Source organism: Caloenas nicobarica, chromosome 3 (assembly GCF_036013445.1).
Source record: "Caloenas nicobarica isolate bCalNic1 chromosome 3, bCalNic1.hap1, whole genome shotgun sequence".
NCBI lineage: Eukaryota > Metazoa > Chordata > Aves > Columbiformes > Columbidae > Caloenas > Caloenas nicobarica.
The window spans coordinates 71,662,356-71,730,210 of record NC_088247.1 but is presented as its reverse complement, the minus strand read 5'-3'; the positions used below and the strand labels follow the sequence as shown (position 1 = coordinate 71,730,210).

Genomic DNA, 67,855 nt, shown 5'->3' with positions numbered 1-67,855 from the left:
ACCTTCCTAGTTTAGATGTTGACATGGAAAAAACAACTATCCACTCCAGTGGGCAAAGCAGTGAGTTGGATGGCATATGGTATCATTAAGATATTTGCGGGGCACTTTGCACAGAAGTCCTGCTCTGACTTGTGACACCAACTGTTGAGCCCTAGTACAGAGTTCAGGAATTAAAATGAACTGGTCTTTCAGTTTATTTCCAGAAGAGGCAAGGATGTCTCAGATGGCACCAGTGCTTGCCTTATCAGGCTTGGCAGCTTGTGGTCCTGTGCAGACTGTGCAAAGGAGGTGAAGAACGCAAGCACTCCCAGACTAGTCAAGCCTCCCAGAACCATGGAACCTGGCCACCCAGAGCAATGGAAAAGGTCTGCTATTGACGCTGTCGGGCAAGGCTGGGTTAGAGAAAGGCTCTTCAATAGTACTATAGTGACCAAAGGAAATTGCTTAGTGAGCCATGTTCCAGCAGCAGCAGAAATCAATAGAAACCCACCTGTCCCATTGATTCCAAGTCAGTTACCAAAACTAGTTCCAGCATTTTCAGCTGTTGTTCCAATTTTCTGCGTATCACTTAAAAATATACCGCTTCCACTCTGTGCTCTGACCCAGAGGAGCTGCAGATGGTGGTGACTCTCTTCCACTTTTTCCTGTGTGATCAGCTGAACATGGAACAGACTGTTACAAGGAAGCCTGTTCCAGGCTACAACCACTTCTACAGCCTGTTACTACCATTCACCTCACTTAATCAACCTGTGAGACGGTGTTGGAGAAAAACCTGAAGTGCCAACCCAGAAACAGCTCCTTTTACTCTGTCACCAATATCATGCACTCTCTAGATGCACAAGTTTTCTACTCTAGTAATTAGTGCTTCTCTTCCTAGTTCTCCTGTGGTAATACAGCCCCAAAGGCTTTTCTTGAGTTGTATGCTCATTTTACTTGGAAACTTTCAGAACCCATTGAGCGCAATGTTGCCTAGGAGCACATGAAAGGCTTGCTGCCATCTGGCACTTGTTTTCTATTCCCCATGTACTGTTGTTTTTGTAAGTTCCGCCAGTACTGCTGTTCCTTCAAAAAACATTGGCACAAAATCTATGTAATAAGTGGCCAGACCCAGAAATTGTTCCTATTTCTCTTGGTGCCTGTAAGCCACTGCTCAGTGCCTGTAGGCATTGCCTGATGGAACCTTCAGCTATTTGATACCATCTTCTACTAGTAGATGCTGCACTGTGCCTGCTGGGGGTGTGCCAACCTGGGCAATACTGTTGCCTGCAGAGGTTTTGCACAGTCTGCCTGTCACTCACAGATCACAGCAGCACAGGCACATGCAGCTGCATGCTCCTCATGGAACCCAACAGCCCCACACATTTGTCACTGAAATGCTGCTGCTGTTTCACGTAAACCAAAGACTATTGTTCTTGATTTCAAGGTTTAGAAAAGGCCGTTCTCCCTGGATACTCTTGTCAGAGTACCTTTCAATATTATTTGGTTAAATTTGGCGTGATCGTCCGTGTAGCTCTCCCTGGACGCTCTAATAAATATGACAATTTTCATGTTGCTATGGAAATCAGGTTTCTTTCTCAGAAATCCATGAGATAATTAGCAGTCCACTCTCTTGCTAGAGGCTGTTTTCAGGGGCTGAAGACTCTCTTCGGCCTTCACTTCACAATATTCTCTGAATCTTCTTTGACTTCGTTCTGCAATTATTCATGTCTTTTTTAGGTGTCATCTTGTGACTTGGGTTTTGGAGTGGTTTTTTTAGCTTTTGTGAGAGTACAGTCTGGAAATCCCGTATCATTTTCTCCAGCTGAGAAAATGACTGCAGTTTTAGCTGTTCTCTTGCAGCTTGGGAATTCTTGATTTACTGTCAGTCATCTGTCCTGGTTTTGGCACATAGTTATACGCTGCTTCTGGAAAGGCTTCTTGCATTTTCCAGTCTTTTGGTGTGTCTAAATAATAAATCTATTTTTATATTTACAGTGCAATTCATTACTGCTAGGACTGTGCCAATACTTTGTCATTGAAGTTAGGAACTTGGACCCTGATTCTGATAATAACATCAGCACTTTGTCATTGGATGCCACCATGCATCCTTAGCACACAAGTACCATCCTCTTCATTTCAGACGTGCTTCTTAGGTCTGCTTCAGTGCACTGTATGTTCTTACTCTGTGACACTTGCAAATGTACCACTGGATTTTTTGTTTTCCTGTACCTTAGGCCTGTAAACAACTGCAGCACTTCAAAACTTTTTGAGTGCTAGAAGTGCGTTTTCTTCAAGAAGCTATCTTATACAAGATGTTACAAGATTAATGGGCAGTTTGTAACTAGAGAAGGTGCTGCAGACTTTGAAAACAAGTTTGGAAAAAAGTTATGAAGAGAAGTCCAGTTGCTCACAGCATCATCTGTTTAAGTTTTCATTCCACTTCCATTCGCCTTCCACCTCTTATATCTATGCATTTTCTTTGGCAAAAGTAGGACACGATATACTACAGTCTTTTGGACGCGTGGCATATGTAAGTGGCATATCTTTCAGAAATTAAAATATATTAGGAGCAAACAATAAAGCTGATCAGCAAATTTTCCATGATTTATAATGCAAAATTTCCTGATCTTAAGAGTTTGCATGAGAGTCAGGGAAAAACAAAAAACAAACAACACAACTTTTCTAATGCTGCCTCCAGCAAATGCATGCTATGGAATCTAATCACAAGGTCTTTTTGCATAGGGACATAAAAATTATTTATGTTATATAAAAATGATTTTTATACAACATCTATTAAACTGGAGCCATCATAAATACTTTTATAAACTGCTTGTGAAGGAAGATGTTACAGTATGTTATCCTCGCACACATAAACATTCACACATGCACACTCGCAGACACACAATCTACAAAAATATTAAACTAAATCTGAAGGTAATATTCTCACCTCACTGACATACTGTTGAAAATCATTGTCTGAAGTGCTTGGACTGATCCCATTCCACACAGCCTTGTATGGAATATAACAACATCATTTGCTGCCCTGCTCTTTTAGCATTTCGTTTCGTTAAGATTAAACTGGTTAGAACGTACTTCATTTATGCAAGTTAATGAGTCAAGAACGAGCATGGAAATAAGCCTACATGTAAGTGACAAGTAGAAATTGCATTGGTAATTGCAATATATACATTGTGTGGAAAATGGAAGATGCTTGTCCCTCTTTTCTTGGACTGTCATGGAAGCAAGGAGTCATAAACATTCATCCTGTTTCAGTGATGTTTCCAGACAGCCAATTTCATCACTAGCTATAACCATCAGTAAACAGTACACTGTTGCAGGGATCATTGTATAGAACTATGTAAGTATGTAGAAAAATACCAGAACAGCACCTTACACATAGCAGGCATTTACTGAGGCCTTTGGAAGCACTTGGGCAATTGTTGGGTAAAATGCAAAATGTCTCCACACATTGTCTCCTCTGCTTTTCTAACCGGAAGTGGAGTAATGGTTATGCTTCTTTTCTTCATTTTCTCTTCCACATTCTGCTGCCAAATAGCCTTCATCCAGGGACTCCCCAGTAACTCCAGACATTGTTAACAGAGTGGTCAAAGGGTTAAGCTGCACCATTACATGTGAGGGGAAAAACTGATAAGAGTTCAACAACCCTCCCTCTGCCTGGGCTCCAGAACAGCAGTCACAGCTGAGTCCTGTGATTTGGGGCAGCGGAGACAGGAACTGCTTGCCTGCTAAACCCCAAAAAGTGTAGCCGTGACCTGCCAGGCACCAGTCTTTGAGGAGCCTGAGTACAAACTGATACTCTCTTAGAGACTCGTTCAAGCATAAAACAGAATTAAAAAGAAAAAATAGACATACAGGTTGAATTTCAGGCCCTATGGTGTGCAGCTTCTCCATTTCTGTTGTGCAGCCCCACATGTAAAGAGCCTGATTATTTCTGCAGCCCCACTAGCACTCGCAGGCAGGGATTGCGATACACCAGGAGAATAACAAAATCGAGGAAGGACAAGGCTGTGTGCAGGACATGTGTTCCCAGTAGCAGAAACATGAAGTAGGCTACGGCAGATCACCACAGCGGTTTTGCTGAACCATTTCCCAAAGCAGTGCTAGTGCTGGGCACTACGTGCTGGGACACTTGGGCAGGACTCAAAGCTGCCCACTGAGTCACCCTGCTGCACGCCATCCTTCGGCTTAGCTATGGTTTCTCCAAAGGTCTCTGCCTAGGACCTGGAGAATGTTTTTGACCTCCTGCTTAGCAGTGATGTGATGAAATTGTCCCTCATGTATGAAGAGTTCTAGCACACTGTGTGCTAAACGCCACTATTGCTGAACTGGGCACTATTTCTGAGTATTTACAGCTGAATTCACTCTTCAGCTGCTTATTTTTAAGGCAGGGGACAGGACTGCATTTTCTCTTAATCGTCTCCACTATGGCATTAATGCTCTTCACAGCTCTGTTAAAGGAAATTGCAGGGTCCCTGTTTTTCCAGATATTTTTTCAGCACCACAGAAACCTCAGAAGTTAATTCTTTAGATCTTTCTACTATAAATGACACTCAGTTTGTTCATTTCCTAACCTCTTTGCTTCTCAGATGCCTGTCTGATTTTATTCTGCTGATTTCTGATATTTGGCAGCAGCCAGAACAAATGAGCATCTCAAAGACTAAAACTTTCACTACTGGAAAAATGTCCTCTCTGTCTCTCCTTACTGTCACCCTCACTTTCCTTTCCTTGGGTACAGTAGCTTCTATGGCCAGAAATTGCAGAAATTATCTTCTCCACCAGGTATTCTGCCCTCTATATTTCTTCTAGTCTAGGACAAGGACAGAATTTATTTTTAACTTGGCTACCTTTTTCCTTCCTGAACCCCTTTCTGCCTTACCTGCAGGAGCTCCTGCTGCTAGAAGCCATCCACATTATCCCACTGGGGCTGCCGCCCAAAGTGCCCTCCAGCTCTACAAATCAGGGCTATGTAAGTCTCACTTTGTCGCTTGTTCTGGTTGTCTTTGAAAAGAAAGCAAACATACCTTCCTTATTTCCCAACTGCCTGCAGATCTATGCCACACCATTACCCTTTGGAGCTCTTACATCAGGTCCTCTAGTTCATGCTCAGTCTTGCATCTGTGCCCTTCCTTAGAACTGCCTTTTGAGATTTTCCCCCACAAACGCTTCAATCTTGCCTTTGGTCCTTTCTCCTCTTTCCAAATAGCTGATATCTAAGGGGCTGTTTTCTAGCTTTTTATGATTCTGAAATTCAGGGGAATTAGTTTTATGTGAATTTATTCAATAAGGTGTGACCTGTGTTCTGACATTGTTTGCAATTTCTTTTGCAGAGGATCTTTCTAAGCTTACAGTAAACCCAATTTCAAGGGTCAACTTCTATTTAAAAAAGCCTCCTACCATTGTTTATATTTTAACCACTGTGCTAACTAATGTACCCTGACTCTGAAATAAGATCTGATAAACTTCCACCTATGGTAGGCCTCACAATGGTCAAATAAAAGAGAACAAACACCACAGAACCAGAGCTGGGGAAAGATTAGGCACTTGGATCTTATGAGGCAAAAAAGTAAAGGAGGGAAGGCACAAAAGGAGACAGTTTATAACAGCTCATTTCAAGCATGATGCCTTGTGAAGTTACATCCTTGTCACAAAACAGCAGTGGTACATGCCAGTCTGGCAGATGAAAGACACTTCTCCTGTTTTGACATATTTGTGTGGAAAACGTACAGAATGAGCATTTTTATACCAGGATCAATTGCTGGCAATATCCCCATGTCCAATTCTCCAGGATCAGATCCATTAAGACAAAGATATATAATATTTCTCCAAATCCCCGTTGTTGTCCTTGAAAGAAATGGCAATACAAGTGTTTTTCTGTTCCCTCAGAAATAATCAGGGGCAGCTGCACTGAATCAGATGTGTATCAGCCAGGTTCAAGGCAATGAGATTGAGAGAAGGACCAGAACCAAACCTGAAAACGGAAACTGCTATAGACCTGAAGGAGTATATGTGGACCTCTAACATTAGGAAAGCTTGCAAAAGAATGCTTGCTCACATGATGCATGCAGAGGTTCCCAAACTATCCTGGACACAGTGACATGTTCACACACCTTTGGCTACTGCAACTAGCTCCTTTGGTTTTGAAAACCTGTAGGAAAAGATGATCTGATTAAAATCTCTAAAACACCATGCTTATCAAAGAGTTTTACTTAATTAAAACCCAAGGCTTTTCAAATCCTCTCCCGCACAGGAGAAACAGTTGCATTTAACCCACATATGCAGCTTTTTTCTTACACTTTAACCACCAGATGTGTACCATAATGCAGTAACCCTGTGAATACCTTAATGGAAATCAGGTATACAGAAGGATGGGGAAGGTGCCAGAGGTGCTGAGGAGGGCAGGGCTCTGCAGAAAACAAATTTTTGCACTGGAGCAGGGAAAAAAGCACCATCTGATAATATGTGATGGGAAGGAGCCACGGAGATCGGTAAGCAGATGCTGGCTGTTGCTGGGGACAAGACAGTGGCCAGGGAGTCAGGGGATGTGGAGCAGGAGACAGAGAACCCAGGCTCTGGAGTGAGAATGGAAGACGGAGTTACGATTGTTAAAATCATGTGGGACTAAACCAGACTTGAGTAGTTTTCAAAAGCCTGCTTGCTAGCAAAGCCTAATTTGTATTCTGTCCTTTCATTTTATCCTTCTTTCCCCATGAATAATTGTTTCTAAAGCCAAATAAACTTGAGCCCACATACAATTGCAAAGTATCCAACCCCTTCTCTCTGTCACACTTCAAGTGTTTCCTTGAGCTGAGTCCAGCTCCCATCAGCTCCTCTCTTGGCCCATCTGCTTTGCTTCCCTGGCATGGCATTAGTGGTCTCCCAAGACTCTAAGGATATCCCATGCCTTGCTGTTTTTCACAAGTTGCCTTAAAATAGCTTCAAGCTCAGAAGACAACCAGATAATGTGGTATTATAGCACCCTACAGAGGAAAATAGCACAGGATTACAAACAGGATGAGCTCTAGATTTTTCACATAATCTGTAAAACAGCAGCTAATCTGGTTCCCAGACTAGAATGCCTCTAATACATATTTAGTCTTGCACTCTTAGCTTTATCCCAAGCCCTCAGTACAGCGCAATTTCTATTTAAAGTAAGTGGAAGTTCCTTTTAAGAGTTAACTCATGATTCTATGAACTTTTTGCCTTCAGTTGCAGAAGACTCAACTGTGTGACCCAGCAGTGCCCATTCAAGCCTGTTTTCCTCATCCAATACTCAGCCCCCTCCTGCCTCTGGTGAGTCACTAACACATTTGATTCAACAAGTTGTTTTGAAGCAAGACTAGTGACCTAACATGCCATAGGAGCCATGAAATGGTGCTGCAGTGCAACTTTTCTAAGGCAAAGGCCGCTTGGGAAATGCAGAGGAGGCTGATGTGGAAATCAGGATAACACACAGATGAGCAAAGTCTGACACTGGATGAGTTTATGCATGCAGTATGAGGTTAAATGACTGGTAAGGAAGAACACTAAGTAGCCGTCTGTGGGTGTTAAACCTACAGTTATGCTACTGAACTAAAATGAACTCTAAGTCTTGCTCCCAAATATAAGAAAAAAAGGAAAGCCTAGGTCAAGAAAACACAGGAGAGAAGGAATTCTTTAATTAAAAAGTAAAATTTAACTATTTTACAAACTTAATATTATCTGGATCTGATAATCATGATTACCCTGAGGTTAAGTGGAAGCTGGTCCTTATAAATCATTAGGTATGCATGGCTGAAATTATTACACCATTGGGACTCTAGTGTCAGGAGAAATTAGAATTCTGCTGGACCTACAATTTCCCATGCTTTCCAGCAACATTATTCCTGTCTGTTCTCTAGCAAGGAAAGACCTAACCATTTGAGAACAAAACCGTGCTCCACAAAAGAGTGCCTTCACATTTCTCAGCATCCAGTACAAATGATTGAGTCTGATTTGGTAATCCATCCAATTCAAGGTTGTTTGAATGGCCACACCACAGCAAAGGGGGTCACAGCACGGGAGAATGATTAACTGAACCTACCTGCCTTGTTTGTTTGATGCTGCCTCACTCCAGTACGAGTCAATAAAACTTTGTGCACTGACACACACAACTTCCAGCACTCGCCAGCTGGGCCAATATGGAGATTAGCAAAGCTGCCTTTCTCTTTCTTTTCTTGCTCAGCTCAGGTAAGAGTCCTTTGCCTTCCGCTGGCCTAAGTGAGATGAGGGCCAAACACTTGCAATCTCCATCTGGTGAAGGTAGGTCCCCAAATCTCTGTGTCACCACTTACCTGGATGACAATGGGTTTGGGTCTTGCTGGCCAGTGAGAGCTGCTGTTGGACTAAGCGAGAGCTGTGGTTGCTCCAGTGTTGTGTTTGTTAGAGACATCAGAAGAGCAACAACAGCCTTGGTGTCTGTGTGGGGAACTAATGGCTCCTGGCAAACCTGCCCCATGGCCAGAAACGGGGGCACCCTTGGAAAGCAACCCCAAAGCCTGCTACAAAGACATGGCTGTCTTTGGTTTCGGCAGCCTTTTTTCCTAGGGTTGTTTCTTTTCTGTGTTATTGCCAAGTACTCTAATCCTTATTTTCGTTGTTTTAAGATTTGTAAATGCATTGTGAAAAACAAAACTTCAAAGAAAAGAAGAAGTTGTTCTACATGCTAGAGTTTCAGTTTTTTTCATAGCCACAATTTTAAGATGAATTTTTCATTCCATGTGATAGGGAGGCCAAAATCTGGTCAGCGTTAGTTTCTGCGGTATTTTTGGTGCTGCAAGACTAGCTTTGTGGGAGACAGTACAAAATAATTCGTAACACACAAGAACTGAGTAAGGCTTTTTACTTATATCTCCTTCAGTTTAGTAGATTGTAACTCTTTCCGAAATTTGAAATAAATATTCTCTGTCCTGAAAACTTTAAACTTAAATGAACTATGTGATTCAGATGGCACATCTTCTTTCAGGCCTCTGTATAACTACACAGCTTGTTGTGATTGCAATTAAAAATACAGCTATAAGTGTGCCAACACAGATAAGAAAACACAATAAAAGACACAAGCATTTTACATCTGTAGTTTTAAAATATAGATTAAAACCAAAGGTGACAGAAAGATATAGGGGTATATTTTAGCTAGAAATATTAGAGATATGACCCAGCATAAAAAATTCTAGTTATTATTTAATGATAAGAATGATCACCTTAATTTATATTCTTGTTTGTAAGCTTTGTTTTTGCAGAAAATCAGCCTCATTCAAATCAAATACACTTCTCAAATAAGTAAGAATTTTATAAATGGTAGGAAAATATAGGATTTTGGCTTTTGTCTGCAAGACTCTGCTTTTGTTTGCAAATACTTTTTCAAGTGGCTGTAAATATTTGCATTTCTGAATAAGGCAGTAAGACATCCTCTAACACTTAAAAATTCCATAGACATGAGAAAAATATTAGCAAGAAAATCTACTGCATTTTTACTCAGATTGCGTATATTTTTTTTTGTTAAAGTAGTATGCCCTGCCATGTAGTTATAACAGAAAAGGGGAAAAATATTTTCATGACCCAAATCAATTATGACCCTGTAAATATTTTAATAATCAAATGCTGTAATTATCATGACAATATTATTGCAAAGTGTCAAACAGAACAGAATTAAGGTTGCATGGAAGGTGTACCATAATAGGAATTCTTTACTTGTATTTCTTGTTTTTGTGGAGAGTATTGCAGCATCCCTATGATATTGTTTTAAGCTAGTTTAATGTTTTCTCCCAAAACTCATTTCTTCTTAATGCCACTTTTGTTTTGAAATAACTAGTGGAACCAGTGATTCCTGAGCCTGTCGTGAAATTTTATTGGATCCTTTTTCACTTTTTTTTTTTTTTTTTTTTTTAGCGGCTATCCTTTTCTTTTCATGCATTCTGTTAAACTGTCAGCCCTTGGGGCTAAACTCTTCTCTAGTCTATATACAGAAAATTATTAAGTAATTTGAATACAGAGTTATTACAAAAAATGATAAATTGAAAGTGGTAACCCCAGTGACTGAGGATGACTTATTTCTTTCGAGAGTCAGAGCATTTGAAAGAGGCAGCTATGGGATGTCTGATAAAACTGAAGTCTTTACATGTGGGTAGATATCAGCAATGGACAATCATTGTTTCACATCCTTCTTGAGTCTCATTTCTCCACTTTCTCCAAAGTGTGGGCCACCAATATTTTGTTTCTGAAATACCTCACTTTTTTTCACTCCTTGGGTTGTCTTCTCTGTTCCTATCACTTTATACCCTGGGATTGTGTTTCTTCTTATGACTTTCAGAATGATACAAAGCACTGTTCAAACCACTTCTCCATCTTGTGTTACATTGGGTTTTCAGTGATGCTAGCCTTTCTTATACTAGGAAGGCAAGATTAACCCATATTTTGTCACCATTAACAATTATTCCAGCAATTATTCCAGAAGAAGAAATTTCTTCTCAGTGAGGGTGACGGAACACTGGAACAGGCTGACCAGGGAGGTTGTGGAGCCTCCTTCTCTGGAGACATTCAAAACCCGCCTGGACGCCTTCCTGTGTAACCTCACCTTGGTGTTCCTGCTCTGGCAGGGGGATTGGACGAGATGATCTTTTGAGGTCCCTTCCAATCCCTAACATTCTGTGATTCTGTGACATTCTGTGATATCAATGATGATGTTACTCAACTAAGTTACAACAATTTTAACACAAAAGTTTGAAATAAAATCATATCAGCATTCTCATTTTAACCTCTTTCTCTCTTTTTCCCTGTAGTGCAAGGAAACATACTAGATAACTATGTGAGAACAGAGGGAGCTTGGCTGCTAAACCCAAAGAAGCAACTTTATAAGACAAATAGTAAAGAAGAATGTGCAGAGCGATGTGAAACTGAAATTAAGTTTAACTGCAGGTAATTTCCACTGGTGCCCATGTACATTTTTCATTGCAGATTGTAGGGCAGTTTGCCCTGTGTATGAGCAGTCCAAACTTCTGAGTGATTTCTTGGGAGTATCTGTGTCTGATGTTTGCTGGAAAAACAAAAGGTGTATAGAAACAGTGTCTGGGACAGATGGATAAAGATGGCAGAAAAAGAGAAATCAGGAAAATTATGTTGCATTTTTATTGGAAAACATCATGAAACCTTCATGCGCATCTTGGCATACTAAAACCAGCTTGACATGGTTTTTCAAGACACCTTTTGCAATGAAGAGTCATATTTAATTGCTTGGAAAGTTAGGACAACAATAATGGCATGGTTTGTGCTCATTGCATTACCTCTTGTCATGCAGATACATCCCTTATTCTGAATTTTAATAGATTTTGGACTTGTGCAACTTCTATTTACTTTCAGAAAGAGACAGCCACCTAAACCTTAGCATTCCTAAACCCTACTTCCAGCCAAGCCCTCTCTCAGCACTTGAATTTAACCAGTTTCATTTCTTCGCCCTTACCTCAAGTCTGAGCCTACCATCATCTGAAACTGTAATAACATCAGGGTTGTGTTGTCTTTGCCTCCCTAATCAATTATATGAGATCTATTACAATCAGTGAAGAACAGATGTTCTCTGGCAGGGAAAGATCTAGGGAAAGAAAGGTAAATGTCAGGCAGAGATTGAAGACCAGGCCAGCACTGCAACACCCTCACATTGGTGCTCCAGATCAACAATTTCAGATCAGTACTTCAGGCTAGTTGTGTCCCCTTAGCAGTGTGTTGGACCATGCTTGTTCACTACATCCCTTCTTGTAAATCTGAGATTACTGAGAGCTGGGCTTGGATTGGGGGGAACAGTCCCCAGTGTATTTTTGACCCAGTACCATCAGCAGTCCCCAGATAAGCCATGCACACTGTTCCCAGCAGTCCAGATGTGATCCCTCTCCTCTGGAGAGACTGTGAGAATTTACAAGAACAGGCACACTGGGGTCATACCAGTTGATCTTAAGGCTACAGAATGGGCTTTGTCAGTATTTACATTCCTGGTAGAGAGCTACCAACGGAATGACATGTTGCTATCGCTTTTTTTTTTTGGTTCAGAAAAGATAGCTGTTGAAATTACACAGCCTGTAAAGAGTTTTCCTCAGATGCTATTGTAAAGGTTACACCATCTGCTCCAGTTTTGCAGATGTATAAACTAGGTTCTTGCTGAAAAGACAAATGGCAGAGTTTTCCAAAGTGCTTACTTCTCTTTATTTATGATGACTCAGAACAGTTACCGCAAGGTAATTTAGGGTCCTGCCTTGTTGCGTTTTACCTGTTCCTTGGTAACTGCTGAATACCACAGAATGTCTTGCTTCTTGACTGACCGCTAGTTTTTTTGAAATAAGGTCAAGGTCCCTTGTACATATATCCTCTTCAACATGTTGTCTTGAGTCTCTGGCACATTATAAATCTTCTTTTATTCCTTGTCATAATTGGTTCATGTAGCTTACTTTCAACCTAAATCTGGTAGAAAGACTTGGGAGTCAAAATCACCACTGAAAATGGGAGATGTGATACTCAGTGATTTGTGAAACATTACTCAATCTCAAATATCGCTGAAGTGCAGTGCTTGCTAAAATTTTAACTGAATACTAGAAAAGGTATTTAGGACAATAATGCACACATCCAGCTATTGTTTCTTACATTGCTCTCTCCTCTTAATTTCAACAGGGCCTTCTTATTCACCAGTAAAGACCAACAGTGTTTAACATTGGCTGAGAACACCAAAACAGCAGTGATATTCAGAAGAACAAATGCAGTTCTTTATGAAAAAAGAAGTATGTCTGTGTCTATGTCTTTTTGATATTATTTCACTGAGGTATACTTTCCAGTGAGACTCACATAACCCTATTGTAAATGGGGGCTAAATCTTCACTGGATCAGATGAAGTGGGTAGGTTAGCCCTTACCTAATACCTGGCTTTTGCCACATTACTAGTATAGCAGCAGTACCCTTTTTTCCCCTCAGATTAGTGCTCTAGCATCTTTCCTGCTCCCTAAATCCTAGGGTCCACAGGTGAAAAAGAGCACTGTTGCTCAGGGAACACAGAAGGTGCTGGGAGATCTGTGTCCAGCTCTGGAGCCCTCAGTACAGGAAAGACATGGACCTGTTAGAGACAGTCCCGAGGAGGCCACAAAACTGATCAGAGGGCTGGAACACCTCTCCTATGAGGACAGGCTGAGAGAGTTGAGGTTGTTCAGCCTGGAGAAGAGAAGGCTCTGGGGAGACCTTTTGCAACCTTTCAATGCTTAAAAGGGGCCTATAAGAGAGAGTGGGACAGACTTTTTAGCAGGGACGGTTGTGATAAGACAAGGGTTAATGGTTTTAAACTAAAAGAGGGGAGATTCAGGTTAGACATAAGGAAGAAATTTTTTACAGTGAGGGTGGTAAAATACTGGCCCAGGTTGCCCAGAGAGGTGTTAGATGCCCCATCCCTGGAGACATTCCAGGCCAGGCTGGATGGGACTCTGAACAACCTGATCTGGTTGAAGATGCCCCTGCTCATTGCAGAGGGGTTGGACTAGATGGCTTTGAAGGTCCCTTCCAACCCAAACTCTTCTATGATTTTATGGTTTTTATTATATGATTCTATGATTTTTATTACACCCAGAAGCTGGTGAGAATATCCCTGAATCATGATTAATTAACATTAAGAGATTTGCAGTTCCTATTGTAGAAGAAAAACTGAATGGATCAATTGACAAGTAACAAAGCTTAGAGACTAAACAACAACTTTCATGTAAATAATCCTTAGTGATTTTGCTTCAGCACTGTGATCAGGAGCTAGACTGTGATTCTGGTTTACTGTTGAGACATTCCTTGGATTTGCTGAGATTAGAATCTGGATGAGAGTCCTGCAATTTTCAGAGAGGATTTGTTACTGCATCCTTTTAAGCTTTTGAGGTCATAGGCATGGATACTAGTTTCTTGGAAAACAGAACTCCATCAGTAAAGGTGTGCAAAACTGTAATTTTACACAACTGAAGTGTCCAAAAATTGCACATCTACTTGCAGAAGACAAAAGATGGACCTAGACATCATGAACATCAAAAACGCATCCTATTGTTCATGTGTCAGGTGATTTCTGTGTTGCTCATCTCTTCATTTACAGAGAATCTCAAATAATCACGTGTCCATTCTAATGATAACATCCATTTCATCTGCTACAGAACAGAATGGAAAATATAGCTTTTACCTGGGCAGATCACATCACTGCCTCCAGCAGCTGCTGCTGTCCTGAGACTTCAAGGAAATTCTTTTCCCATGCTCGAATGCTTTTGCAATACTGTTGCTGAAACGAACATTATTTCTTCAGTTGAAGCAGTTACTTGATGAGACCTAATTGCTCTTTATGATTGCATCCAAAGAAAAGCATGACAATTGGTTTAAAATTCACAGTTTTAAAAATTATTTTTTCTATGGTGTGTTCTATAAAAGAGAAAGTTAACCTTCTCTGGCTTACAGAGAAACTAATAAGAGTTAAAGCTAGCATTTGGGAATAGTTATCCACATATCTGTTTGTAAATAGTTAACCCAAGAGGCATGAGTTGAGTTTGGGGATCAAAGTTAGTTGTTAGCCATCAGACAGAAAAAAACCTAAAGGTTATATAAACGGTCAAAAGATTATGCAAACAAAAAGAGTCAGCACTCAACCGTTTCAATGTTCAGTTATTGAGGTTTTTATGTTAATTTATTGCAAAACTGTTTGAGGGATCCAAATAGCTCCCAGCTAAATTTTCTAGAGTAGACTTGCCCATATATATACATTGAAATAAAGTTTTGCCTTTAGATACACCTATATATCCAGATCTAAACTACCTAACAGCCCACAGAAGAGCTGGACCTTATTTCAGATTCAAATATTAATTCTTTTCACTTTTGACAAGACAAATCTGTGTTTAAAGAGTGTAACTTTGGTATAACTTTGATGCGAAGAAAAGCTGATGCAAAACTGGGTCTCTACAAATATCTGATTTGGACACTGCTTAAAGATATTGAAACAAGCCAGGCCAGAGCCTAAAAGACAGATTGCTTAATTGCAGCAAGAAAGGAGGAATCGGCTGATGAAATATACCTTGTGCATAGAAGAATGTTAAATGAGTTTCCTGGTTAGTTTTCCAAGCCAGAGGACATGTGGCCTGACAGTGACTGTCCCTAAACTGCAGATGCAGAAGTGCTGGAGGGATGTGCCGAGGTCTGTGTTCCTTCAGCTGTGCCTGGGCAGAGCCACTCCTTGCAAAGCTGCTCTCCCCTCACAGCCACCGGCTCTTTGCTGGGAAAGGTGATTATTCAGTCCTCCCAGGGAAATCTTAAAAGCTGCGATGGGGTTATGGTTGCTCCCTCCTACTGGGGAAAAAAACGACAACATTGAGTTTTCAGTTCTCATTTAGTTTAGTGATAAATAATTTAATACAAGTTAATGTTTCTAAGGTTACTGATACAAACCCCAGGCTTATTCAACATTAAATTTCTCTTTGACTTATATCAAGACAGGATTTCATTGCTCATTCTTTCACTCCTTCTTTCTCCTTTTTTCATGAATATACTATTAAGTTCCAACATCTAAGAGTACAAAAGCATATGTAATATGTATCTTCAAATAACTGCCCATTTTGTCCTGTAAAACAGAATGTAATTGTTTTAGCATATCATAAATTACTTAAATCTCTATCATCACATGGTGAACTTGAATGAAACAATGTCATCCACATTTATATGAACTTAAAAAAATGATTATTTAAGTTGGTAAAATGTTATGTGTATGCATCTGTGATTCTGTCCTGTTACCTTCTTCAGCTGAATTCAGGTGGCTCTCTTTTATGGTCTGATTTTAATTACTGTGCATAACTATAAAAACATCATGTGAGGCAATGAAAGAAAATGTGTTTCTATTTTGGTATAGTACACATTTAAATGTTAAGAGCACATTTTATTATTTAAATCTACTATTTAAATGTATTAGGATGAAAATGGATTTTTTATATGTTGAAATCCAATGGATATGTCATGATACTGATTAATTAAGCAAATATAATTTCAGTTTATCTTCTAGAATGCAAGAAGGGAAAAGGAGTGGATTACAGAGGATCAGAAGCCAAAACTCAGAAAGGTGTGCCGTGCCAGAATTGGGCTGATAATTCCCCCCATAAACCAAAGTAAGGGTTTTTGTGTATGTTTATATGTTTTTCTGAAATTTTGCTAAGCCATTTATATGTGCTAAGTAGTCTTCTTCAGTGTTCAAAGTCTTCTGATAAAACATTTTTCTGCACTTATCTAAAATAATTCTCTAATCTGAGTTGTAACTCAGAGACCTGCAATTTAGGCTGCATGACCAATAGGGACACTGTCAGTTGCACTTGAATTTTGTGGTCATTACATCAGCAAAACACTAGACAGGGAAGCACCTGGCTCTGCTGAAATAAGCATTTTTCATTAATCTCACCAGGGCAAGAAAAATGTCTCTTGGCTAAAGATAAAACATGTGGCAGATGAGAGAGCGGTGCATCAGTTTATCAGTGAATCCACATACAAATAACAGGGCAGTATTTCTTCTATTCAATGAAAAACACCCAACTGAGTTTATTTAGTAACTTCCTATTGAGAAGGCATAGCAACCAGGTTACAGAGAACTCTCACATTTCACCAAACATCTTCTCATTGCATCTCCCAGGGGGAACATACCCCAGAGGAGACTTTTCTCTATGTGCCACATGGTACCTCACCTAAGCAAAAATTAGTGAAAACTGAATAGCTGGAGTAAAGGCAAGTACTAAAGGCATGACTGGTCTTAGAGGCACGATATTTAGACTACACTTCTAACTCTATAGCTAGGCTACACTTCCAGCTCTTCAGCAATGGCACGCAGTAGCAATTAGAAGACTTCCAATGAACAACATCTACAAAACGGTCCTCAGATAAAGATTTCATTTGTAGAGTCCTCAGGTGAATAATTGTGAGACTCTCCTTGTTCTCTAATCCCATTTAAATTCTGTTCCAGTTACACACCTGAAAAATATCCCGATGCAGGACTGGAGGAAAACTACTGCAGAAATCCTGATAACGATGAAAAGGGACCCTGGTGTTACACAACAGATCCTGCTACCAGATTCGATTATTGTAACATCCCAGAGTGTGAAGGTCAGGACACATGTACGGATTTCTTTCCCTTTTTGGAAGATATGTTCGAGAATGTGAAGCTGGTCATAGAATCATTTTGGTTGGAAGAGACCCTTAAGATCATCGAGTCCAACCAAAACCTAACTCTAGCACTAAACCATGTCCCTAAGAACCTCATCAATACATCTTTAAACACCTCCAGGGATGATGACTCAACAGATTCCTTTATTTTTAATTGAATATTTGTCCAAACTGGAGTTTAGTTCAACCTGATACTTTCCAGAGACATTTTCACCAGCAATAAGGAAGATATCAAAAGCCCTCCAGAACAGATATATCTGAGAGTATTCGTACATCTTAATCCTAGAATTGAACCAAATGACAGTTGCTAGTGTAAAAGTCAATAAAATGTGACAGCAGCAAGGCACAGCTTTTCAATTATAGCTCAGAAGTTTTAATTTAGCTCTTTAAAAAACTATAGTCTGTAATGTTGGGGGTTGTCTTTAAATGGAATACTATATACACAATCAACTAGTTGAAGTCATCTTACCAAGAAAAATAAGCTTTTACTTTGCCAAAAAAAGTCTATCCTTCAGCCTTGTGCTCTGATCAAGCTCTTCAGCTTCATCTGAGATGAGTACGCAGCTCCTCAAGGAGTTTCTGTCTCTCTTGTCCTCATTGTGCCTTGCTCCTACAGTGGAGTGCATGCACTGCAGTGGAGAAAACTACCACGGAGTAGTTGCGACAACAGTGTCTGGGCTTGAATGCCAGCGCTGGGACTCCCAGCAACCTCATTCTCATGGATACCTCCCGGAAAAGTGAGTCAGACTCTCTGATGGGTTGTTTATTGCCAATGGTGGCCTGAAGACCACCCAGCCCCAGACCTGATAATTGTTGCAGCTATTAGTGACATTTAAAAAAAATTATTTTTCTTGTTCAGTTTTCCAGAGAAGGATTTGAAGATGAATTACTGCCGTAATCCTGATGGTGAACCTCGACCCTGGTGTTTCACTACCAGCCCAACTAAGCGCTGGGAATATTGTGACATTCCTCGTTGCAGTGAGTCTGACTTCTAGAAACAGAGACATGTAGGCAGCTTCCATTCAGGGCGGTGCAAGGAGCTAGAACAAATAGAAAAGACCTCAAAGATAAAAGAAAGAACTGATGACTTTTACCCCAAAGAAAAAAAAAATAAAACACAAAAAAAATCCCCCAAAAAACCCAACCTTGAAATGAACCTCTGATGGCTCTTTTGAGGCTAGACATTTTTGTCATAGGCAATTCTGAGCACATCTCCCTTCCCTGATGTTCAGTGGTTCTGGTCCTCTTTTAATGTCAAACAGTTTCACTCTTCCTGAAAATCTTTTGGCTTTTGTTTTGCTCTTCCAATTCAATTCTCCACATTTACAATTTCCTTCTCCCCTAAAAGACTGTCCTTGACATGATACTTTTCCCTGGGGCTTCTCACCAGACCTCTTCCTTGCTGTCTCTAACTCTGCACCTACACCTGTACCCAGCACTGAAGGACCTGCCACTTTCACCCCAGTTTTCTTCACGGTGTTACCACTTGTTCACTTTCCAACTCTGTTCTGATGGGGCTGCTAGCGCCTGGTTGTGTTGTCTTCCAGCCGCTATGAAGGGGCAGATACAAATGCCCTTCTGGCAGTCTGACTGCCTGGAAAGATCTTAAAATAGAAGAAAGAAAAGCTAATAAATTTTTAGATCTTTTCTCTATCTTTTGGCCTTTCCAGACATTTTGGTCTTTAAATCTTACCTGCAAAGAAAGTTAAAAGCCTGCTTAATCATAAAGCTCAAAGTGGTTTTGGTTTTTACAATGTCTAGAAGGCACTGCTTAGTTTTTTATTCCTTTTTCTGCAATAGCAACACCTCCACCAGTTCCTGCACCGGATCGTCAATGTCTATCAGGAAGAGGAGAAGACTATCGAGGCACAGTATCTGTTACTGAGTCAGGAAATACCTGTCAGCGCTGGAGTTCTCAGTCTCCTCACAGACATGCTCGCACTCCTGAAAACTATCCCTGCAAGTAAGTGAAAATCTTCCGTTATTCACTGTCCATTAATTACTTCATTTTTCCTCCACTACATTGCAAAGTTCCTTGGTTACACCAACATTCATGACCTGCTGGATTCCATCTTTTCTATTTTTTTGCACATTTCTTTTTATTCACTTTTTTGTTCTTGGATACCATTGTCTCCTCCTCTGATTTTCAAGAACTGCTTGATTGACTTTTTCCTTCTTCAGTTCATCCCTTTACTGTATTGTTGCTAAGGTGAAGCAGTGTGGAGTAAGGAAGTTACATTATGATACTTGCTTGGGGCTAGATTCTTTCACCCTATGTTTCTGCCGTGCTGCTCTTGGCCTCAGAGTACTACACATACAGTCTCTTAGTAAAGTGGTATAGTCTCTGAGTTCATCCATCAATCTAGCAGGCGACTGGTTAGCACATCTGAAACACTACTGCATTGCAATTATTCATCTAGTAAATGGCATCAGTGAATGACAGTAGCAATACAACAGGAAACTAGGCAGCAAGGTGCCTTCCCCTGTTGTTCAGAACCTTTACTAGGTTTCCAGCAGAGGCTCTTCTTCGCCAAGTTTTCTGTTTCAGGAGCCTAGAGGAAAACTACTGTAGAAATCCCGACGGTGAGAAGATGCCGTGGTGTTACACCACCAACAGAACTGCGCGGTGGGAATATTGCACCATCCCCTCCTGTGATGGGACAGAGCCAGAAGCCCCTGGTAAGAACAACAATAGATGTCTGGAAGTGAAGGGTCATCAAGGTTTATTTTGAAAAATCTTGGGTGACTCAGCTCAGTTGTGTTATTGCTGTCACTCTTGGTACTGCTATGTATCAGTTGAACTCCTGAGCCTCATGTAGAGCCCAGGCTGGTGTGTTCAGTCTAGTGGATAAGTGCAGAAGGTCTTGAGTCACCTGCTGACCCAGCTCAGGAAAATTACAGTAACAAAGGTCTTCCCCTTTTGCCAAGTGGTTGTTCCGTCCATCTCTAAACTTTTAAATGCTCCATGGAAAAGTTAATTAGCTTTACATGCCAGCTCCTGAGAAACTGAATCCAAAGCAGAACCCAAGATAATTTAAGAGCACTGAACCAAGACTCCATAAGAAAATAATCAAAAGAAAATTCTCCTTACACAAGGCAGGCTTGTTCCACAGATACATCTGTGGCAAAGCCACAGGCATTCCCCTAGCGTGGAGAAGTTTTGATCCATATGTGAACTATTTGGTTCATTAGCTGAAAAAAGTCCCCATGCCTGACAGCAAAACTGATGTACAAGTGCTTTTAATCTAGCCTATCACGACATTTTTACAAACATTTTTTGAAATCTTCCTTTTGATCTACAGTCTGAGAAGTATTCTGTTACAGAGAGCATTCTATGGCAGTCAGTGAAATACTTTGGCTTGTTGTTTTCTGTTGCCTTTTTATGCTCATGTGTAAATATCAAAGTGTCAAGATGCAAGGGACTGGTTTCTGTTATTCACTACAGCTGTTGATGTGCCTGAGCAGGCTCAGATTACTGAGGAGTGCTATCAAGGCAATGGTGTGACTTACCGAGGCACAGCTTCCTTTACTCTCACGGGAAAGAAATGTCAAGCCTGGAGCTCAATGTCACCGCACCGACACAATAAAACAGCAGAGCAGTTCCCAAATGCGTATGTGTATTTCCCATTTCCATGTTTCATTGGACAATGACCATTCATGACCTTGTTTTGCTTTGCATCATCTTTACACAACATTGATTTCAAAACTGGGAAAGGAGTGTACTTAATAAAAGTAATCCCTTCCTTTTCTTTTTCTTTTTTTTTTTCTTTTTTTAATGTGGAAACGTTTTCTATTAACCTCATCTTGAAACAAACCACAGTTGTCACTACATTGCTTCTAAAGGAATTAAGAGTTATCATAATTTTTCCCTTAGACTGAAATGAACTGTTTCTAGACATGAGCTTCTTCATGAGTTTAAGTCTTTTGCTTCCTTTTGCTTCTAGTTCATTAGAGTTTTGAGGAAGGGGTGGGTTATTTTCTTATTCCTAATATTTCCTATTTATTTATTCCAAAATGCAAAACAACTACTTCTTCTTAAAAGCTATTAATGTATTTGAAAAAGTAAAAAGAATTGTATCTTTAATATACATATGTGCATTTACTTATCTGGATTTGTATATGGTATTCTAGTATAAGTGTTAGTCACTGCATAAGTATCTGGCATATTTGAATATTCTGCATATGCTTCTTGATTTCTATATGCTGGGAAAAGATTTTCAGTTGCACACTGTACAGGATAAATGATATATGCTAACTCTGTAGCAGACCTGCTTTCTAAAATGTTCTTTCAAGTTCTCCTCAGAGAAGTGGCATGGATGGGCATACAATATGCTTACATTTGTAGGGACCTGAGGCAGAATTACTGCAGAAACCCAGATGCTGATACCCGCCCATGGTGCTACACCACCGACCCCAGTGTGAGATGGGAGTATTGCAATCTGAAGAGGTGTGAGGTTCACGTACCAGTGACTTTACCAAAACCTCCTCAGACAACACTGGAACCAAATCCTGGTGAGAATACTTTCCACTTCCTCCAGAAATGCTTATAACCAGCAAGCAGTGTTTTATGAAAACGTCATCAAGAATATAATGAGGATGAAAGACAGGAAACTCTAGATAATTACAGAATTTAATATAACACTGTATCCATTCTTTTCATTTTCTGAACTTTCTTCTAGATTTTTATAGTAGAGTTTCTGCTTTTGATTTTAGATTAATATCACATATTTTATCTACTACATCTAGCAATACTGGAAACACAAGGAAACAGATGACTAGAAGTCTCCACACTACTGGGGATGGGCTACTAGCAACGACAACAAATATAGAAGGAATGGCATTTTGCTGGCAACTGTTCTGAAAAAAAGTCTTTTCGTGTACCATGCATTCACATTTCCAGGGCTCCATTCCCAGCAGAGAACAGCTGGCTTTTTTTATTCAGTTCAGATGCAAGTTTTTTATGCGGTAGACACTTAGAGTGCTGCAGCTTTCTTTTTTTTTTTTTTTTTTTTTTTTTTGCTATGATATGTTCTTCTGGTTAGGAGGCTAATAATTTTGGCTGAACATGTATTACTGTTTTTTACCTGCTGTAAAATGTGGCATTGGACAGATATCAGTGTCCATAAGGAAAAGACTTTATGAGGGCATGGTCTTTGTGGTCCTGCCTTCTGGAGTCATGAGGGGTCAACAGAAACTAAGCTTCTTTGATTGATAACTTTCATGATCATGAAGAAAATGTTTCAAATGCAAGGAAATTAAAATGTGATTGTTAGCCATCATTGACACTACAGTGTCCTTTCCTTGTAAACATACTGCGTAGGGTATGTAAGTCCTAGTAGCATTTCCTCAAATTTATTTCTGCTTCACCACCATAAAGTGTGGATGTGGCCCGATAGCTCCCAGCGAACAATCATTTCCTTTTCCTCTTATTTCACAGATTGCATTAATGGTAACGGTAAGGATTATCGTGGCACAGTAGCAAAAACTGCAAGAGGCAGGACTTGTCAAGAGTGGAGTTCTCAGAAACCTCATAGCCATGACTATTTCACACCCATGACTCATCCAGGGGCAGGTCTGGATAAAAATGTAAGCAACTCTTCATTTAATACTTGCTTTTATTGAGCTTTGCCCATCTTCTTCGTGGTCCCTCAGCAAGCATTTCATGCCAGGTCTTTGTAAATTGATTTATTTTCCTCAGCTCAATCCAAGAACCTGATCATGCTAATTCTTGTTGACATGAGCAGTTTATACTTCTGTGGCAGACACAATTGCCCAGAAGCTCTGCTGAAGGCTTCTGTAGCGCAGCCAAGGGGCTTCAGATGGGCAGTTGCTTCTCCTCTTCACTGAGGACTAACTGGAGTTGGTCTGTGGGCAACATCTCAGCAGCATCTCTGCCTCCTGCACTAGAAAGGTACCTGGGATGATGTGTGTAGCAACCATGATGAGTGAGGTGGCAAGGAATCCAATGTTCAATGCAAGTTGATCTTTTGATCTTTGATCTTTGATCTTTGATCTTTTGAGGTCCCTTCCAATCCCTAACATTCTGTGATTCTGTGAAGTTCCTTGAGATATGTAGCTGATGGATTGCAGCCCACATCCACTACTAATTTGCCCTCCAGTCCTCCAGCTTCTGTGGCAGCCCATCATACAAGGATATACATGTATCTGACCCATCCTGTAAACCATTCTCCATCTCTAACCTTCATCTCCATAGTCCTAACACACGTACTCATCACTAGTTGTCTAGACGTTTAACATCCCATATATAATACTTGCCTGATTTGTGGCAAGCTCTGTAGGTGATTTAAAGAGCTTGTTTCATTATTTTAGTTCTTGCTTTAGCCAATCCTCTGATGGCATCACATACCCTGTATTGAATTCCAGCTCACATTGGGGAAATGCCCTCCAAAAAGCTGCCTGTTCACAAATGTTTGGTTCTTGTATTTGGCAGGGTCTCTTGGGGAAAGGAAGCAAACATCTTTTTTCCTAAGAGATGGGATGTATTTCAGAGTAGAAAAGGGAGCTGGAAAAACATCTGGTAGCACACAGTTCTATGAGGTGTCTGTGCCCAGCAGAGATCAGTCAGTACGGTCAGTAAGACGTAAAGAGTGATTCAGCTAACCAGGCACACCACATCAGGGTGAACGCTGCACCCCTGCCCCTGGGACTCAGAGGCATCACCAAGTTGTGCAAAAGCAGCTACACAATAACCACTTCCCCAGAGTCATGCAACCAGAATGGGTGTGAAAAGACCTCAGGGCTGAGCCTACTGCTTCTACAAACTGCAATGGAAGCAGGAGTGGGCAGTTTAGTGCTTTAGGAAACCCCATCCTGGGTCAAGATCTCCTACTTTTTGAGAGTTCAGAGGTCCAAGACTGCACTAGTGAATCTTACTGGCTGAGGACAACTTAAGAAGTTTCATTTTTATTATCTTTTTCTAAACTCACAGAGTAAACAGAAAAATGAAACTAGTTTTGACAAAAGGAATTGGAAAACACTTGCCAGTAGGGAGCCAAAAAGAAATATTTCCCAAATTTCATTTGATTTTATTTTGAAACAACCATTCATAGGCTTTTTTCGTCCTCTGGTAAATAGCTGGTGTCATTATTCTTTGTTACAGTATTGCAGGAATCCTGATGGAGATGTGAATGGTCCTTGGTGCTACACAACAGACCCAAGAAAAGCCTGGGAGTACTGTGACATTCCTAAGTGCCGTAATTATTCTTTTAAAGACTAGTGTCTCTCTTTCCAGTAAGCTTTTATGACAACTGAAGGACATCCAGTGATTAATCTGAAAGACCGATCTAAGACAGTGCAATAGCTTTAGATTGGAAATTCAGGCTGTGGGGAAGTGATGTTCAAAATCTGTGTCTGAAGTCCTAAGAATGGTGCTTATTCCTTTGAAGTCCTAAACCCACCACAAGACGTACCTGGAGCCCACTGAAGCTCATGGGACTTCTGCCATGTGTTTCGAAATATCTTTGTTCCTGCAGAAGTTTCCTCTGCTCCTGGCTGGTCACGTGGTGTAACTGTGTGTGTGGCCAGGCTGAACAAGGGATGCTCTTATCCTAGAAAGATTTTTTCACCCGTGCTCCTGTGGCTCTGGTTCTGTCCTGGATGTAAAACAGATTTTCCCTCCTCTGATATTGTAACATATCAGATGTCCAGAAAGTGCATCTGGCCCTAAATAGTTAACCAAATTCCATTGTCTTTGTCACTAGTAATCAAGCCATTCAGCACTCTGAACGAAGTGGTGCAACAAAGTGTACCGTGGTAAAGTTCTACAACATTTTGAGTTGAAGTCCTTTCATGTCCATCAACAACAAAAGCTATGCCAGGAAGAGAGGTAGTTCCCACTCAGAAGAACGGTGACTTTCTTGCTGCTCTATCCTCTCTGCTGGCATTTTCACATGATTATATTCATTTTGAAGATCCAAATTATTTTTAACTTTAATATGGGTTTTTCTTCAGTTGTTCAGGTAAAGAACAGAGAAAACATAGCCTGTCCCTTTAATTTCATGGGTTAGCTCCTTTTGCTGACAAGAAATTCTGAATTCTGTGCTGATAAGAGTCCGTTGCCCATGGCTAAATAAGAACTACCCTTTTCTAATAACTCAGAGACATCTGAAGTACCAAAATATCCTGAGATTAGAGCGGACAAAATTTTGTTCCACAGAGACAGTGATTGAATTTCGTGTGCTGTACCACCAAGACTAGTTCGAAATCAGCTGCCAGCGCAGCTTTTGCATTGGTGGCATCTGTAAGAATACATGTAATGATGTTGGGAGAATTTATTTTTTAATTTCTCTCCATTTCTTTATCCTTCCCCTTCTGTTTTGGTTTGGTTTGGTTTATGTCTGTGTGGGTTTTTTGTTTGGTTTGGTTTCTTTGTTTGTTTCTTTTTTATATCTGACTGGAGATGTATTCATATGTCATTCACTGACCACTGAGAAGTGTATGTGAAAAAAATTTGCCAGGCATTTTTAAGTGTTCCAGATGAAGGTAACCTAACAAAATATAGGTGGCGTGCGGTATACAATTGCCTGCAGAGAATCAAAAGCCGAAGTGATAAATGTAACAAGCTCACTTTTTACTTTTCTGAGTGCATAGTAGATGTATAGTGAAGACACTAAATTATGTTATAGTGATCCTTTTTCTTCTTCTGTAGCTCCTGCTCAGTATGAGTGTGGAAAAGCCAAGTTCAGACCAAAGCTATGTGCACAAAGGATTGTTGCTGGGTGTATTTCCAATCCACACTCCTGGCCCTGGCAAATCAGTCTACGGACAAGGTATGGCCATTCCCCATTACCTTTATGTGCAAGGAAACTTTGTGCCTTATAGGATGTTATAATATGTGGTTGCAGAATTCTAAACTTGATTTTAATTGAAAAAAAAAAGCTCAAGGCTATACATTATGTGTGCTAATCTTAAAGGAAGTCCTTTAGACAATCAACAATGCTCTGTTTTGTGATAAATACCTATAGAATCAATACAACTGGCAATTTCAAAAACACTTTAACTAAAAGGCAGAATGACTTTACATCTGTCACTATATCCTATGGTAGAATCAGTATCCTATGAGTAGAAGTAACCGTTTGAAGTACAGCCAGTACAGATCTTGATCAGTCCTTCTATGTAAGTGTTTGATCCTACTGGTAAAGTCATTAGCCAAACTAGGAATCAAAGCCAGTTGCATCTCTTTCTGTCTGTGATCAGAGCTAGATAAAAGCCAGAATCTCTAAAATGGTATACATCACTGCACATAAGCTTGTCCAGTAATAGAAATACTGATTAAGAACAAATATTTAGGTGTTTTCACACAGGGCCTTGTCATGGAGGCACCGCAAAGTCAGTTTTAGGTGGACAACAAGTTCCAAACCAGACTTTATTCTAGCCGGAAAAGTGTAGCCAATAAACTGACTAGAAACAGGGTTCATACAATTAGTTAGCACTCCGACAACATAAAATACAGGTTCAGATATCAGTTGAGGAGACTACTGGGGTACAACAACATAAGAATAATCCACAAAATGCAGAAATATACTCACAAGAAACAAAACCGGAGGCCTCTCACTCCAGGGTACCCACAAGAAATAATCACTCACCTGGGTTAGGCGAGGGCTCACACTTGCCTGGGTTAGGCAAGGACGCATTCAAGGATATATCCAGTAAATAACCACTCACCCAAATGAGAAGATGAGGTGCTCTCCATCCTGGGAAGCCTCCTTAGACGGCATCCCAGTCTAAGGGGAGGGCTCCAGTTCACAGACTCGCTGCTCCGAGAAGACCTCTCAAAAGGGTCTTCGGCGGGGACCCCATTTTATAGCCTGGTCAGATCTGGCTGTGGGCATTACAACATAGTCCAGAAGCTTTGCAGCTACTCTGGGCACCTCTTTTGTTAACGACCCTGTCAATTGACTCAGGGTCCTGTTAAGAACCCTGTCAATTGACCAAGGGTCCCACCCCTCCTGCCCCACCAGCTGGTGGAAGTGAAGTCACCCTGCTCCGGGGTGAGGGAGGATGTGACTATCAGCACCTTGGTACCACCCTAGGTGTGTACGTGGGGACAGGCACAGTGGGGCACAAAAGGTGCTAAAGAGCCATCACCTGCCCCATTGAAGGCTCCAGATCTCAGGGGGGTGTGCCACAGGCCTTAAAAAAAAGTCCACACAACACGCTACTGCCATTGTAAGAAATATTATTCAAGGAACGTAACATGTTGATTCTTAATGAAAATGTGGAATAATGTCATTAGTTTGTAAAGGCATACATGTTAGAAAGTTTACCTGATGAACTGCAGTAGAATTAACTTTCCCACCTTAAACTAATGCCCTTTTCATGCCTCTCTGGTCTATTACAGTTTTGGCCTGCATTTCTGTGGGGGAACTCTGATAGACCCTCAATGGGTTCTTACTGCTGCTCACTGCTTAGAAAAGTAAGTATCTGTTATCACCTGCACAGCATTTTCTCACACTAGGTAGAAAATCAGAGGAGAAACAAAATGGACCAAATAACCAACCTGAGCTGCAATCAGTTGAGAATTGAGCCAAGTCAATTCATGATTAATTGAAGCAGTAACAAAGTGATAACTTTTCCCAAATTGATTTCATGTGCCATAACAAGGGATTAATAAATTAAGAAATTAAGTTTACACCAAAGCTGTTTTGTTTTTGTTTTTTTTCTGGCTTTGACAGAACAAGTTGCCCAATAACATCATAAATCATCTACATCCTGGGTGTATGTTCTGTAGCTCACCATGTGCCATCATTTCCAATAGGTCCTCACGGCCATCTGCATATAAAGTATACCTTGGATTACACAGAGAAAGAGCATCAGAGGCATCAGTGCAAAAACGAGATGTTGAGAAATTGTTCAAGGAGCCACACAGAGCAGACATTGCGCTGCTAAAACTGAGCAGGTACACTTTCACCTGAAGCGTTCCTTCATTCTGATGGGACAGCTAGTAGTTGCTGGTGTCAGGGAAATGTGTGTTTCTCTAGATGCTTGTGCTGCTTCTGCTTTGATTTCCATGGCTGCAATGCAGGTCCAAAACAGATGCAGGGTCAGCACAATTCATATGGCTCCTTAATTGAGCCTTAGCTGCACCCAAGGGTAAGTCAGACTGACTTGGGTTCTGCTGCATACTTAGTGTCCAGTTTGGAAGTGATTTATAAATAGTCAGACTGGATGCAGACAGAGCAAGTTAATACCTGTGTGTTAAATGCCACTGATTCTTACCTCTGTGTAGCTTTGTAATTAGGTTTTGTCAGCTATGCATTAGCCTAAGCCAAAGCATTCTCTTAGATATATATTAGTAATTTTAGTATCAAAAGACTCTAACTGTTCTCCGTCTCAGATCTTTTCACTTTGTCTATCACATTCTGAGGGATTAGAGCCTAAAACAGAAGTGGCTTCGCACGTCAGAAAAAAACGTTTACCTGAAGCTCAAGATTTAAAAGAAAAAAAGGCTGACTGTGTATACAATCTTTTATAAGCCTGAAGGTGGTATCAGGGATAAATGTGCTAATGATTGTTGATGTACCAGTATCTTGTTTGTTTCTTTCAGCCCAGCAGTCATCACTGATCATGTAATCCCAATTTGTTTGCCAAAAGAAAATACTGTGTTAGGAGGAAGAGAGGAGTGCTATGTGACAGGCTGGGGGGAAACAAAAGGTGAGACAGCATTAACGCAGCTGAAAGCTCTGTGTTTGGAGATTTGTATATACTTGTATCCAAAGTGCATTCACACCCCACACAAGCTTGCAAGCACACCTATTTAATCAAAATTCATCAGGTACTGCCATTCTTTCCACTGTCTCCCTCTGATTTAGATTCTCCTAAATCACTCAGAGCCATGTAAATTGAAACCACCTAAGCCGATACTAGAGGAGGAGCATCAGACCCAAGGAGCTGCTAACTCTTCTCTCTCAGTCTGCTCTGCTTTTCCCCAGTCAGCTTTTACATAGTCAGAAGGAAAGTTTTTCTAGGTCTATGCTATTTCTTAAGTACATGAAGGTGAGTTTGCTCATTCTCTTGAATGATTTTTTTTCTCCCAACTTGCCTGGTTCAGAAGATCTCGCACAGATATAAACATAACTCTCAGTTTCTAAACCTCCCACTCTGTCTTGATTGAGAAGGGCATCAGTACTTCTCTGCCTCCTGACTTCTGCCCATCACACAATTTTTAACTGCTTGCTTCCTACCTCCTTTCTTCCACAGAGAAGAAAATGCAGATACAGAGAAATAAAATGGCTTGGGAATGACTGCCAGGAATACCAGTGGGTAGTGGATCCATATGGATGTACTGTGGGAGCAGGAAGGTCAATCAGTGCAGCATGGATTTTGATGGGTGGTAGAGCATGATAAGTACCATGATACTGATAATGCTTACTGATTTTGATATCACTTCATATTATGCATGGAAAGTATATGCATAGGGCATAAACACTGTGCTTACTTTACAGCTCATCCATATCTCTATATTTGTATTGTGAAGATGTTAATTTACCTTTGTAATTTCTTGTGTTTTCTTTTTGTTTTTATTTGAAAAGGAACTGGTGGTGATGGCTACTTGAAGGAAACTGGTTTCCCTGTGATTGAGAATAAAATATGCAACCGCCCTGAATTTTTGAATGGAAGGGTCAAAAAACATGAGCTCTGTGCTGGGAATATTCATGGTGGCACAGATAGCTGCCAGGTAAGAAAGCCTCTGAGCATCAGAGTTGGTTGTAAGCACATTCAAATCAAAAAGTGCATTGAAAGCAGCCCTGCAGAGAAGGACTTTGGGGTACTGGTGGATGAAAGCCTGGACATGAGCCATCAATGTGCACTTGCAGCCCAGAAGGCCAATTGTATCTCGGGCTACATCAAAAGGAACATGGCCAGCAGGTTGAGGGAGGTGATTCTGCCCCTCTACTCTGCTCTGGTGAGACCCCACCCAGAGTCCTGCAACCAGCTCTGGAGCCCTCCGTACAGGAAAGACATGGACCTGTTAGAGACAGTCCCGAGGAGGCCACAAAACTGATCAGAGGGCTGGAACACCTCTCCTATGAGGACAGGCTGAGAGAGTTGAGGTTGTTCAGCCTGGAGAAGAGAAGGCTCTGGGGAGACTTTTGCAACCTTTCAATGCTTAAAAGGGGCCTATAAGAGAGAGTGGGACAGACTTTTTAGCAGGGCCTGTTGTGATAGGACAAGGGGTAAAAAACTAAAGGAGAGGAGATTCAGGCTACACATGAGGAAGAAAATTTTTACAATGAGGGTGGTGGAACACTGGCCCAGGTTGCCCAGAGAGGTGGTAGATGCCCCATCCCTGGAAACATTCAAGGCCAGGCTGGATGGGACTCTGAACGACCTGATCTAGTTGAAGATGTCCCTGCTCATTGCAGGGAGGTTGGACCTTTGAAGGTCACTTCCAGCCCAAACTATTCTATGATTCTATGCATAGAGAACCCTGCTCTGGCTAGAGCTCTAGTGTTTGCTTTTAACTTGTGCAGCCCTCACAGGTGAGAGTTACTTCTGGTTTTGTGCCTCCTGTGAGAAGGCCAGTCTTGCACTTGGGGCTGCCCATGAAGGAATCATCCTGTTCTTCTCTGTTTAGGGGGACAGCGGAGGACCTCTAGTCTGTCTGAACCAAGACAAATTTGTCCAACATGGAGTGACCTCTTGGGGCCTTGGCTGTGCCCAGCCCATGAAACCCGGTGTTTACGTTCGAGTGTCCAATTATATTCCTTGGATTAAGAGTGTAATGGAAAGCTACTGATCCTGGATATGGACTGCCCTCTCCTGGAAAGCAGTATGCACGTTAGAAATACAAGATTCCAAGTGCAATATTAAAGCTACAATCATTCATAAGAAAGCAAAATAAATATGATCCTCTATTTTAAATTGCTATAAATTAACAGTTATTGCCAAGAAACCCAACTGATGGTGCATTACCCTCTTTCTATATGTTTTATGGTTTGCTCTGTTTGACAATACTCCTACCCACCTCTGAAATATGTGTCGAAAATCCCAGTCTCAAACGTAACTGCACATCTGCCTTTCGATCTTATATTAGGCTCTACAATGACTTTTCCTTCTAAGGTTGACTTTCCCAAGATGCCAAGATGCTGTGCTTCCAGCAAATGAAGAAAGGAGAATACCTCTCATTTTCTATGAGTTGTATGAGCCTCTTACCAATTTAATGATACAAAACAAAGAAGAATCTCACTGTACATGTCTCATATGAATGTGAAGTTTCATTAGATAGATCCGATAGCATTAAATGGGAAGGGGAAAAAAAGAAGTAAACACATTTGGTTTGTGGTTTCGTATTTTTATTGTCATGGAAGTCTGTGCATCAGCAAAAGTACAAATGTTGTATCAGAGATATAAAACAGTGAATAAAAAATAGCCTCATCCTAAAGTTAGTCCATAGTGAAGGCAGAGAAATAACTGTCAATCATTACAGCAAGTAATGACAATGCCTTTAATGTATTATAAAAATGTATTGTTCATAGTACCCATTTGTTTCACTATATAACTTTATCTCACTATATAGCCATTAAATGTACATTTCTCTTCTCTAAAAGAAAATGTTGTACACATGCCTGTGGTTATAAGAAGTGATAGCTTAGACCTTTAGATATGCTGTCCAGGGAGATCTTGGCTCACAATTGCTACATATGAGCCCCTGCTCTCATCCTGCCCCCCTTGCATATCAGCCAGGGAGCACCCCACAGGAGCCTGGCAACCCCCGGCTCTATGTGGCATCCTTCCTGCTTCCCCAGGGTATGTTGAGTGTGCTCGAAGTAACTTCCTGGGCTGGGGTTTGTCTCGCTCACTTTCTGCAGTGCAGAGGCCCGATCCTTAGCATGCCAAGCTGAGCATCATTTACTTTAGATTGTACTTTTTTTTTTTGTATGCATGTAGATACAAAAGGGACGGGTTGTGTTCTAGGGTTTCTATTTTTTTTTCCCACAGACTTAAATGGAGATGAGAGCTATAAAACAGAGTTAGGTGGTAGGGTGATTCTTAACGCTTCTACACCAGGATTCTGATTCTGGGAGAAGCAATGATCTCAGAGCATTGCCTTCCTGAGCAGGAACAGCTCTGATAAAGCATTCCTCACTCACCTCTTTAGTTGATGGGGTTCACTGGGCACAAATACTCTCCCACGTATTTTCTGTATCTATTAATTTGGATCATTAAGTCAGCCAAGAAATCTGCACGGTACTTCCCTAATGAGAAATTCTTTGTTGCATCTTTGATTTGTAAAGCTCTTCCAACACGAACTTTTGCAGGTATGGTTAATAATTGATAGGATGAGAGGAAATGGCCTCAAGTAGCACCAGGGGAGGTTTAGATTGGATATTGGGAAAAAATTGCTTCACGAAAAAAGTTGTCTAGCACTGGAACTGGCTGCCCAGGGAAGTGGTTGAGTCACCATCCCTGGAGGTGTTTAGAAGACGTATAGATGAGGTTCTTAGGGACATGGTTTAGTGCTAGTATTAGGCTAATTGTTGGACTTGATGATTTTGAAGGCCTCTTCAAACTAAAATGATTCTATGATTCTAAAACCTGGCTTGTAGTCAGACAAATCCACCACTGCTGTCCTTGCCAAACCCACCAGAAATGCTTAGACATGCCTGATGGCTACAGAAGTCCCACCTCATAACTTCTTTAAGTGTGTAACTTGTGATCTTTTCCTTCTGTGAGAGTGACAATGGCAATAAAAATTGCCACTTATCACAGACCACTCACACAGACTAGATGAAGTAACAAGGCATATTTGGTGGCAGCGGCACATTTGGACCAGGTAGCACATTCATCTGCTTGTTGGCCTGGGGAATCTCTTTGCAGGCAGGCAGAACACAGCTCCTGGGTTTCTGTGGTCATGTTGAACATGTGCTTTTGGCAGCGGTAAGATGATCTTTTGTGTGCTACACACATCACATCTCTCTCTGGGCCTCTGAAGTACAACACATGCAGAACAACTAAAGCTGGCCACGTTTGGCCCCTCCTGAAGACATGCCTCTCAGAGGTGGGTCACGACAGCCTTTGTAGAAGTTTGTAGGACTCTCCCATAAGGCTCAATATATTAAGTGGCTGGAAGCACATAGGAATTTATAACAACTCTTTTTAAACAAGCAGCCTGTCCAATATTCTGCAGGACCCTGGCTGGTTTCACCCAGAGTCCTCCCTCCCTGCAGCTCTTCCTCTGTTCCACCACCTCTTCTGTCCTCTCTCACCCACAAGAGTGTAACCCCACACTTACAAAACTGCTGGTAGTACAGCAGGTTACCATCCACATCACAACCTTCATGAGGCAACCGAAAGTTTCACAGAGACAGAAGGATTTTTCCATCTTATAAAGTCCTCCTGTTAGGGGTAAGAGTCAGCACAGGAGCCATTACCAAATACAAACTCTGCCTGAAGTTGTTAAGTACTTCAATATTAGAATTCAGAACACAAACGTAGGCTTTCTGCTGCTGCCCTTTACATAATGAATTTTTGGAAAATAAATACATCCAAACATGTAAGACTGCTCCCAGCCATTTTACAATCTGAAATATCTCACTTATATTCTCTTCTGAGCAACCCATGGCGTTACGTAAAACAAAAAACAGTCTGAAAGGCCAGAAACAAGCCTTTCTGTCTCTCCCTTCTCAGCACATTTTAGTTGTCCACAAACAACAGCAGCTGGCAAATAATATTGACATTTCTTTGGCAAGCTGTAGCTTTTAACAATGTCCACAGTCCTTCTCAGACTGCTTTAGGGTTTAAGAAACTTATTAAAAAAAAATAAAATTCACGAAGAACACTAAAAGGAAGGGGGAAGCTCAGTTCATACAGCATGGCATCTGGCCGCCTCAGCCGGGCTCTGCAAGGTCCGTGCCCGCGGTGCGGGCTGACCGGCTGTGAGGAAGGCCGGGCTGAGCCTTGCGACCGGGCGCCTGCGCTCCCACCTTGCGCTGAGACACGGCACCCGGCCAGTGCAAGCCCACACCTTCCAGTCCGGGGCTGGTCTCTGCCAGCCAGCCCCTGGGAGTTCACAGTTGCCTGCAGAAGACCGCGGTGGTGTAGGAGGACTTTTCTCTCTGCAGCAGTAGCTCCAGTTTCGGCATGTCTTCTAGATATCACCAATGAGCCTGGTATATTATGAGGTGCTAATTTAGTTCCGTGTCTTTCAGTCACTGCTGACTTCTGCTATGCATCCCATTGGCCTTACGCTATGGCTCAGCGGGAGTTAGAAACAGCCTTGAAAGACAGGCCTTTATCGCTAACTGCTCAAAGTATGCAAATATTAGACCGAGATTACTGGCAAAGGTGGTGTTTTCCTCCAGCATGGGCAGTTGCTGGGAAAAGGCAGGCAGAGTAGGGAATTGTTGAAATGCACAGTACATTCCCCACCATAGGAAATCCCCTTGTGCAGGCACCTGCTTTATGTGCTCTTCAGATGCTGGGACTGGAACCGTAGTCATTCAGCAGCACTGACCATAATGTTGGCATTTGTGGTATGAACCTTCAGAACTCAGCCCTATATTTGCTTATGCCAAATCACTTATTTTCTGAGCTTATAAGGCCATTTACAAGAGCTCATTGGCTTTCTTTTGTTTATTTAATTCTCTGTTGGTAACAAGATAGCTTTTGAACAGCACATCTTCTCAAGTCCTTCACTGTAAGGAGTGTATTGGTTACCTGTCAGTGGCCAGGACCCAATGCTTGATGAAGAAGGTCAGACAGCTGAAAGGGAAGGCGAGCTGTCCCTGCTATCTGCTTGCAGAGACGCAGACTCAAGCTATTCTGATACGTGTCAGCTTGAAACAACCAGGACCAGTTAACACTTCGCTCCATAACCAAAGCTCTTGTCTCATCCCTGCTCATCTTCCCAAGACAGCTTAAGATCCCTGTCAACAACCCGAATAATTTATCCTCAGGAGAGAAAGATAACAAATAATAATAATGGACGTAAGTGAGAAATTGAGAGTCACCTTGTCAGTGGTCAGGGAGAGGGAATTTTGTTTGTAGGGCTGGGCAGAGAGCATGTTTTAGAAAGTAAAAGATCAGCTCTTGAAAGAGAGAGTTGAAAGAACACCCGATGGAAGGGAGCAGACACAAGCCCTTCCCTCAGGAGACACAGGGGTCCCTGGCTAGGGGACAGGACAATGAGGTGGCACATGAACCCCAAATGGGTCTGCAGGGAGGTACTGATGGGCAGCAGGATGAACTGACCTGCAGAGCTAATGCCCTGTGTAGGATGTAACACCTACATAAAGCCCTGGGAAGGAGAGGAGGAGGACTGCTGCCATATCTCAGAAAGCAGGAGGAAGGAGGGAAGCAGGAATTTTGTGGCAGAGGCTTACTGGGGGAGTGGGGCAGAGCAGGATGAGGGTCTACTGATGCATGCCTTTGATTCTCACCCCTCCTGACCAACAAAAGGACCATCCTGATCAGCATCTTCACTCCTGAGCCATCAGATCTTCTGTTTGTCCAGATTCTCCATGAGCAAAGGAAAATGGGTTGAAATATTCATTGTCTCTTCCTCAAAGTCACCCAAATCTTAAACAAGCAGTACTGTTACCAACCCTCCTCACCCAAAGGTAACAATAGAAATAAACAAATGGCTCAAATATATAAAGAAATAAATAAAAGCTCACTGAGCTGGATAGTGCATCTTTTTTTTTAAGCTGTTCTGTTCTCAACCAAGAACCACAGAGCGGTCCCTTCCTGCAAACAGCATACTCAGAAAACATGAATTTATTATGTATTTATAGAAAAATATGCTGCTTGTTTTAAATGTCCTTGTGCTCAGAAGAAGAACATGGAGTTCAATCCATATTCTGCAGCAAATTTTGAAGTAGTGGCAGGTGGAGAGTAAATTCCCAGTATGGGAAAATGGTTCTTTGCACAGTGCTGTCCTTCAAAGTTCAAATATAAGAGTTGGTGTCCCGGTGTTTCCGTTTCTTGCCACATTTACCAAAATGACTGAAGAAACAAAAGGGAAGAGGCTTGTAAGTGTAAAAGAAACAGGAAAATATGTAGACCAAGTTGTAGTCTTAGCTGCAGTACTGAAACGTTCACTTTCTGCATAGAAAATTTCCTCTTTCTTCTCTTCGTACATTAAAGCAGGCAAAAGTTGTTGATGTAATATCCAAAGCCACTGTTTGAAACATTAACGTATAGAACTAGTTCCTCAAGAAAGGTACTGCCAAGCAAGCCAAGGTGTCAAGGTTCCCTGTACATCTGCCATGCAGTGAAGAGTCTGGCTTGCCATGTGCCAGGAGTGGAAAGCTGTGCCTGTAACTCTTCAGCTATAAATTCACCTTCTACATTACTTTTCAGTGACTTCACAAATCATGGATATGCTCCCATGATCAAGGCCCCTTCGTCACAGGATGCTTTGAGGTAATGGCTGGTTTTCTTGAGCAGAAAGCTGCAGGTTATACTTTGCAGTATCTCTCTTACACACTATTACTTCTGCTTCTAGAAGTGCACAAGAGAACCTTGTGTCTCTATGACAAAAATACAGATTCTATTCCCATGGGTTTTTTTAACAATCTGCCTTAATGATATTGCAAGGTTCACATTTCTAATGAGGAAAATATCACCATCGACCTAACCAGGGAATTTACTTTCACGCTTGGAAAACTATAATAATTTATGACAGCTGACAAGGTTGAAGGAGAACACCCTCAGAAAACCTCATCCAAGTAGATGTAAAGAAATACATATCCTACCTTGAAATCTGCTCTACGTCCTCCACTGTCTCTGGTAAGGAGATTCCCTTTGTCTCTGGTAAAAGCAATACTAGGAGCCCACAGACAACTGCAAGAATACCTGCAACAGACATTAAAGAAATACAAAAGCAATAAGGGTTTATCCACTGAGGAAAATTTATTCAGATTAAGGTTAAAGAGAGATTTTAAGAGTACATCAGCTATTTCTGATTACCTTACTCTTATCAAACACTTTTATGCTACATTAATTTAACCTATTAAAACACCAACCAACCAACTCACCAGCCCAAACCAGTTAAGGGTTAGGGTTTAACTTGCAGCCTGAATTGCCCCAAAAGAGAGATCTTAGAAGTAAAAAACTTGGGATTAGTGCATATGGGCAAATCCCTACAAACTACAAGAGAACCAGGGCAGTATTTCTCACATAAGACAAATCTGCCGTTATTCAAGGGGCTCTATCTCATAGATGTATCCATGTTTCTTGAGGCCATTGAGATTTTCCTGAAATACTCTCTTTGTGTATCCATGGCCCAAGTAGATTATGTAATTCAGAATAAAAATTCGTCATTGGGAAAGAACACTCAGGTAGAGAGCCAGTCTAAAATAGTGTATCAAGAATGGTTATTTTGGAATAATTTCCGGTACAGATATAACTGAAACAATGTATTAAGTCACAAATAGAAGGGCTGGAATGAAAAGTAAAATCTTTGACTGTTGCACGGTCCTCTCTGTTCCTCTCTGATTCTGTACCTGTTTACTCAATTCAGCAGCAGCAGAATTTCAGAATTAGATAATGTTAACAGTACTTCTATATACATCTATTCTTGGAATAATGGTAATTTTTAAAAATGTCTTTTGTCTTTCCATTTTTGTTTTCAAGATAAAATTTTAATTAGCTCTAGTTTTCCTTTTTATTCTATACTATCCTTTTTGCTTTTTTCCCAGTCACATCTATCTCCTGGAAATCTGGTTTAGCCACAGATTCCCACTTCTTTGTTAGAAATAACTGATTTTATTCCACAGAATAAAACCACAGGGCTCAGTTTTTCTCAAATGTAACTGAGGAAAAGAGTTTGACAGGAACAAGTAGCTATGGTTAATACAACATCCATGGTCATAACTGTATATACCAAAAAACCCAAAGCAATACTTTTTCAAAGGATGTTAACCTCTACTGTTGGGAGATTAAGCTTATTTCTCTTCAGTTACAGAAATTAACTGTAAGGTTTCTCAGTCTTAAAGCACCTCATATAGTTTCTTTAATGCTCCTTCAGCCAAGTCACCCAAGCAGACCTGAGCTCTTCCATAGCGTGCCATGAAATCACCCACATATTATTGATTTTCTGTTCAGCCCTTGCTCTAGGCATGAAGGTTGAGAAGGGCTGGTTTGAGAGGGACATGAAGGCACACACTATATTCTTTTGACGCAACAGAAAAACTCTGTTATGAGAAGGATATTTAAACCAAAAGTACATTTTAAATCAAATCTTACTGAAAATAATTAGAGGTAGCTCCAACCAAATGGCTGCTAATCGGAAAAGCAGGAACGGGGCTATGATCCCACCTAGGTCACATAAACTCGAGCACAGAGAAACGCCAAAGTTTCTGCAAAAGAAAAACAGTGTCAGATATTTGAGAGGTGCTACCAAACAGATAAACCAGCCGTTTAAGGAGAAAAATGTAGACTTAGCTCAAAAATTTTCTCAGCAGAATACACTATTGACATTGAGCAGTGGCTATTCAGTTAGGAAACTCTGGAGAAAATGGAGTTTTAGTAAAAAGTTGTGAAATAGGGAATGGGGAAAAGCAGAGGGAAAAGGTGAAAGATTTCTGTGAGCTTTTGACATACCTCAGTGTCGTAGGGTACAGTTCACTATTCACAAGATAGACAATTTCAAAAGCCATGGTGATGCTCAGTCTTCCCAGCGTGGCGACTGTCGTTTTGATCCATGGCATATCTGTTCATTCAAAAAGAAACCTGGGTGAAGCATGCTTTGCTGCAGCAGCAGGGCATTTCTAATAGTCCTATGCCCTGTCAGCAGAAGCTACATCACAGAAACACTGGATCAGTGCAAATCAGACTGAAGGGCCACTGCTGTTAGATATCAATCTACACTGGCATTTTTTGCTTTCCAGCATCACATGAGGCTGCTTTGGAGAATCAGAAATCACTTCCAATTGATTGATTTAAGATTCTGGTGTGGCATAACAGCATGGGTGGGGGACTGAATGTTAAAAGCTTCCACGACCACATCCAAATTGTGCTCTGGAAAGGAATATTCATTTATATAGGGAGGTTATGCTGTAAGAAACTCCACTGAGCCACCTTCCAAAGCCTTCTGCTCACAAAGAAGCTACCTGTAAAGGTGCATCTGCAGCAACGGTACAATAATCCTCCCTAGAGAAGGCCGACTACACTTCATAATTTGTCTAGCCATTGCACATTAGACACGCTCCTAATAATGCTACTCCTGGTCATCCTCTCCCTTCCCTTCCCTGGTGCTTGGCTTTATACATGGGACAACTGGCCCAGGGGCCTTACACTGCCCCAGAGTCTCTGCCCAGTCATCCTGGCTCCGCTCGAGCTCTGGTGTGCTGCCAGTGCCCTGTACACACCAGCGGGGAGCCCGTATAGATCAGCAGGAGGTGCGATGGTCACATCCACACTGCAGGGCAGAGCCATCCCATCTCACTCTATGTGGCCAGCACTTTGAGTGCCCTCTCTGGAGAGCCAGTGACCTCTGGAGGAGCGTAACAAGGAACGCAATAAGCACTTTTGCAATACTCCTAGGAGAGGACAGTCTAACCACGACTGGGCAGACGGGGAGGCAAGTGAAACAACAAGCCTGAACCTGGCATGAAGGGGACCTCTGCCACCAGACAGGGTTCTGGCAGTGATTGTGTTTTTTCAAAACCTCTACAGGAAGAACAAGAAAACATTCCAGTTTACACTGAACCAAAAAATGAGATGCCTGGGGTAATTTCCCTTCCAAAACAACCAAACAAACCCCCATCAGATTTCATCCCACGTTGAAAAACACTGCATTTGCCCTGAAAAGTTCTGTTTTCAAACACTTGCAAAAAAAGCAAAGGCTAGAAAGACAAAACAAATCCACAGGGTCTAACTGGCATCCCCTTCAGTCCGTCAGACCCCTGAGGTGAGGGTGACGTCCGTGTGCCTCCTTCCTCTGCCAGGGTACTCAAATACTCAAACTGTGTAAGCACCCCAGTGTGACTGATAAAAACAAAAAACAAAATTTAAAAAAAAAATCAAAAAACCAAAACAAAACAAAACCAAAAACCAAACAAAACCAAACCAAAACAAAACCACACACACAAAGCTCCCCCCCCAAAAAAAAAACCAAACAAAAAAACCCAACTAAACAAAAAACCCCCACAAAACAGGATGGAAAACGATTTAAAGAAAAGCTAGGAGTGCCGGGAAGCCTGTGTGCAATATCAGACCTTTTAGTTGCCCTTGAAACCAGATAAGAATGACTTAATCAAAAGCCATACATTTCCTCCAGCTGCTGAACATTGTCCAAACCCCCGGGAGATTGAGGGCAGGGCAACAATCCCCACATTGTCTGCCGCTGCCCCTACATCATGTTGTGGTTTGCATTGCTTTCTTGGCAAATGAGAAGACCGCCAAGCTGCCTCAGCTGAATCTCTGATTTCTTACATCATTGTCTTCCAGGTCAGGGAATGTATTTTCATGTTTGTATACGCTTGCCTTCAAAAACAGTACATGGCCTTTATACACATTTTTCTGAGACTACACCCAGCTGTTTCTCACCTCACATCGAAGATACAAACTTTACATGTCCCAGGGCATTCTATAAGCAAATAGGTTTTGTTGTTCCGTGACTGCGATGCTGCTTGCATCAGCAGACACTTTTTGCTTTTATCTACAGTTTTGTGTGGCCTTCTGTCCTTGCTTAAGGAGTCCCAGAGAGAAGTCATTGACCTAAGGAGCCTGAGGCTGGGAAGGGAATTACCTTCTGGCAAGAAGGCAGTAATGAGGCACGCAATGCCTGCCACAATATTGCTTATTCCAAAAGGAAGACGCCGGCCAATGCGATCAATTGTCAGTAAAATTAGGAGTGCAGCAGGCAGCTCCACAGCTCCTGAGATGAAGAAGTCTAGGTATAGGTTTCCTCCAACAATTCCTAGGCGCATGACAAGCCCTTGGTAGATCAGGGCACTTGTGAACCTAAACAGCAAAGGAAACAAACATTGAGAGGCAAACATATGACTACAAGCAGCTGGAAAGACCCTAAAAGTCACATGGGATTTTTTTCTTCAAAACTCCCTGCCCTGGTAACAAGCTGGACTGACATGAGCACTCACCATGCGTACATAAAGATGAGTGTGTTCCTCCTCATCCTGGGAGTCCTCACCAGGTCGAGAAAGGAGGGGTTGCTGACCTCCTCATTGCTAATAGTGATCTGAGGAGAAAAGTAAGCAGTAGAGTCAGCTGTCAGAGGTCAGGCAGGTGCTGGGACAGAGTTTCTGTGTAAACATGGTGCTCAGCAATATTCCAGTCCAGCGAGCAAATGTGCTGATGAACCAGCTTGCTGCTTTTAGCACTCCAGAGCAGCGCGCAGATACAGGAAATAACTTATAACTGGATGCAGCTGTGGGCTTTCCTTAATGATGATCATGCAAAAATCAGGAAAAAAGTCCCAAATCTTGACTTGAGAATGGAAAAATTATTTCCTCATCGTAAACTGAGACAAGTTGACCAGGAATTTCTTGGAAGGCAATAAGCGGTCGTTGTCACATCAGGGTCACTGGGAGCAGAGCTGCCTTCTGCCAGAGGTGACAGAGAGGAGGAGACCGTGGCAGGAAGGGCAAAGCGATGAGCTGTGGGAAGCAGGGAGAGAGGGGGTGAGCAGCAAGCAGTGGGCTTGGGAATGCAACCAGTGGCACAGTTGTGCAGCACGAAGAGAAGAGGAGTGAGAGAAAGGGCAGATTTGTGAAGGCTCTTGGGTGCTGCAAAACATTCAACTGGTGAAATTCAGAGGGTTTTAAAACACACAAGCACTGTGCTGAACGTGGCTCTTACCCTAGAAGAAAGAAATCCTGCAAAGTATGAATTAATTGTGCTCATACTGCCTACAAAGCATAGTAAGTCTGTTCATAGCTTCCTCCAATACAGTCGCAATGAGGCACTCAATGAAATCATTAGTTAGAAGGTTTAACAATGACAGAAAAGGGCCAGATTTCACACAGCCTGTGTTTAAACTTTGGAGTCCATTGCCGTAGGATATTGTGGATTTAGTATATTAGCAGAGCCAAAAAGGGATTAGGCGCATTGATGGAGGCTGATTTTAAATGTGGCCAGCAGATTTTAACCATGATGCCCAAGCCAGGTGGCAGCCCTTTTGTTTGTATGTTGATTTGGCAGGTGAGGAGGACAAGAAAGAGAAGGCAGAGGTGGTTTTAGGCAGGGACAAACTGTGAGATTGCCCAAGAACTGGCAGCTGTGGCTGGCATTGCACTTAGCTCTCAAAGCAGCTATAGGAAACATGGGGTTAAACATGCTGCACTCTTTTTAGGAGGATTGCAGGCAGCCTGGCTGCTCTGACTCTCAGTTATTGGCCCCCACCTGAAAGGAGGCCTAAGAGAGCAAAGAGAGGAGTAAATCCCTCTCTACCACCATGGCGCCCACTGCCCGCGTGGGCGCAGGAATCCAAGGAAACGATCCCGGACGGCGGGGAGATGTGGGTGAAAGGATGGAGAAGCACATGGGAACATGCAGATCTATGACGAGAACAGGAGTAAAGCCAAGGCATTGCCCAAGGGTCTCGTCAGCTCAGCCAGGGCTACACCCAAAGCTTTTACCCTGTATTCATTTTTCCTGTCATAAGGTAGCACAGATTTTTTTCAGTGGGATTTGGCTGGATGTATTTATGCGGGACTTTTTCCTAAGTGAGTGACACAAAACCTTGCAAGTGGGCAAAGAAACCTTGCATTTATTTGAACTTCCTCCCTACTCCCTCTTGCTTTTCTTCTGTAACCAGAGCCAGAAGATTTCTTCAAAGCGCTGCCCCTTCTGCTGCATGCCAGAGCACTTTTCTGGGGCAGGCAGAGGTTGCTGTGATTCTGCACTGGTCTGGGACTCTCTCATATTATGGTTATAAACCTGCCACGACTGTGTTTGTAAAAGCAGACTGCCAGCCATCATTTGTGACTTTGTGCAAATATGGTTTTAGTATTCCAAAGGACCAAAGATAAATTCAGCATGGCTGCTACCATATATTTTTATGTCTTAATAAAGTCACAATAACCCCAAGCATGACTGAGCACTTTTTTATGGATGAAAAAAAAAATCATTGTGGAAAGTCAACTCTTCGTAGGGAAAAAATATCCTCTTTTTGTTCTTTGAAGTTAAGGCGAGCTTTGCTATTCACAACAGTGCAGTCAGGAATTCAATGACAGGGCCCACGTGTCCAAAGATATACTATCTGAAAACTCTGGAGGAAGTTTTATAACTAACTTCCCTGTCATTTTTATGTCCCACCAAATTACATGTCAGTTTTTGTGCAATAAGTTTTGAAGATTTCTCATAACATAGACATATAGATCTGCACATGCTTTATTCTGCAGAGGACAGTACATCCATGCATGTCTGTAATACATATGCATGTAAGTTAACATATACTAGAAATATATATGTCTATATACCTCTATATAGTAGAAAAATGTATAAAGGGAGAGCAGGTTTTGATTCACAGCCATCTCAAGAAGCAGCCTTTACTCAGCTGGTTGCAATCCATCCTGCTTTTGGACAGAGACCAAGAATGAAAAAATTAGCTTGGAAAAAAAACGTGCTAGGATGATTGTAAGTAACTGGGGAAAAAAAGTTTATAATTTATAATTAATTTAATGAGTTCTGGACAGAACTGAACTATACCAGTGTCGTAACTCACAGAAAAAAAGAAGCAAATGTTTATCTGTTTTCACACAGAGGTCATCTGTGGTCTCTGCATGCCAATAAAAGTGTAAGGCTGCTACATCCAGAGCCATGTAAGGGATTTGACCAATGAAATTGTTACAGTCATACTGGAAAATCTTAGTCAAAATGCACTGGCGGACAATGCCTCTCTCTTCTCCCTGCCTTTCCACACCTGCAGCACTTTGCCTGAAATTCTGGAGTTGTTTTGTGAAAGTGAATTCTGACGTGAGTTAATGTGAGAAATACACTTGATCCATGACTAATGTGCTTCCTGGAGATGCTCGCTCTCCTCTGGGCACAGCACCAAGGATTACAGACATTGTATATATCTGTAGGAGCAGGTCCAGCACAAATCTGGATGCGTAATCTGCTGCAGCTGTGAGTAGCTTAGGGTCATGAGCAGGGACACTTCTGAAAAAAATTAAATGTACCTTAAAACAAAAAGCAGGGAAAGACACACATCTCCATCCTGATCTGACACCTTGAAAATACTGATGTTGAGAGAGGGAAAGTGAGTGTAGGAACTCAGGGCTGAATGTGGAGGGGGAGCTGCAGCAGCACATCCTTCCTACTACATGTCTCAGGCCACGATCCACAATGGGTAATGGCGATCAGGCTGGGGGAATCTCACTGGTGTGTATGCCCCAGCCAAGGACAATAAATGGATTTATCCTTTTTCCTCTTCCTTAGTCTGTCTTTTCAGTTCATTTCTCTCTCACTGGTTTTGGTCTGCAGTCCTCCAGTTGCATAAGATGCTAGTCCAACGTGACTAGAAGAGCTCATTCTGCACTGTGGGACAGCTGAGGGCGATTTCCTAACCTTGGCTGGTATCACAAAGATGTCTTGGCTTCCATCAGAAAAATACTTCACTAATTGCTGCCTTGGCTTGTTGCTGCTCATCAAAACTCCTTCTGTCGTGTTGCTTCACTAGCATACAACAGTATCACGCTGTTTCTTGGCCAAGGAAGTTATATACACCTTTTTCCCTCGACAAACCTTCCCTCCCCACCATTAACCTTTGTGTGGTCCCCTGAGCAACATAACATTCATAGAAATGCCATTATAGCAATGTTATGGCACTTGAGCAAGTTGCTCATGAACAATGCAGAGGGCTGTGGAAATGTATATTTCATTGTACTCTTCTCTGCTGATAGGTCTAGTTTTGACTCTATAAAATCATTAGTCCAGAGTCACAAATTCCAAAAGGCACAGTATAGGTTAGGGCCCAGCTTCTCTCTGGAACCTGTTGTGTGAACTTTAAGTTGCCAGGACTGTCAGTAACTGTCACTAACATACACTTACTTAAACGGAAAGATAATGGAATATTGGTATAAATCAACTGGCCATTTCGATACTTCTTCTGTTATCATATACCTCTTCATGTGTGCACTTTATGCAAGGTCTGTATTTACAGCAGGATGGTCCTGAATATGCAGAACTGCTTGGACTGGCTGGATGATTCATGGAGCCTGTTTTTCACCAAGGGAATAAAATACTATGGATTTGAGAACAGCTATCTGGTGTTTCATAAGAGTGCAAATAATAACTGCTTGGATTTCATCCAGAATTATACCCTAGCATTCTGGTGAAGCAACACCACTTTTTTAGGTAAGCTGGGCTAAATTCTCAGATTCTCCCTTGCTTAAGAAGAGCAAGGGGAAAGACCTAGGTAAGATATTATGCTGTGGGATCTGTAAGCTACCTCTTACAGAGCACACACATCCCTTCCTGACAGAATAGGACACATCAGTCTCCTCCAGACACTGCCATCCCAAAGTCTTCACCTTTAGTCTCAGTGAAAATTTAGTTAAAAGTCACACATCATAATTTCATATATGTATAAAAATGAATGTCTATACACATGCATGTATGTAAGCATAAAGGATAGTATTGTGTACTGAAAGATAAACATTTTATGTAGGTCATTGCTTTTCAATAACATCCAAATTTCTTTCTGAAATTATTGTAATGTATTCAGTATTCCACCTCTGGCCTGCTGTGTGCTAAAAATTTGCAGGTGTTTTCCTCAGTCCAAATAATGATTTCTACCATTACTATAGCTACCACTTAGGCTCCAGACCTGATGCATTACAAAACAGGAACCTTGTTCACATCCATTGTCATCACTGAACCATAAGGCCAATACCACGGTAAACATGGTCTGAGAGCCAGGTAATGCTAATCAGCACAGAAGGCGGCAAATGCTGCAATGACACAACAGCATTATTTGAAACACATCAGTCCTTTCAGTTCTGTCAAGACCACTTGTTGAAGGACAGTAATTCTAACATATATTGTCCTATTTTGTAAATAGTGATCTCAGTGCTTCCCCTATTTTGAACTTTGGGGCATATTTTCCCCCTATTGGGACTGAATCAAATTTATGCTTAAATTCCAATTTTCTGCTTCCTCTTCTCTTTGAGTCATAAAAGGAAGTTCTAGCAAAGAAGCCAGGGAATTGGATCCCGCTGTCTCCATTCACTTTGTCAGCTAAAACAGCAGCTGCTGTGAAACACCGTTGATGCTCAGGCTAGTTTCTGATATTTTCTGCAAGTTTTTAAAGTAGGAGTGTTGCAAATGAAAGACCCGATTCACTGTTTTGCAAACATTTTTTTCATCCCATGTCTTTCCAGCCGGTTCACTTTTACCCTCTTGACATTAATAAAGCAGGTATGGGACTGACAATCTTGTTCTGGTGTGACGCTTGAAGAGTGTTGCCCATCACATAAAGATAGTTCATTTTAACACAACTGAATCTTCAAAAGGTTAAGATAGTTTAGAAAAAAGCCTCTAGCTCAAACAGATGACAGTACCTCTGAGTAATGTGGTGAGAGATATTTCCCATTGTGTTTTGCAATGTTATGCATGATTTTTAAAGCCTTCTCTCCTTTTTTGCGTGTCAGGAGCCAACGTGGAGATTCAGGAACCACCCTGTAAGAACACAGAAGTTGTAAATAGGGATTTTGCCCTTTAACATCACAAGTAAACCAAAGTCCTTTGCCTTTTGCATGTGTTAGTGCACAACACACTGATTTTGCAGTCTTTGGGATACAGAAACTCTTTGATGGACTGCTTTTCCAGTCAGTCTCCTGTAAAATGCCTGATCCTTGTGGGCAAGAAAAGAGAAAATATGACTACTCTGTGAAGGTGAAAAATAATAAATCCAACTATTGTATTTGCACAATGGATGTCAAAGGTATGATAACCAACAAGCAAATAGTGTGTCTGTAGAACAGCAAAGAACAATGGAAGTCAACACTAAACAGATGTAGTACCAAGTACAGGCAGATCAGGAAACTTCTAGCTGTATCATTATAAGACACATACACAAATGTATACAAATTTCATAAACTGAACACAAAGCAATACTACCGATTGGTGTTTCAGTTTCTGTTAGCCTGGGGTTCAGATGATTCACCATTTAAAAGTTCACAACAGGCAATGTTGTGAACAATGTGCAGGAAGAGGGTCTGTGGATTAGATTCTTTGGATCTAGCCCATGGGATGGCTGCACTTCACTGGCACAGATTTCACCACAGCACAGTGCTCTGCTTTCTCATTAGCTGTACTGTCTAACGCATGGGACCTGTAGGGCAAGTTCCGACTTGAACTAAGTACGTAATTAGAGATGAAGGTGGAGTCTCATGGCTGATGGGAAATGCAGACTTTGGTCAAGTTAACCAGATAAACAGCAAGCCCTGGGCTGAGCAGGAGCAGAGCAGGGTTCTGTGAACGGGCAGCTGTGGCTGACAAGAGAGGCAAAACCTGGGCAGAAAAAGGAAAGTAATGGATGTCTGCAATTTGCTAAAAAGAATTAAAAATCCAAAATCGACAATATGCAAATATCTTCTTCCCAACCTACAACATCTTGCACACTGGAGACTGGGCACCACAGAAGGAGTCTCAAGATGCTCAAATAGCAATAGCAATAATGACAAGAGCAATGACTGCAACGTTACCAGTAGTAGAGCAGGAAGAGGAAGTTGGGCAGTGAAATGACCAGCTGGATCCCCTGCCAGGTGGGAACCAAGTATGCAATTCCAGGGAGAATCATAATTCCCAGGGTGAAGAATATCTGAATCACGATCCCAACGATCCGCTGGTCCGAACCAACAATCTCTGTGACTGAGCACAAAGAAAGCCAAAATAAACAACACAGAAACAAACTGTACTCAAAAGAAAAATATTAGTGATGGAACATAAGGAAAGATAGTTGTATCTCAGATCACAAGTCTGTCTAGCCCAGCATCTTGTCTTCAGTGGTGTAAGCATATCACCCAGGCTGTCCAGGGCAAGCACAGGTGACACCACCTCATCAATTCACCCACTGTTCTTCAGCTAGAGGGGTTTCTGATTGCATGTTTACTAATGAATTAAATCTGGCCAGAACAGGGGTGTGAGTCAGCATCATGACCATGCTTAGTGGTAAATTGTTAGCACTCTCCCTGGCACAGTTTTGGCCCATGCCCCAGACTAGAGGATTCTCCTGGCAGTGGCTGCTCCCAGCAGCTAATATGGACAAGGCATCTGTGGGGAAGAGAGTTTAGCCATACCATGCTGGCTGCTCTGAGGGCTGAGATATGGGCCACAGTTTGTTTTATTGACCAGAACAAACATAGCCTTTGTTGGGATTTTTTTAATCCTTTGGAGGATTTTTTTTTTTATACTGTGATGTGCCTAATCACTTCTGAAAGCCATATTGCAGTCAATATCCCATGGCCATGAGATCCATAGTTGAGATGAGCAATGCATGAAGAAGTGTCTCTTGTTTGTTTCAAAACTGTCACCACTACCTAGCCTTCAAGGTAAAAGCAGAGGGTTTTACCTTGTTGGTTTCTGTTTGTTTGTTTGCTTGTTTATGTTTGGTTTTTGTTTGGGTTTTTTATTGTTTGTTTGGGTTTTTTTGTTTTGTTGGGTTTTTGTTTTGTTTGTTTGGGGTTTTTTACTGAAGGAGATACAATTTTACAAGTTACAGTGATTTGTTTCAGCTGTCAATGCACACAGATATGACACCATTACTATTTTTATTGACTATTCATCATGTCTGCATGGCTCAGGGGCAACTCAATGTAGCTGCTCAGCACTGGACCAGAAAGAGCTGAGTTGTATGTCAAAGCAAAGGGAGGTTCTTGGGGAAGCCTGTTGTGGTCCTGAAACACAGATCAGTCACTTGGGAGGTGTATTAATGGTAAGCATCCTAGTGCAACCAAACCAATGATCTGTATATGCCCCTTAAAAGATGTTACATTGGTAAATATTCTGGGTGACACTGGGACATAAGAGTAGATCCCTAAAGGGATTTAGATGGAATCACTCTTCTCACAAATTAAGCACCTTGCTTAGGGCTGCGGCAATACACTAACCCTCAGAATGATCTTTAAGTTCCCTTCCAACCCAAACTATTCTATAATTCTATGTCATAGCTCTGAACCTTTTCCTAAAGTCAGGCAGTCTGATCTGAGCATTGCAAAACATTTCTTTGTGTTAAAACTTGGCCATTAAAAGGAAGCCATGGGTCTGTCATAAAACATTTTGCTGGTTAGAGCCCTTGCCAGAGTTTTAGGATAAGATCTCAGTTTAAAACTGAGACATGTACTCAGAAGTGAAGGAAAAGCAGCTTCTGGCCCTCCTACTGGATCTTGGACTTGAGCTGCTCAGCAGTGTAACTTTGCCCAGAAAATTTAGGTGTTTCTGAGAGGCGATGCTGAGATGGCTAGCCGGGTGTTTGCTCACACATCACCACAGTGTTCCCAGGTCTCACCATAACTGTTTACATCTGGTTGCAATTCTGCTAATTTGTCTAAATTCCACTAGGAACTTTAACAAATTGTCACAGGCCTCACAGACTACAGCGATGGTACAAATTTTTGCACTACATAGTGATATTATCACTGTGTTTCGGATTATCACAGTAGATTACTGAATGGCTGCTTTTCTTTTTAAGTAAGTCTGACATCTCATCTCTAGTAGGATGCTTTCCTCAATGCTATGCTATTTCATGCTCTAGAGAGGAGTTTCCCTTTCTGGACCTGGCTGTCATTCAAGATATCACAACAATAAGCTTTTCTCGTGAAAAGGAAGCTTGCTATGCGAGGAGCTTCATTGCTGGACCATGACTATAACCTATCAAAAAGTCAGCATGCCTGCTGTTTTGATGCTATTTATAAAAAATCTTCCTTTCCTTATCCCTTTTCTGGAAAAAATAATCCTAATATGGACCCTAGTGTCCAGCCTGTCACTGAGCAAAGCCTTCCAGCTAAAGAATGAAGATCAGCCATCCAAGTGTCTGTCTTCCCACTGCAGAAAACCAGTTAATTCCTCTGAGCACTTGCAGAAGTTACTCAGGCTCTGCCAAAATTAACTATGTCTCTGTTTATGTATCGGGCTTATTTGGGACTTGCTCTGTAGATTTTGATCCTCTTGGTGATCTTCTAGGTAATAAGAAAACCTTTTTATCTACACATTCCACTCCTCCACCTTTTAATTATTTATGTTAATCCCTTCCTATTGGAGTGCATAGATTAGACAGCCATAACAGTTCTCAGATAACATCAACAGAAAAAGTTGCATTGGTGCTGAATTGCCTATGGCCAGCTGCTCACAGATGTATTTGAGTATCACAGTGATGGGTACGAAAGGACAGCCTGGACAGTTCTGAATGGCATGTCACTCTTTTTAGTCTGCCCTCATGCATTACTTCTTCCTTGCTCTTCTTCATGGGATCCTATGAAATCGGGCGGGCATATACATGATGCTCATTTCCATCCTATATCAGTACTGAATATCTGAAAGATTTTGCACTTGCTGCCATTCTCAGAGGCCACCTCTGTACCAGTAAATTAGCAGACATTGACAGGTACGGAAACGCTATAGTGTTTATCTGCTAGCAAGGTCCCCAGCACAGTCTGGACAAAGGCCAGTTACTGCTTCCCCAAACACTCAGTTCAGGCATGAGCCCAGACCATGGATGACGTCAAGTTACAATTTGCATGCAGGCACCTTGTCTTGGAGGACAAATGCATTAACTAGAATGGAGTTGGGTTATTCATTGTGTGCTGACCTCAGGGCTAGTGCTTTGTTCCCGAGAAAAACTATTATCAAGAGCAGATGTAGGCAGACTCTTTGTCCTCCAAAAATCCCTCACTTTTCCTAACCAGAAGAGAGAGAAGATAACAGCTCTCACCAATCACGTAGCACGTCATCCAGGTTCCCTTGCCAAACACGCCTTGGAGAAAACGGAAGATCAAAAATACAGTAAAGTTTGGTGCGAATGCCACTATGATACCACATATCCCAACCCCAAGACAGGAGAGCAGGTAGATGAGGATTCTGCCATATCTGTTGAAAAAGAAAAAGATAGTGAAAATCATTAAAAGACACAAAGGTTATTTTTTTCCTGGCATCTCATTTTAATGCTAGATCTGAAAGTGCCTTTTTCGAGACCAGCCTTGTTCCAAAGGAAGGCTGCCTGAATCTTTGTAGGGTTGGCCCTCGGGATATAGGACTCTTCCCTGTGGTAGTTATCACTGCCTTTATGTCACTAATTTTAAATCTGGTGATGTCCTATCCATGTTCCCTTTTGTTTTAGAAAACAGCTTTTCTTTTTGTATCTAACCTATAGCCCATGTGTTACAGTTCAGATTTCTGATCTAGTTGAAATAAGGACAACTTTTGTTGGGGATCTCTGTTTTCATGCATCAGTCTCCTAATAGTAAATACAGCCAGCTCTGTGAAAGTAAGTTATTTCTTCTTTAATTGCTTTCTTTGATTTTCCAATGTTATGTTCAGGTTCAGATCACTTGCTTTTGAAGTCTGCCTAATGTATTCATGAGTCCCATTTTCCAGCAAAAAGCATCATTATTAATAGATGTGCCCAGGTAAGCCGTAATTCCAATGAAAACCCAAAACACTCTAGCAAAAACTCCCTGTAGTTTCATGGCAACTATGTCCTTGGAATACAACTAGAATTTCCATTCTGTTCTCTTCTCCATTGTTATTGTTGCTGTTTTAAGAAGAAACTGTGGAAACTGATGTAGCTGTTTATCTTACCAAAAAGTATTTGAGAGTATATTTGTTTGTCCATTTTGCTCAAAAGCTTTCATGAGAAGAATTTATATTATATTATATGGGACAAAAATTAGGGTATTTTCAACCAGGTCTGTTCTTTTCAAAGCTGTCAAAGAGACAAGAGTCCACTGGTCTGGCTGCAGCACATTCGCCCAGTGCTATCAATTTACAACATCCACAGTTGCATGACAATTACATCATCCTTAATACACAAGTACTCCTAGATGTATTTTTTCATTTAATAATTAGCTGTAGCATCTCTGCTCTTACACAGTGCTAAGGTGCTAGTATCATAACTGTCCAGCCAGACACTGACCAGAGATATCTTAAGTTAGCGAGTGCCATCTTTTCTGTCCTACTTTTTTCATTATTACTATATCCTTGAAAAGATGAGGTTTTCCTTGAAAGTGCAAAATTTGTTATCTGAGACAACATTCCAGATAGTTCTGTAAGTATTCCTGAGTATGAAGGAATAATACTTTAAGTTATTATTAATATTATTACAGATACCAAAGAAAAATGAGGCAGAAAGTATTTTATGAACTGAAGAAATAGACCCTGCCATTGCAATCATCAGTGGTGGTCTCAGTCAATGCATGCGTTGACTTCTGTTAATTATCAGCACAAAACATAAACCAGGCTCCCTCCTTTACTCTAAGAGTGAGGCAGAGCTTATGGGAGCTCCCCGTTCCAGGGCAGGTTGGCTGCTCAAGCCTGAATATCACCCACACCTTTTCCTTGGTATTCATCCAGCTCTAATACAGTTGAGGACAGGCTGGAGGGAGCTATGACCTTGGTGGTAAGTGTGTGAACGGAGAGAGTTGCCATACTGAGTCCCTTCATTCTTTCCTCAAGTAACTGCTTTCTTCATCAGTGATGTCTATTAAACATCCTCCAGTAAACACCAGACCATAAACCTCCTCTGAATGCTTCCTTTTCATTTCTGTGTCCTTCTGCCCTTCCCGGGTCCAGATGTGCACAGAAAACATTGGAAACAACAAGAAAAGCTCTTTTCAAGACATTTTAATGTCCAAACAGGATGAGTAAGTAGTATTGCGCGAAGTTTCCAGACCAAAAGGAAGCAAAGACTACATTGTCTGGGTTTTGATAACCTGGTGTCCTAATTTTGGCTGGGATAGAGTTAATTTTCTTCCTAGTAGTTGGTATAGTGCTGTGTTTTTGATTTAGAATGAGAATAATTATACCCTGATGTTTTGGTTGTTGCTGAGCAGTCAAGGACCTTTCAGCTTCTCACACTGTGCCAGGTGCACAAGAAGCTGGGAGGAGGCACAGCCAGGACAGCTGATCCCAGCTGACCAAAGGGATATTCCATGCCATATGATGTCATGCTCAGTACATATTTTTGGGGAATCTGGCTGTTCAGATGTTCAGAGCAATGGCGTTTGTCTTCCCAAGTAACTGTTATGTGTGATGGAGCCTGGCTTTCCGGGAGATGGCTGAACATCTGCCTGTCCTCCAAAGTGTTGATGTATGCATATTGCAGGTGACACTACAAGTGATTTCACCTCTGCAAAAAGGACAGCAGCGCTTATACAGTACCTGTCTGCAGCATAGCCCAGGGTGAATGAGCCGGCCAGAAAGCCCAGACTGAGGATAGCCTGTGAGAGATCCAGCATCCAGGCATTGCCGCACACTAGGTTATACTGCGGGAAAAAGGGAGAGGCATAAACACCCCTGGTGGGTTATTCGTCATCCTCAAAACATTATAGAAACTGCATAGGGCCAGGCAGGAAGGGGGAAGGGGAAGGGGGAAGGGGAAAGGGAAAGGGAAAGGGAAAGGGAAGTTCAAATGTGCTTGTTCAACCACAAGCACCAGTCGGACAGGGAAGCGCAGCTATAGCAAGTGCTCTTCAAGCTGTCGTGAAGACAGAGGGAGAACTCCTCCTTGCCAAAAGGATTCTGTGTTTCATACATCAGTTGTCCAGATATGGAAAGTAAACTAAACACAAAGCTGTTAAATATGTTGCCAAGGCAAAGCCATGACTTTGTCTAGAGCAGAATAAGGCAGCGCAGCTATAGTCAGTGAAAACATTAGCTTATAGAAATAGTTTAATTCTTTTTCTTAGTGCCTTCTAGATAAAAGCAGAACCATGTGGTCTCTGAGGAAACTGAAAACAGATCTCAGATAACTTTCAGATACATTATATGTATTTTCTTGAGGGAGCTTCCCCAGACTTCTCTTTTCCTTATATTGTAGCAGCCATAACTCCCTAACATGATGTTACATTGGTGCATATCTGAAGAATTCATTAGCAAGGATGGAGATGGGGATGGGCAGGGATGAAGGGAGGAGGAAAGTGGGTGAGAGGAAGACAAAGAGACTAGGAATTAAAACTGAAATGAAACCAAAGCAGTTATCCAGACAGCATGCCATTGGAAATTACTTTAGAGATTCTCTGAGAACAAAGAAATACCAACTGCTGCCTGCCAAATTCTGCAGAATTTATGGGAGTTGGGAGGTTTTGGTCCATACCTGGGGTAACCTTAAGGACAATGTGGCTTCAGGACCAAGGGAAGCCACAGACTATAGCAGCTGCCACCATTTACCCTAGAGAGACCCTTTTGCCTTCAGACATGAGCTGTAAGAAATCTTTTTATCACTAGCAAGGTGCTGGTTGCTGAAGCACACACAGCGTGTCACATTCGTGCTCGCCAGCATGTGTACCACAATACTAGTGCTCAAACACTATGCTTGGATGGGGTAACCATGGGGTGGGTTAGAGAGAAGATTAACAGTCTCTTCTGCCACTCACAGTTCTCCAGACTCTGAAATTTAGTGCCACAAGCCCACGTTCGATCTTAGCCCATGTGCATGCTGTAATGTCAGCCTGGGACCGGGACTGGGATTTCGAAGGTGTTTGTGCAGGAGATACAGAGGGCACCCAGAACAGGATTTCACTGAGCCTGAATCTGGACCAGAAGCCATAAAGTAATACTCTTAAATGTTTATTTGTGTACCTAAAGAAGAAATCATTTATTTCAATATTCTGGACTCCACACAAGTGCCATCCACGCTAATATCTATGGGTTACTCTTCACTCTGAAAAATGACACTCCTCCGTTTTGGTTCCAGATAAACTATTAGCACTGTCACTGACAGTAACTACAGCAGAATCACTGTTGTTAGTTATGATGATTTTACTGGAAGTCCAGAATTTGGGTTTTTTTGTGACTTTTTGGGTTTTTTTGAAGCTGCCAGTCTGGGAAATCTGTGACTGAGATCTGCAATTTCCAGCTCTTGCAACTGTGAAGAAAAACTTGGCTAGTGACCTCTTAGTCCCCAACACAATAATGTCCCACCCCCACTGACTTTAAACAAAGTCATGGCTTTGATGTCAATCCCATTAATCCGGGGACTCTGACTGGCCACCTTTCAGTCAAGCCAGGCCATCAGAATCTGGCTTCCACTTCTGTAAATCTTAAGCAAGAGCTGCAGAAACCCCAGCTTCCTCTGAGATGAATAAAACCTGCTGTCAGCAATCATAGTTAAGAGCTATTGCAATGCTTTCCTAAAATAGCCTGGACATGGAGAAGCACTTTCAGACTTCAAATGTTTCTTAACCTATTGCTTCTTGAAACTATGACAACCCTGGCAAATAGTAACAAAAGATGCAGCTTTGGAAAGCAGAGTTTTTTCGTGAGAATGACCATTAAAAGAAGATTTTAGAAGGCAATGCAATTGACTGTGCTGATGGCAGAGGTTGAGGCTCTAAGAGGAGCATCTGCAGCCAACTACAATCCAGCTTACCAGAGGGCTAAAAACCAGCTGCAAGAAAACATCAGCTTCAAAAATGTGCTGCTGAAGTGCGACAGAGAAGGAAATAATCACACGGAGAGATAAGCAGAGAGGGCAAGCAGGAAGAGTGGCTTCACATGAGCTCAAGGAAACCTCTCTGACTTTGCCAGAGCTGTATTTAGCTAGATGCCTCACAGGACACACGCCTTGTGCAGGTCCCACAGACAGGGCCCACGCTGGACACAATGACGCTGCCATGTATGCACCATGGGGACCAACTGGACAGCTGCTGAACTTGTATATGCATAGAGAGGTATATACATTGCCTGGTCAGCAGGTCACTGGCACATCTTCTCTGGCCAGCTTGGCCTGAATTTCAGGTGCAGGTGAGACGTTCAGGTGCTGAATGTTGCTGATCAGCTGAGTTTTCGCACCATGGAGCAACAGTTCTCCCAGGACCTCAAAGCACAGCATAGACCTTTCACTCTCCTTGCCTGTCTCACCACATAGCTGCACCCTTCCCTGTGGGTTTTTAGCCAAACCAGTGCCAGCAGGAGAGACCCCACACTCTGCTGTGCAGGTGACAGCTCTAGTGAGAGCTCAGAGCCTGATGCCACAGGCTGTTTTACAAAATGTTCTGTTATTTCATGCCGTTTCTTACTGGTGGCTTCAGAGCTGGCTATGATGCGCTGGCTTTTCCCAGCACTTCCCAGCGATGGAGTGTGACAGAGGTCAGTCAGCTTCAGCCTGTCTCTGTGCTCCAGCTCTGAACACTGCTTGACACAAACCTTTGCACCATTATTTTTGGCTTCTAGCAGAGGCTGTGGAGTGACCCTGGGAGCACCATTCCCCAGAGAGGCGCCCTCACACCTCTCTCCTAGCAGTACCCAGGAATAACAGAGGTCTGAGCCCCTGGTCTGCAGGGTGAGTCATCTCCCAGTGAAGGTTAATATCACTCAGCACCTCATAAGTAGCGTGGATCTTTGACAGATCAAAACCTTGGAGAGAAATATCAGGCTGATTGATAGATCAGCAGGGAGGGCTTCAGACAGGACCAGGTTTAAGAGCCCTTCGTAGAATTACCCAAGTCAGAGAGCAAAACATTCTTTGACAGTTATGATTGCTCCTGAAGAACATGGTCACGAGCAAGGACTCCCTCTCAAAAGCCAAAACAACCAAGGAGAAAAAGGGGAAGGGAGTAAGAGTATTATTGCTTTGCTAGAAACAGCAATAGATTAGCACGAGAACAAAATTTAAATGGGCATGTAATAACAAAACCACTAAAGCAATGTCAAACTGAGATGATGCTTACACTGACATAAAATCTGTAAACATAAACACTGTAGATGACTTAAAATCCACTCACCCCTAATTTCAGTTGTTGATTTTGGAGGCCAAACCCCAGGTTTGTAACACCTATAAGGTGCATCAGGATTACAGCTCCCCTTGAGCTGACACATCAGGTTTCCCAAGACCCAGGAGGCTGTCCTGGCAGCCCAAGTGATGGCAAAGGGAGCACCAGGACATTTCCCGCCCTGCCGTGGGACAGTGCCAGCCTAATACCCTCAGTGCACTGCAGAACCGCTTTCCAGAGAAGGGATCCTGTGCTTGGAGGAGCTAAGGGGAAGCTACAAAGCTGCAAAGGCAGCAGAAGAGCTCAGGTGGTGGGTGGCTGTGCCGGCAGCGCTGGAGCTGTGCCCAGGCAATCAGCCAGCCTGCTCCCAGCTGCCAGGAGGGACCAGCCCCAGCATCCGCTGCCAGCATTGGCCTTTGGGGTTTATACTTTTGATCATTTTTCAAAGAGTATATTTATTTTTTAAAATAATTTAATCCCTCTTTACTACAAACAGGCAATGAACAAACTGTCATGAAAGAGGGATGAAGAACAAATGCATGCCAGAAAGAGAGAGGGGAAAATATCTTTACTGGAGAGGAGACTCTCATCTGAGCAGCAGTTTCAGATGAGTTAGGCAGCAGCTGAAACTAGCTTTTGGCTAACAATGCATTTTAAATATTCCGGGAAATAGGAAAATACAGAAAACTTCTAAAAAACTACAAGCTTTTTCTGAAGAGATTAGTGACAATATGCTAACCGTGCTTTCCCAAGTTAGTCCTGCACTTTGTTATTTTCTAAGTACTTAAATAACTTCTGATACAGATAAGCCTTCTCAGACCTTTTCTGTTTGCTTGACGTAGCACCTAGCATTTAAGTCATCTCCCTGGTAGTGTCTTGCTTTTCATTTGCAAACATAACCTTTAGAGGGGAATGTAACCTTTAAAAGAGAATTGCACACCCTGCAGAGATCGTTTTTTGATCCAAGCTGCCTGTCAGATCCACATCACCACTTCAGCTGTGACCTGGTTTGGTTGTGCCTGATAGTTGTCCCCATCTGCAACACTTGGAGGAAAAGCACCTGCATCTGTTCACCCAGGATTTCAGCTTGTCTCTGGTTAGCCAGTAGTCCTCCTATGTGACACTCCCCCGAAACATCTCTCATGTCCCTTCCTAGCAGGCTCCTCAAACAGGAGCAGAGTAGTGCCTCCTCTCTGTTTCTGAATGGTCATATGTCCATCCATGCATGGGCTGATGTTTATACTCCTACCACACAGGCTGCTCCTGTGCCCAGGCAGATGCATCCACATAGTGAGGAGCTCACCAACCAGGAGTACTTCCATGCAAATATCCGGTGGCATCAAGGAGAAGAAGAGCTATCCCTGTCAGTAACCATGTCCCACTGTGAGTAATAGGAGATCCCATTCCCTGAAAGCACACGTTCTTCTCATAACATACCAAAAGAATCCCAGAATATGGTCTTTAAATGTCGCAGACTATCCTTCCATGATCCCACTCGGTTTCCAAAATGGGTAACATTAGAGAAGTAAAAACTCTAGGGCTCTCTATCTGTCTAGACCACAGCTGTCTGACTTTGGTTTTCTTTTTTTTTCTCCCTGAATGTTCCAGTTTGGCACTTCAACGGAAAAAGAACTATAGCTCACACCAATTGAAAATAAGCCACAGAAGAGAAAAGAGATCACGAGCTCATTGCTGAGCATCACACAGCCCTTGGCAAGCAGGGACCCAGCAGAGGTTTCCTTTCAGAAGCATCACGTCTACAGCTGCAACAGCATACCTCTGCTGCTGCAAAATTTGGAACATATTCTGGAGAAACATTCAGGAGATGTTGATGAGGAGACCTTACTGTCCTGTCCTTCCTGTGCATTTGTAGGTGTTTCTGACCACAAACATTGTCCTTGCAGTGTATGTCTATGCCATGAAGTAAATATTTCTGCTTTCATTTGAATAAGCTCACCCAGGACGATATAGCAGAAAGGGAATGTCGTTATATCCTGTGTTCAGTCCCTTTCCTCCTTAGACTTTAAATTTAATGGCTAAAATATTTACTGCAGTGTGGGAGGAAGGATATGGAAAAGAGAAGGAAAGCCTTAAGGGTTTTTTGCCTATTTGTTGACCTGTATAGCACTGGCTACACCTAGATCCTGTTAAAACCTAGCTAGCCAGCTCCTCATTGCAATCATCAAGCAGGTGAACCAGCCCAGCTGGCTAGTTCAGCTCTCCAGTGAAGGGCACGTCCTCTTCCTCAGCATTGCCATGCTCCCTGCTAAGCCCCTCACTGCAGAAGGGCACGCACCCAGCACAACCCTGCAACTTGTCTCCACATTCAGTGCTGCGCTCACCGGCGTGATCTCTATCCGCTCTATGACAGAAAGTGTTGTGTGCCTGAACACAGCCTCCTTCTGTTTAGGGAGCTGACCAAAAAAGGTTGTGCTGCCCAAGTTGATAAACAATCTATATCTGCACTCCTTTCCTCTTAGCCTTGGCAATGAGCTGGCATCCTGGGCAGAAGTGGGTGCTGCCAACAGAGACAGGCAGCAGGAACCAGCTCCTTCAGGACACCCCCCACTGCAGCATCCTTAACAGACTGGGGAAAATCAGTCACACTCTGACAGCCTCGCGGTACAGGCAGACATACGCTCCTGCTTGGACATGCATCCCTGCAATGAATGTTTTCCTCCCACCAGAAGCTTGAACATCAATATGAAATCCCAGTGCAGATTTACAGTAGCAGTGGTGTGGCTGGAATGAACTGGGCTAGTGCACTTTGCAGCAGCAAACCACCTGAGTGATGTCTCTGGGAGAAGGAAGAGGTTTTGCACTGTTACCCTGTAGTTCATTAGTGGAGTAATCTCTGTAGAAAGGAGTGGAAACTGGCTGAGATGGGAACAGAAGAATCGTTCATACATAACTAATAGTTGGGAAACACGGGGGCTGTGGCAATTTCCCATTTCTTCACAGCTTTGGCAGAAGGCAAATGTTTTCCATTTTAGTTTGACATGCAAGCTGACCACAGACTTGTAATTCCTGGTAGTTGAGAGGCCTTTATGCACTGAGCAAGTCCCAAAACACTACAGAATACCTATCCCTGTAGAAATGCGTTGCTTTAAATGATAACATGTCTTTAAAACCTCCTCAAAATGTAGCAACTTAGAGTAGGAGTTTGGAAGCACTTTACCGTCTGTTACAATTGAATTTCAAAATGATGGATGAAACTTTTTGGTTGACAAGGAGATCTACAGTGACCCCTCAGCCCAATTACAACAGCATATTGAGAGTACACACATATATCTTAAGTGGCATTCATACAAGTGACTAAATGGAGGCTGGTTTACCCTTTCACTCCCAGTGACAAAAGGTTTAGGGCAATATTCATCATTTAAGGAAACCTGGGGAGATGCAGATTGTTGCTGCATGTTCCTTATTTTTTGCCAGGCAGCTCTTCTCCATCTGGCTTGTCCTCTGGGCTTTCAAACTGCTATCTTTCACACATCCTTACTGCAGCAAAACACCCACCCTGCAAGTGCATGCAATGGAAAGGGAGAAAACTACCTTTTGTTTTCTCTTTCTGACAAAGGTTCCGTCAAAGTGCTCAGGGACTAAGCAAGGACACTGTCCTCTCCATGTCTTGTTTCAAGCTGAGCACTTAACAGGACAGATGGAGCCAGCGTTTACCTGTCCCAGGGCACTGTGGCTCAAGACATGAGGAACAGCTTAGTTTTGAAAGTTTTGGAGGTTTCTCTCCTGTGCATGGCCCAAGGCCCAGCTGATACCTTTGCGTCCCTACCACTCAGATCACCTGGATTCACTGAGCCTTCTAGGACAGAAGACCTATTCTGTCCTTGTTTTTTTCTTATGTCTATCCATGTCCAAAGCAAGAGGGAGGTGGAGAAACTTACTGTCTCCTAAACGGGGGAGAACAGCAGCTGTCCTAAAAACAATAAGAAAAAACATGGCCCAAGCCCTTATCCAGTACCAGCTGGCTCGATAACAGTGACAGAAACACAGCCCCACTGGCGTAACCCATGCAAGGAACTGTTCCAGTTCCTCTCACACAGTGAAAGCTTAATTAGACCTTCATAAGAAATTCAGCAACTGCTGCTCCCTCTGCTCCTCTGTCTGCTCTTTTCCCCTTTCCCTCCAATACTTAATATTAATCTCACCATGATGGTGGAAATTAGACAGGGTACTGCCATGCCAATGACAACAATCACATTAGATCAAAACTTTGAGGGTGAATTGTGTTGCATATTGCCTTGGAGGAGGACAGCAAAAGGACCAGCTGTGCTTTCTCCACCCTGAGCCTGATTACCGTGTCATCTCCTGTTCTGAGGCACTGCAAAAACTATGAGACAAACATCATTGCTTTGCTTACAGGTTTCTCTGCAAATGCTAGCTGACTGTTCTTTTCTGAGACAGCTGGCAAGCAGAGGAGTAAGAAGATTTCTTTCCAGCAGGTGCAATAGGAAATGTTCAGATGATCATTTGTCCAGCTCAGACCTCACACTTGGGCAATAAATTGTTGCCGGGTCTCGAAATGACATCATCTATGACATGAAGGCTTGCTGCAGACAGGACATATTGGAACTGGTCCCTCCTGCTGAACTCCTGCCAAGAAAGGCTGCTAATAAGCTTAAAATATGCCAGCTGTGCTCTAACTGCTGATGACCATGTAGACTTCCCTCTTCCTTTCATCGCTACCAGAGGCCATTCGACCTGCAGACGCGACTGTAATTCACGCACATGCCTCTAGGAGTCATCAGCACCAAAAATGACAATAAAATGGCTACCGCTTTGCAAACTATCACCAGCTGCCTTTTTGCAGAGTGCTAGAATCTCTCCACTGGGACGAAAGTGCATAGTGCCAAAACCCAGAAGTATTAAAGGTCAGAGACTCAGTCTTTAGCACAGTTTCCTGGGGAAATTAGGTTTATTGACTTTGTATATCCTGGGTATGTTTGTTCCTCACAAGGCTCACCTGGCAGGAGGTGGTGGGCAACACGCTTCCTACTTCAAATGTTACAGGGTGCAGGGAGTGACCTGGGCTCCCTTCCAGACCCCCAGGCAAGAGCATGAGGCTGTAGCTGCCCCGGTCCACTGCAGCCCCCTGGCACCCCAACTCTTCTTTCTTCTCCATCTGCTGCACAGAAGGGCTGTCCTTTCCTGCCCTCTTCACACTGTAAGAGGTGCTGCCATCACCAGCCTTCCCTCCCAAGCAGCATCAGCCACCTGCTATGACCGGTATCATTTCAGATGGTATCAGCTGGCATGAGCCAGGAATGGATTTAGCTTGATAATTATGCCCTCAGCCTCCATCTCCAGGCAAAATCTGAGAAGCCACTGGGTTCCTGTCCCACTGCTGACGCACGCAGCTGCATCTTCCAGTTTCACAGAGAGCTGAGCAAGACGCGCTCAGTTAAACAGGAGCAGATTGCACTGAGCCAAGGTCCTCTGTGCAGATCCACCACCTGCGACACCATTGCGTCGGAGGGGTGGCTGCCAAGTTTTACACATAGTGGAGGACATTGCTGATATCACGAAACCTTTACATCATCTCATCTCTGGTTTGCTCAGCTCTAATTCGAGCACCACAGTGCCGGGCTGTGTGTACAGCACCAGTGGACAACTCCTGCTCTGATGTGGATTGCCCTCATGGAAAAGCCCGACCTAAAGCAACAGAGCACAGAGACCCTTAAGTATGTCATTCCAGAAGTAGAGACCTCCTCTCAGAGCCCATTAGATATCAAAAGAAAATTTTAAAAGGGAAACTTTAGCAGTGCTCTGTCACCTGTTACTAGACCAAGCTAACTGGCTTTGCCATGTGTTGCTTCTGTGGTGATTTCTTAATAGATTTTCCTCTTCTACTCAAATCCTGGAGGAGAAAAGCCCTGGTATGTTCTCCCAGCACCCTGCTGTACCCCAGCACTGAGACTCAGGAGTCCCACAGTAGCAGATGATGCAGCAAGCACCTCAGGTACTGCTTGAAAGGCAGTGGGTGCTTTTTATCAGTCCACATTCCCCCTTTTTCCTCTGCTTCCTTCTGCTGATGCTACTGTGAACATCTTTGCGAAAGGTAGATATCTAAGATGAGAGAATGGCCAGCAAGCAGCATGCTCCAGTCATCCACAAACCAGAGCAATGAAGTCAAGTTCTGCAATACCCTCCATTTTACAACTCCTCCTAAATCAGTCCCTCCAGCCATATGATTTAGTTTCTTTAAGGTGCTCAGAACTGATGGCATCAGCCTGTGGTTTGGCTGCCAGACTTGCTCTATGATATGACGTCTTTTCCCAACAAAGGCCTTACATGCCTGCATTTATCCTCCACCTACCCCATCACACTGGAGCCCCACACCGGATCTGCCCTTGCCATAAGCCTAGAAGAACCCCTTCAGTATCCTAATTTCCTCCCGGGTCCCTCTTTCTCCCTGACCACATGTCCTTCAGATTGTCGTATAACTCATCCTTTTAACTTTGTGCCCCTGGTCACTTCCACAGCTGATTCAGCCAGACCTAAAGAAACAGAAATTTTAAGATAGTTGAAAGAAACAGAAACATTTCTACACACATGAACAAAATGAAGCATTTACAAGTAGATACATGAGAAAATACATCTTTGGTGAGCTGATTAAACAGAGCACAAATCTGCTTAAATTGAGTTATGATTCGTTAGAGCCTCAGCTAAGTGGAAAGAGACTAAATTAAATCTGGGATTTAAATAGCCTTTGCTGGACACATAACGCATTAAAAGATATCAAGCTCCTTTTAATAGCTGATCTCAAAGCAAATGAGCCAGGGTGTGCATGCCACAAGCTTCCTTTTTAGATGAAGAAAACAAACCTCGTGGGATGTGATTTATCTGGCAAATGTTGCAAAACTGGGAACAAGACCCAAGAGCCGCAGGTCACAGCTGAACACCCCCTGGCTGAGGTGCCCCTGGCCAGCCAGAGTCCCTGTAGGAGCTGCAGTGACACTGATGATGGGACCTGCTGCTGCAGCACAGGCGGCAGACAGTCCCAGCTTGTTGCTACATGCAGACTGTTTCTCTCTGGCTTATGCAGACTGTTGCTCCCTGGTTTTCACAATGTGCACCTTTGGGAGCACAAGTGGGGAGTGCTTTCCCCAAGCATCCCTTCATCCCTTCTCCTTCCCCTGGCCTTGGAGGGTCTCCCCAGGAGAACAAGGGAACAAAGTGTAGATGAATGAAGTGTTTGCCAGAGAATATTGAACCTTTCACTCCCATTTATTGCTGCAACACAAACAAACACTGGTTTCATTTTCTCTTAGATGTACCCAGTGGCTTAGTGCTCCTGGAAAATCACGGTGGCTTTGCTAGATACACAAACTGCTGCCGTAAACAGACTCTGAGCACAATCTTCTGGACACAATTTATATGCTTTCACCTACAGCAAGTTTGAAGGGAGAAAGAAAAAAAAAAAAACAAAGCGGGGGGGTGGAACAACAAGAGAAAAGGAATCTCTATTTTATTTTTAAGCTCTATGGAGAATGGCTTGCACAGATTGCCCACATAAAAGACACCATTATCTAACCCCTTGCAGTCCCTCAGCAGAGGTACGTCGGGGGTAGCGGCACAACCTTCTGCCATAGCTGCTTCCCACAGGTTGCTCCAGAGACAGACTGAGGCTCCTGGACAGCATTTGTCTTCCTGCCCACCCAGCCATGGCTGCCAGTGCCAACTCAGGCAGAGATACAACATTCCCAGGGCCCAAAGTTTGACAGCAGCTTCCTGCATGTCACTTGCAGACCTCCAAGCAGCCTTGATTTCAGCAATCACATGCAAAAGCCAGTTCTGAAGATTTGTTCCAGGGCAGCCAGGTGCTCTGATTTATCTTCTCCTGGGCATAGATCTTGGCTAAACCTGCTCAGGTCAGGTGCCATGCTCAGGGTACAAAGCTGCTGCTCTGAAAAGCCTGAAGCCTGCAAGCAGATCCAGCAGTTCCAGCTGGATGGGGGAAGGATGGCGAATTTAAAGGCTGGGATAGGCGCAGCTTTTCAGGTCAGGGCTTGCTTAGGGCTTCACCTGCTGTGCCCTGCTCCATGTTTCAGAGGGCACAGCTCCAGTGCAAGCACCTGGTTAAATACCACAGTGGGACGCTCATGAGACAGGCAGGAGCCAGAGCCCGTGGCTGTGTTGACACATTTTGCAGTGCACCTTGATGATTTCCTAGCCAACTCCTCTAAGCACACTTCGTATTTTTCTTCACTGCATTGGTGACAGTTACTGTCAGGATGACCTTAAAATACACACTTCTATTGTGCAGCCTGCATGCTAGAGCCAGGCCACAGCACATCCACAGCACAACTACAGATTACACAGAGGATCTCCTAGGAAAGCATCTTAAATGGCCTTTCACAGCCTCATTAAAAAGCCACTACATTTCCCAGCGCTTACCACTACTGGTGACAGCCTGTGGTTCTCTGACATTTCAGGAAAATTTTTCTTTACTAAGCGTAATTATTTCTGCTGACTCCTGTCAGATCTCAGAAGCACAGTCTGCTGCCAGTTTTTTTTACTACCTGCAGATGTAAATGTTCAGTACAGAGAATACAGGGAACAAATAGTATACAGTGACCCAAATCAGCAAGTGGTTTCAGTCAGCTACACTTGGGGTTTACACCACCGAAGCTGCTGGCCAAAACTGAGCACCAGAATCCTCAGCTGCAAGGATTTAACTCTTTATTTCAATCTGATACTCCTTTAGTGACAGAACCATCTCTGTGGGGGATGTTTGGCTTTGGGGAGCTACCCTTCAGATCAGCTCATCTTTCCCTGAAAGCTTGATGATGACACTTGGTCAAACTCATTGTTACAACTTGCTTGTGACTCAGAGTGAAACAAATCCAGAAAGGAAAACCAGCCACCAAAGCAACGACCCTTGCAGCAGCAATCCTATTTTATTGCCACAATCCTGCACCAGGATGAAAGCCACTGATTAGAGGAGGGGGGTTTTCCTTACCTCGCTGACGATGGACGAGTGGGGCTGTTTGTACACCCAGTTATTGTGACATGCAGCAAGTGGCAGGTTGCCCACGCTGCGATTCCTGTAGCGGGCGAGCGGGCTGGTGCAGCTGACGGAGGTGTCCCACACGATGTCCAGCCTCTCGCACTTTCCACTGGAGGACCCGTTCTCCAGGCGCAGGGGCAGTACCGTAAAGTTTTGTTCCTCTTCCAGTGTCCAGCCACATCGTTCACTTAATTCAGCTGCCCCAGGGATCCTGCACCAGTAGTTGTCCGGTGCTGGCCCAAGGAAAACCACGCTGGCAAACAGGAAAGAAAAAGTTATGCCTGTCTGGCAAAGGAGGAAAAAGACTCTCTTTTGAAATCTTCCAAACTCCCCTGCTTCCTTCAAAACCTCATCAAAAGATGGCATTATGTGAGGTGGTCTGTCCACTCAGAGCAGTCCAAGAGGTGGCAGAGTTTGTTTTCACACTTTGCCACAACTGCTGGTGCTTCCTATAAAGGTGACTGTCTCACCTCCCCTCGCTCCTGTCCTCTCATGTGCGCACAGACACACAGACACACAGACATGCAGGTGTGCAGCGCCGGTGACATGAGCGGGGCGGGAAGGGGGCAAAGCTGCCAGCAGACACGCAAGCGGGTGCCCAAGCGCGCACACACACACACATGCGGAGGCTCAGGGCATGTCAAGTGGCGTAGGGCTCACACACAGCTGGGGAGGAGTGCGATTTAAAGTGCACAAACACATCGTAGGAGAGGAGGGGCATCCATTTCCTATTCATCCCGAATGTTAAACAGATTATGTAATAAACCCAGTTAACTCTTTCAGGGTGGAGGAGCCACAAATGCCAGCTCACACCATGGCTGTGATGAATAAATAGGTGCAAGAAAAAGCAGAGAGTTAAACGGGAAAGAGTGCAGAAGCTGTTGCAAAACGCAGCAGTGAGGGATGCAGCCTCTCTGCAGGACGGCAGGGTCAGGAAGAAAGTTGTTTCAAAGAGAGTTATGAGGTCTTTCCTTCAGCAAATAGAAATGAATACTGGGACAATGTTTAGTTACTTCTCCAAAGCACTACTTCAGCACCTATACAGATCTAATTTGCAAGAGTCTTTCCTCTCTGTAGTGTAAATAAGCGAGTCTCATAAACTGCACCAGTCCAAAATCCAGGATATTTTTTTTAAGTTGGATCTACCCATTCAAGAAGGCTTTATTCTGACATTATTAATTCTAATTTCACAAATTCTTCCCAATATTTAGAAGAGAAATGACCAGGTTCTCTTACTCAAAAATGAATGGAAAACAAGTTATTTCACTTTTCTCTTCAGCTGTTTGTTTGTGTGGGGGAAGAAGGGAAGGGGGAGGCAAGACTGGATTGCATTTTGTATGCGCATAAGCACATCTTGTGCACAACTCCCTGAATCAAATCAGATATGCAATGGTATGTGTTTTGCACTTTGTTCAGGATCATGAAGTCCATGGCCACTCTCTTCTCCTGTGAGAAGGAGCACAGGGGCAGCACCTATCAAGTATGTCTCCTGCAATCTCTTGTCTCTGGTTACCTACAGCTTGGACCATGGGTGTCCATGGTTTTGAAGCAATTTCTAAAACAGTTAGATCCAGACCAAGGAAGCCTTTGATTACTATACGGACGATCTGACATGGACTTTATAACAGACAGGCGCTGTGGTGTGAGCTCAACATAGATGCGGCTTGCTAGGTGGATACGCTGCTGTACTTGCATCAGAAGATGATTTTCAGGGAATTTTGTCTCCTGGTTCAGGTGTTTTGCAGTAATCAAGCTTAGAGGCCATGAACACACCACCTTT

General features: G+C 42.6%; 2 protein-coding genes across 2 annotated transcripts; one reads left to right on the top strand and one right to left on the bottom strand.

The window, feature by feature from the left end:
- Window positions 1–8,156: 8,156 nt before the first annotated feature.
- Window positions 8,157–31,655, top strand: PLG (plasminogen). The gene is made up of 19 exons (XM_065633014.1): window positions 8,157–8,205; window positions 10,794–10,929; window positions 12,667–12,773; window positions 16,037–16,151; window positions 16,994–17,133; window positions 17,810–17,930; window positions 18,053–18,171; window positions 18,994–19,156; window positions 19,742–19,872; window positions 20,639–20,804; window positions 21,539–21,705; window positions 22,631–22,779; window positions 24,314–24,407; window positions 25,862–25,982; window positions 27,554–27,628; window positions 27,971–28,111; window positions 28,760–28,866; window positions 29,745–29,890; window positions 30,791–31,655. The coding sequence occupies exons 1-19, from the start codon at window positions 8,157–8,159 to the stop codon at window positions 30,950–30,952; spliced, it is 2,409 nt and encodes an 802-aa protein (XP_065489086.1). The 3' UTR covers window positions 30,953–31,655.
- Window positions 31,656–36,101: 4,446 nt separating this feature from the next.
- Window positions 36,102–66,441, bottom strand: SLC22A3 (solute carrier family 22 member 3). Its single transcript, XM_065631327.1, has 11 exons — window positions 66,028–66,441; window positions 53,500–53,603; window positions 51,056–51,210; window positions 47,832–47,997; window positions 46,686–46,803; window positions 41,262–41,359; window positions 40,910–41,124; window positions 38,761–38,869; window positions 38,404–38,516; window positions 36,912–37,011; window positions 36,102–36,159 (listed from the first exon to the last, which is right to left on the bottom strand). The coding sequence occupies exons 1-11, from the start codon at window positions 66,439–66,441 to the stop codon at window positions 36,102–36,104; spliced, it is 1,650 nt and encodes a 549-aa protein (XP_065487399.1).
- Between the last annotated feature and the right edge of the window lie 1,414 nt (window positions 66,442–67,855).

Bases quoted from the DNA above. Each gene is read 5' to 3' on its own strand.
- SLC22A3 (XM_065631327.1), bottom strand. From the start codon at position 66,441: ATGCCATCTTTTGATGAGGTTTTGAAGGAAGCAGGGGAGTTTGGAAGA. The intron at 47,998-51,055 runs GTGAGAGCTGTT...CTTTGTGCTCAG, and splicing joins GATGACGTGCTACGTGATTG to TCACAGAGATTGTTGGTTCG. The intron at 38,870-40,909 runs GTAATTCCCTTC...TTGAATGAACAG, and splicing joins TACTGCCTTCTTGCCAGAAG to ATATGCCATGGATCAAAACG.
- PLG (XM_065633014.1), top strand. From the start codon at position 8,157: ATGGAGATTAGCAAAGCTGCCTTTCTCTTTCTTTTCTTGCTCAGCTCA. The intron at 19,873-20,638 runs GTAAGAACAACA...TATTCACTACAG, and splicing joins GACAGAGCCAGAAGCCCCTG to CTGTTGATGTGCCTGAGCAG. The intron at 29,891-30,790 runs GTAAGAAAGCCT...TTCTCTGTTTAG, and splicing joins GTGGCACAGATAGCTGCCAG to GGGGACAGCGGAGGACCTCT.